The sequence below is a fragment of the Sinocyclocheilus grahami genome, unplaced genomic scaffold (genome assembly GCF_001515645.1).
Source record: "Sinocyclocheilus grahami isolate Dianchi unplaced genomic scaffold, SAMN03320097.WGS_v1.1 scaffold28.1, whole genome shotgun sequence".
NCBI classification, from domain to species: Eukaryota; Metazoa; Chordata; class Actinopteri; order Cypriniformes; family Cyprinidae; genus Sinocyclocheilus; species Sinocyclocheilus grahami.
In genome coordinates this window covers 2,712,762-2,784,850 of record NW_015505207.1, presented here as the reverse complement: position 1 = coordinate 2,784,850, position 72,089 = coordinate 2,712,762, and the positions used below count along the sequence as shown (strand labels likewise).

Below are 72,089 nucleotides of genomic sequence, written 5' to 3'. Positions count from 1 at the left end.
ATGTTAGTCTTGTAATATTAACATAATTTCTTGTATTATGCAAATACTGGTCAATAGAATACTGTATAGTTCCTGCTAATCTTCTCCATAAAGTTACAAAATGCCAAAGGTTTAGCAGAACAACCTTTTAAAATGGCATAAAGAGAGGGTTTATACAAATAAATGTCTTGGTTACCATCTGCATTCCCCATGGAGAACACAATGAAAAGAAGCAGCAGACTTCTTAGCATTGTCATGATGAACCTGAAAATTAATAAGCAGCAAAAGTCAATTGTCTGCATTCATATTCTGCACACACTGTATTCTCAATGTATTTTAAAGACATTAAGTTGTTCAGTAGGTTTCTGTGCTAAAACTCACCTTGGTTTTCAGCTTGTTGCTTTCAGAATCTCAGAGCAAGATTTTGTGAAGTTCCAGAAAGAGCCCTGCTTTTATACTTTACTCAGTGTCAACTCTGCCTAAGTCATGAGGATGACACAGGATGTGATTGTTTAATCTGTGGACTTTTGTACACATACAATCAAATTCAAATGTGAGAGAATGGGTTAAGATGAACCTGTCTAAAAATACAATATCAGCTTAACTAAATATTTATTTTTAATAAGTATTTGAAATTAATATAGTTAAGTTAAATATAAGAAAAATTTCTCCCTCTAAGATCATTTGAAGGACAAGGAGACAAAGAAGTCATTTTCTTCTATATAATCTTTTTAGAAACATTCAGTGCTTTTTATGAACAGTTGGTATTTAAGACTTTTGTTCTAATGTCAGGCTTGATCTAGAAAGATCAAGATCTTTTTTTTTTACTTTGCTATTTTCACACTCATCTGATGACATGTGTGCTGACAAAATTAAATAAAAAGTCAAATATAAAATAGGTATTCACATACAATGACTTGCTGCTTAACCACTGAAGCACTGGGGAAATTAGCTAGCTAGCTATAACTATTTCCCGAAACCACAACCTGATCTATACGCATGCGTATTAACTTCATCAGTCAAGGTGACTGATTATTATCTTACACTTTTTCATATCGTTAGTTTTGTAGTTATAATCATGAGAGAGCTAAATCACAAAAGATTTTAAGTGGCCAAAGTAAAATATTAATGCTTACATAGCTCTTAATTGCAATACTGAACCGTTATTTGCTTAATAAACATACTTTTGTCGCCTGTATATTCTGTTCTGATCACTAATGGGAAAAAACTGTCTGTTCCTCGATTAAACCACTTCATACCAGTCATCTCACGATGACCATGGGATACTGATATTACAGCTGTCTCTAGCTGGAGACTCAATCGGGTTACAAAAAATGACATCAGGAAACGATACTGGCCATTTCTTGTGGAGGACGAAGCCTGCAAAAACAATAAATAAATAAATACACAAATAAATAAATAAATATGCAAATAAATAAATAAATGCGTGTATAAATACACAAAGTTTTGTTTAAATACATATAAAAATAATAAAACATGTGATTAAAGTAGGCAAATAAATAAAATAAATTGGTGGCCAAATGGAAAATATTTAAGGAAATGCTAAACTCATCCTATTTATTGTCCTTTGATCACTCATTTATTTCTGAATGTAGTTCCACATTTATATTTCCTCTGCGCAAAGGTTAGTCCATATTTGACCCAAAGTTGGGTTAAAACAACCCAGCATTTTTTAGAGTGTAGGATGGTTTTACCTGCTCATTGTTTAGGTACGTGTAAGATCATTTTTATGGCCATTAAACAGTCTTCTACAACCAAGTCGATCTGCAATCTCTCTCTCTTTACGGCGGGAGAACCAAATTAGTGACATACACAAGGGTACATCTCAGTTGATTCTCAATTTATTATTGTACAAACAGAGGCTCATATACATCCTTGAGAACTGGTATGAAGTGGTTTAATCGAGGAACAGACCATTTTTCCCCATTAGTTATCAGAACAGAAAATACAGGCGACAAAAGTATGTTCATTAAGCAAATAACGGTTCAGTATTGCAATTAAGAGCTATGTAAGCATTAATATTTTACATTGGCCACTTAAAATCTTTTATGATTTAGCTCTCTCATGATTATAACTACAAAACTAACGATATGAAAAAGTGTAAGATAATAATCAGTCACTGATTAATTATTTATTTATGTATTTAAACAAGAATACGTGTATTTATGCACACATTTATTTATTTATTTATTTGTGTATTTATTTATTTATTGTTTTTGCAGGTTTCGTCCTCCATCATTTCTTAGGGTCGTTTGTAAAGTCACAGATACTGTACGGACATTACAGCTCAGTTTTTTATGTATCTTGCTCTGTTAAATGGAAAAAGTGACTTTATGTAGGCCATACTGGATTTACACCATGCATTTCCTGTCAGCTTGAAAGCCGCGCCCCCAGCTATGATATGACCCCGACCAAGTCCATGGTTGACACCCTCTCATTAGCATGTTGTGCAGAGGAAAAATATAATAGGTGCAAAATATTCTCAGGCAGAGCACCACTTGCCCTTAGCCTGAAAATAAAGAAATACGCTGCAAATAAAATTATTTATTTGTTTGTGTTGTGCGTATTTCCACCACATGTGCTGTCAAACTGATGAAGATGTTTTCTTGATTTGCTGGTGCTTTTTTTATTTGCATGTGTTTTCTGAAGTTGAAGCGCGTTGAGCTCTCTCGGCCACCATACTTTTGTTCATCTATATCTGCTTATATGTTAATTTGTGACATAATGAATACTATTTCCAGCCCAGGTCCGAGTTTCCATTCAATTTCAGGTAAGAATACTATCTCAGCAGTCATTCATGAGCAGCACTATCCATTTCTAGCACACCTTAAGATTTTAAAATCTCACAGTGTATATTACAGTCTTAGGGCTTGTGTCATTTATTTATCAATTCATCATCATGATTTTTAGTAGTATAACAGCACACCGTCTGTGTATATTAACACCACTTCTTGTTTGCTTGTTTGCTTGTTTGCTTTTGGAATCTGATAGAACGTTTGGACACAGAAAAAGTGACACGTGATGTCAGGCCTAACAAGCACAGGTGGTGGTGTAATTAATAACTAATGGATTCAAGAGCATGATAACATATTTCTGAAAGTTAAAGGGATAGTTCACCCAAAAATGAAAATTTGATGTTTATCTGCTTACCCCCAGGGCATCCAAGATGTAGGTGACTTTGTTTCTTCAGTAGAACACAAACGAAGATTTTTAACTCAAACTGTTGCAGTCTGTCAGTCATATAATGGAAGTGAATGGGAAAAAACATACACAAACAAAACCAAATTAAACCCTGTGGCTCGTGACGATACATTGATGTGTAAAAACATGAAACGATCGGTCTGTGCAAGAAACTGAACAGTATTTATATAGTTTTTTACCTCTGATTCACCGCAATGTCTGAACTGTCCTGAGAGCGTTCGCGGACTTATAAGTGCATTACCGCCACCTATCTCTCAAATGGACCATAGACACTCCTAATTGAGATTGTAGATAGAGTGTCCGATCGTTTCGTGTCTTTACACATAAATGTATCGTCACGAGCCGCAGGGTTTAATTTGGTTTTGTTTGTGTATGTTTTTTTTTACTCTCAAAGCCGTGATTCCCATTATATGACTGACAGACTGCAACAGTTTGAGTTAAAAATCTTTGTTTGTGTTCTACTGAAGAAACAAAGTCACCTACATTTTGGATGCCCTGGGGGTAAGCAGATAAACATCAAATGTTAATTTTTGGGTGAACTATCCCTTTAAGTGTCTTTCAGACCCAAAATAAGCAAGGTAACATGACAAGGAACCCAAACTCTACCAGACAGGTGTGTTGACAACTTTACTTAAAAAAAAACCCTCTTTGTTTCAACTTAAAAAAGGTGTTAGTGCTACCTTAAAATTTTGAATGTAGTTACCTCAAATATCCAAGTTGTCATATAGCACAGCTTAACATTTCAAGTTGACTAAACTTTATTTTTTTTACAGTGTAGGAATGCAATTGTAAAAAATATTGACTCTCTTAATCAAGCGGTTCAAGTCAATAATAATAATAATAATATTTTACATAGCTTATTTCACGTTTGAAATAACATATTTGCTGAACATATTTACAGTTTCTTATTTATTCAGTTTATATAGAGATCTATGTTTTGGGTGAATATTTTGGTGGGGCTCTGCCCTTACAGTCGAGCCGCGCCTGATCTGGACCTTGTCATTGGCCTATCACACGGAAGCCTGTTTATGCCTCAAAGTAAAAATTAAAGAAGGTTACATTGTGAACTGTGATATATGAAGTTTCAGTTGTAAAATATTCCTTTTTGTTGATTTATTTACTAGTTTGAGGTGGAAATAGGTTTAGATGTAAGATAAATTTAGGTTTTAAAACTCAACATCAACTCTCTGCACTGGTATTTATAATCTTCAAGATGATTGGCACCGCAGTAACATCTAGGGTCTCTGAAACATCACAATATTATAATTGGTTCTAAAGGTTATCTAGTTGTTCAGTTTCCCTAAGGAAACATAAAAGACCTGCTTTTAACTGGATTAAGCACTGACATGGTATCCTATGTGGGGACATGATGAAGAAACAAACGACAAACCTTTCTACAGCACAAAAATCTGTTTTGTCCTTTTGCTGTCTTTAAATGATTGTCACACATACCCACAACACTTTAAATGACAGAATTTACATTTAGTACACTGATGAAAGCAAACGTATAAGTCCCCTGAGTCACTTTAACAAATAGTGTAGCTGGAAACATTTTATGTATAGCTGGACTGCTGAAAAAAAGGTGGTCAAATCAATCAAGGTTTTCCTTGACAGGATGTCAACAATGGATCCTTCAGACAGCTTTCTAAAAATAATAGCATTTCTCTTCACTTACTGATAATATGTAACATGTGTTTTATAGAATTGTTAGCTAGCCTGTTTGTCAGCTATTTATAACAAAGATGAAACTATGACAGGATCAACATATTTACAACAGAAACTAACTGCAAACTACTGTCAAGGTTCTGTCACTTCGGTCTAGTGTAATTCATAGTTTTGTGACAGAGCCCTGACACTCGCGTCATGTCATTGTTTTCATGTGAGCGTGCGGCTTCGAGTGTGCTCGAGCCGTGCGCTCTCGTCTGCGTGTACTGTTTCATGTTGGAGCGTGGTGTTCAGATCCCGGCACTCATGTCTTGAGTTTCGGTTTCGTGTCGGGGTCCGGACACTCGCGCTCCATGTTCTGTCTGTTGTGGGAGCGTGCGGTCTCGAGTTCGCTCGGCCGTGCGCTCTTCTGTCCACGTGTGTTGTGTTTTGTGTAGCACGCCGTTTGTGTTCAGCCGCATGCTTTTCTTGCTGTCTTGTGTGAACACGAGGCTTATGAGTTTTCTCATTAGCTGTGTTCGTGTCTTTTGTTCTAGCACATGGCTTGTGATTTGTTTTGCTGACCATGTGCTTGTGTTTTGTTTTGTGTGAGCACATGGCTTTTTGTCTTTGATTCGGTGTGCCATGTGCTCATGTCAATTGTCTTGACCCCTCCCATCTTGTTACCTGATTATTAGTTAATTTGCCCCACATGTGGTCCCTCGTTACCCTCCTCATTTGCTCTCCATTTATTCTCCTTGTGTTTGCAGTCCTGGGTCGGTTTGTCGTCATCTCTCCCTGGATGTGTCATGTCGTGTCCATATCTTGCCTTGCCTTGCCTTGCCAGCCTGTTTTTCCCCCACGGGGTAGTTTTTGTTGCTGTTTTGTTTATTTTTATTATCAATAAAAGCCCATTCTCTGCAGTACTGAGTCCTCGCTCCATCCTCTACCCGAACCCTGACAACTACAAAGGAATTTACATACCATCAAATGACCATTGGCCGTAAAACTGACAATCGGCATGTGACAAATTAAATTCATACTTGGGTCAGAAAGTTTGGGCTCCCAAAATAATTTTTTATTTTTATATCACAGTGGACATTATGGTGATTACAGTAATACAACGCAATGCCCATGCAGAGATGTACACAAAATGACTGTAAACTACATACATTAATAAATAAATGTATACATACGTAGGTGTGTAACCTACTAGCTATTTATATATATTAACATATAAGTATGCAATCATTTAATAATTTTTCCTTACATAGAACCTTTTTGGCATAAAAGGTTCTTTAAAAGTGAGTAAAGAACCCTAGGGTGTATAGAACCCACTGTGCTTTTTTGTAAAGAGTATACTGATAGACACCCTTAGATTTTTGTCTTCTAGTCATGGGGTACCAGCATCTTTGTAAGCCCCTCCCCTGATGATGACATCACTTAAAGCCTATACAGCCATTCTAACAACTATATATTAAATCCTTGCAAGACAATTGTTTTTTAAATACCTTTATTGGTTTGAGGAGTGTTTCAGTATTGAGAAGAGATTAAAGTTGAGAAAATATTTAAGAAAAGTTTAATTTCAGAATAACACTTGTAAAGATAAGATCAGAACATGTAAATGTAGTACAATCAAAGTAACTGTGGAGTAGGATGACTGCATGTGATCTCACAGGTATTTAGCACAAATATATCCCTGTGGGGATAAACAGGATCCATCGTTCCAACCCTTATCTATGGGGTGAAAAAATGAAATATGTCATTCTCATCATTATTGTCATGTTACAATCAAAATAAAATAGAATGTTTAAGACATGTTTGACAAATCAACCATTTCATGTTACTGGTTAATGTGAAATTATATGATTGCAAATAATTATTGTAAATAAAAAACCACACTGCATTCTTACTTTCGAAGTTCAACTCCCCACAGTTCTCGGTTATCGGTTCTCCCTTGTTGTCAGGTTGTCCTGGGGCCCAGTAGGTGTAGTCATACGGAGTTCCATCAGTCCACAACCACTGTCCTTCCTAAAGAGCAAAGACAGTTATTATAAGAGTGCTCTGCTGTACTCAGACTCCATTTAGAAGGTCATTTAGTTTGGCTTTGAAGAAGTCAAACCATCTTCATTACAAACTTTGAAGATTTCAGTCACGAAAAACAAACTAGACAATGCAAAACAAAAAAGGTCACACAACTTAACTTACTTGTTCACCATCATGAGTACCAAACCAACAACGTGTGGAAGAAGAAGGCAACAGACTCAGCAGAAAATCGTGTTCTATTTTACTATGTACAGATGCGAGATTTGCATCCAGACTTTGGCAGTTCTTCTAAAGACAGATTTTTTATTGTCAATACAAAATACAGTTTTTTTATTTTTTAGCATAAAGCATTTTCAAACAACATTTTGAGTCATTTTCAAACAAAGTCAGGTCTGACTGATTATTTCCTCAGTATTAGTTTTCTGTCAAATTTATTTACAAAAAGGAAGTTTTATTTAAAAAAAATAATAAAAATCACCTTGTGACTAACAATTTACCTCTGCTGTGATCCAGTTGACCGCCTGAGAGAAGAACTTGTAGCATCGGACTCCAAAATTTGTCCATCCATAGGGGCATTTTTTAACTAAATTAACTATCCAGTAAATAAACATAAGAAATATTATAATAATATTATGATAAATATTAGTTGGTTGAATATCATACATTTCCTACTATCCTTCTCCATAAAGCTACAAAACATCAAAGGTTTGGCAGAAAAGCTTTTAAAATTAATTCACGAGGAGTTTTTACAAATAAATATATTTGTTACCTTCTGCATTTCCCATGGAGAACACAATGAAAAGAAGCAGAAAACTTCTCAGCATTGCCATGATGAAACTGAAAAATAAAAGTTAAACATTTAAAATTAAAAGTATGTATTATACTGCACATTGTGGATTGTCAATGTATTTTAAAGACAAATATACTTTAAGTCAAAAGGTTATTCAGTAGGTCTCTGTGCCAAGACTCACCTTGGTTTTCAGATTGTTGCCTTCAGAATCTCAGAGGAAGATTTTGTGAAGCTCCAGAAAGAGCCTGTAAGATTCTTCCTAAAGGATGTGACCATTGCGTCATGGTCATAAGACATGTTGTTTTGCTTAGCATCTATCTCCCTTTTTCCTCTACTAATGCTAAGCTGAAAGTTTCACTTCCTATATTATCCATATACACGACCGGTCAAACTTTTGGGATCAGTAAGACTTGTAATGTTTTTTAAAGAAGTCTCTTATGCTCATCAAGGCTGCATTTATTTGATCAAAAATACAGAAAAACACAGTATTCTTGCAAAATATTAATTACAATATAACAAAGTTTTCTATTTTAATATCCTTTAAAATATTTTTTTTTTGTGATGCAAAGCTGAATTATTCCAGTATAAAGTGTCACATCCTTAAGAAATCATTCTAATATGCTGATTTATTATTAGAATTATCAGTGTTGGCAACAGTTGTGCTGCCAAATTTTTTATTTTTTATTGGAAACTGCGATTCTTTTTTCAGGATTCTTTGATGAATAAAAAGTTAAAAAGAACAGCATTTATTAAAAATATACATCTTTTCTAACAATATAAATCTTTGCTATCACTTCTTAACAATTTAACACATCCTTGCTGAATAAAAGTTTTAATTTATTTAAAAAAAAGAACAAATAAAAATGAACTGACCCCAAACTTTTGAACTGTAGTGTATATTGTTACAAAAGATTTCTATTTTAAATAAATGCTCTTCTTTTTAACTTTTTATTCATCAAAGGATCCTGAAAAAAAAGTATCACAGGTTCCAAAAAAATATTAAGCAGCACAACAGTTTCCAGCACTGATAATAAATCAGCATATTAGAATGATTTCTGAAGGATCATGTGACACTGAAGACTGGAGTAATGATGCAAAAAATTCAGCTTTGCATCACAGGAATAAATGAGATTTTAATGTATATTAAAATAGAAAAAGTTTATTTTACATCACAATAATATTTCACAATATTAAAATTTTTCCTGTATTTTTTATCAAATAAATGCAGCCTTGATTAGCATAAGAAACTCCTGTAAAAAACATAAAAAATTGTTCTGATCCCAAACTTTTGACCGGTAGTGTATATTGTACAGTACCTCTAGACCAGGGGTCGGCAGCCGCAGCTCCCGAGATGCATGCTGCTCTTTCACCCCTCTGCGGTGGCTCCCTGTAGCATGGGCATAGAATACGTGGGAGACGTGTTCCCCTGAATTTTAATAAAACCTAAACTCTTCCCCTGCACTTCGGGCAAGTGTGTTCACGTAGACGTTTTCAAGGGTCAGTGTGACTAAATCTAGATTTAAATTAAAAGAGACAAGAGAGTCACATCGTTTTGGATACGTTTTATTCGTATCCAAATCGATGTGAACATTACGGAGCGCTCAACACTCTCCTGCTGTGTCTGTTTCATTCATACTCGAAGCTGGAGGGCACTCTCGCGCTGAAAAACGGACTCATAGAAGTAGTAATAACTTTTGACCTGTAGGAAATCACATCCAGCACACTCCCTCTTTGAACTGTTGCCATCTGGTCGACGCTACAGAGCACTGAGAACCAGAACAGCCAGACACAGGAACAGTTTCTTCCCTCAGGCAATCCATTTCATGAACACTTGACAATAACTGTGGAACACACAACACTATTTATACACTCATACACTTATTTATCTAACACACATACTTAGTCTACACCTCAAATTTGCACATAATATACCTGTACATACAAAACTGTCTATTGTAATAGGTCTATACCTGCACATACAATTGTCAAAATATATATTGTTATTCGTTATTTACTTGTTCTATTTTTAATTTTTTTATTCTTCTTTTATTATCTATGTTTTTGTTCTGTCGCTGTCATTCTGTGTGTAGCCTATTTTTTCGGTGTCTGCACTCAGAAAACCAGACCGAATTGAGTTCTCTCTTGCGTCGTCAGATTTATCCATGTGTCTGCTCTTCTCTTACTCCCACATATTGACATTTTTGAACGTTTTATGCGACGTGCAGCAACCAAGTGTGTTAGCCTATGTCCCGCCGGTTCGTATGCATCTAACCTCTGAACCACGCATCAGATTCGTTCTGAATGAATCTCTTCCCAAATCGTCCCTCCCTAATATTTTCATCTCGTTTTTATTCGTTGACGAAAATGTCAATAGATTTACGTCATAGTTTTTGTCATTCAAAAAGAGTTTTAGTTCATTGTCGTCGATGAAAAGAATGTCGTTGACGATAATTATTTGTCAACGAAATTAACACTGGCCCCTTGCCTACATGGGAGGAACCCAGTGAACCACAGCCTATCCCACCCAAGCCTGACCCACTTATAAAATGTTGTAAAATGTTGGGTATGTCTTGTCGTTTTTACATTCCAGATAATTCAGACAACATCACGAACATTGTAAACCACATGAAGGAATCCATCCCGGAGCCAAAGAGGGATGATTCCTGGTTTGGCTTGCTCAGTCGTCTTTAGGGAGGATGGTGAACCTGGATTTTCAACTCCGCCGTACCTATTATTGTACTAATGTTGATTTTACTGCTGATAGCACCATGCCTAATGCAATGTATTAGTAGTTCTATTATGAGTTCCATTTCAGCCATCACATCAAGAGAAACTTACCATGGGATGCTGAACATACAAAACATGCGGACATTTGCGCCGACTGTTGTTCAATCGTGTGTTCATGAGCGTGTGTCAGATACAGATACTAATAATACTTATGATGATTATGCTCATACAGTACTTATCAGTTGGAACCTGACGAACATATGGAATCAGAAATATAAGTGTAATCCTTATTAACCAGATCTCCTCTTAGTTTGATATATAAGAAAATATATTTTGACTAACAAGACAATATTAATCAGTTTTTATTTTTGTATAAATGCACATGGATGTTCAATGGGTAAGACATTTTGTCTTAAAGTGGCCATTGTAAGATTCTAGAACATCCTGTGCTCTTCTCTGTACCTCCTAAGGATGTGACCATTGCATAATAGTCATAAGACATGTTGTTTTGCTTATGCTGAGCAAAACAACTGAGCTGACAGTTTCACTTCCTATATTATCCATATATATTGTACATCAAAACCTGTGTGCCATGATTGAACTGCACTCCTTGTGTCTGTGTCATTCTTGGCTCCAGGGTATACCTGTCTCTTTTCTGTGCTACATCGCTCAACCAGAACAGATCTTTTTGAAATACTTGATCTCCAAATTCTTAATTCTAACAGCCCTGCTTTTATACTTTACTTGAAGTCAAGTGTGTATAAGTCACGAGGATGATACTGGAAATGATTGTTTGATCTCTGACTTGTGTAAATATAAAATAAAATGCAAATATGGGAACTTGGGGTAAGATGAGCCTGTCTAGAAATACAATATTATGTTAACTAAATATTTACTGTAAGTAGATTTTAAGGACACGGAGAAAAAAAAATGAATTAGCGCAAATTATAAATTATAGTCCTTTTTTTTTATATATAAACTTTAGAAATATCCAGTGCTTTCTTTTCTAATGGTTTCATGTAGCAAGAAAGACCGACAAAGTATCTTGAACATGGCTACAACACACTACTAACCACTAATGCATCTCAATCAGGCCTTTTTGCGAATGCCTTGGGCAGTAATTATTTACATTTAAATTTACATTTATTCATTTAGCAGACACTTTTATTCAAAGCGACTTACAATGCATAATGAACAGTGAGTTTGCTCTGCCTGCTACAGTACTTTCTCCTCTTTGCTTTCATCTTCAGTGTTTCTGGCCCCTGTTAATGGCTACAGTTGGTTTATTTGCCCAGTTAAATAATAAGTTGTGTGTTATAGTTCTAGAAGTTCTCTAACCATTAGTTAGAAGTGTATGCAGAGATCTCATCTCAATCCACAACGCTGTCTACAATTCGTAGCCACAAATGTCAAAATTCATACCATTTGTGTAATTCAAACCGGCTTACCGTTTGAACTGGTATATCGCCCAGCACTACTGCTGACGCGGTTTTGTTGGGTCTGATTGCGAAGAGCAATGAAATGATCAAATACCAGCAAGAATGCAGGGTGAGGACTTGGTTCTAATCATTGGCTGTTCATTAGATTTTGAGATGTGAGCTTGCAGTCAATTGTTCGAGGGGCAGGTTAAGCAGACTAAAATATTAGAGACAGAGAAGTCTGGCATATGTCTCCATGCAGGGTGAAATTTGTCACCTTCACCAGAAGATCGAGTTTAGATTGAACATTACGACAAAAAAAGAAAAAAAAAAAATATTCATGGATGAATTCACAAAATATACAGTGGGAATTTACATTTTCTTGCAAACTTAGTTACTTTGCAGTAAAACCACTCAAAGTGAAGAAACAACTCAATTATAAATGCAAATAAAACCAGCTCAGTTGAAATGAAATCATTTCAGATTCTCTCAAACTATTTTCAAAGACTATGCCACTAAATTAATATGCTCCTGACTTATCTGGAAAAGAGGGATCAGCATGACAATCTGAGTGAAAAGTCTTATCAGCTCAGGGACATTGTGATGTCTTTTGTGATACTTAAACCCTCCACCAACATACAGTGGGTACGGAAAGTATTCAGACCCCCTTAAATTTTTCACTCTGTTATATTGCAGCCATTTGCTAAAATCATTTAAGTTAATTTTTTTTCCTCATTAATGTACACAGCACCCCATATTGACAGAACACAGAATTGTTGACTTTTTGCAGATTTATTAAAAAAGAAAAACTGAAATAATCACATGGTCCTAAGTATTCAGACCCTTTGCCCAGTATTTAGTAGAAGCACCCTTTTGATCTAATACAGCCATGAGTCTTTTTGGGAAAGATGCAACAAGATTTTCACACCTGGATTTGGGGATCCTCTGCCATTCCTCCTTGCAGATCCTCTCCAGTTCTGTCAGGTTGGATGGTAAACGTTGGTGGACAGCCATTTTTAGGTCTCTCCAGAGAGGCTCAATTGGGTTTAAGTCAGGGCTCTGGCTGGGCCATTCAAGAACAGTCACAGAGTTCTGGGTTGATAAGGTGACATTATTCCAGAGTAGTAACTGATTACATAATCTGGATTACTTTATCAGATTCTAAAAATTAAGTACTTGTAATTAGACTAAATTGCATTTTAAAATATAGCCGCAAGCGGCGTTCATCGGGGTCCAAGCATGGCCCATTGGGCAATTGATGTTGAAAACACATCAAAATTGACATAAAAAAAACAGGTCAAATACGCAAATCCAACTAATGTCAAAAACTTGAAATGATGTTGATTTGATGTAAATTGAACGTCAAACATATTGGCCCACATTTACATTAAACCAATTCCAGTGTGGGATTAACTTCCTATTTTCACCTAATTACCAACAAATTGCTGTCCAAACTGAATTTAAAATGATGTTCCTGCATTGTCATCAATGACTTATATTTATTTATTAAAAATATTAGTTTTTGACGTTATTTAAATAGGACAGAGTAACAACAGGAAGTGAGAGAGGATATTGTTTAATGTAGACAGGACGCCCATAACTCAATGGTGTTTTATGAAGGCATGCTGCCCACAAGGCTATTGGCACCGACATCACTGTCTAATATTTGACGTCAAATTGAAATCAAGGTGCCCGCTGGGAAACACCTCATGTAAAGGATACAGTTATGTTACAATGGCCATGTCTCTTTTCAAATGTAATACGAGTAGGCCTATTTAAGTGTCTTTCTATGGAAGTATTATTTTATGTACCATACCACAACAGACAAATAATATTGCCTCTTCATTTAACTGGACTGCAATATATGCAGTCATGTCTGACAACTTGACAAATGTTTTCTGTATTTAGGATATATAAATATGAAGGTATTATTTATCTGTAATTAGACTTTGTTTAGCCTTTATTAAACTTTATGAAACTATAATGAATGTTATGCATAATTAATCTGGTGAACCATTTACAAAATAATTTGTTGTCTTGTGCCTCCCTCTGGTGGACAACATTAGTATTACGGCCTTCCTTCCTCTAATTTCCATTGATAAAAATGGACATCAGAAAGTTATGAAGGTTGGCATGTTTACTGGTTGGCATGCGTACACTTGAAGGCAGCAATATGTAGACTACTGCAGCAAAAACAGGCCATTTTAATATTTTCAATTTTTAATAAAAAATGTTTTATATTATTTGGAAGAAGAAGGAGAAGTAGAAGAAGAAGAGGAAGAAGGAGGAGAAGAAGAAGAAGAAGAAGAAGAGGAAGAAGCAGAAGAAGAAGGAGAAGTAGAAGAAGAAGTGGAAGAAGAAGAAGAAGAGGAAGAATGGGAAGAAGAAGAGGAAGAAGAAGGGGAAGAAGAAGAGGAGGAGGAAGTAGAAGAAGGGGAAGAAGAAGAAAGAAACCCTTTTTATTAGCAAGGTAAAAATATCAGCTAAAGACATTAACTTCTAAGCAAATAACAAGACACTTCTCTATATAGCTAAAAACAAGGTTGACTGAAAAGTTCTAAACATTGAGGAGGACAAATCCTGCCCAAAAAATAGAAATTAATCCAAGATTCTTGCACGGCTCTGTTGCACTCCATTGCGCTCTGTTTGCTGTTAGGAAAGCAAAAAGGTTTAAACGTTGCATTTTTGACAGGTAGGTAGGTCTAACAGTAGGGTTAAGATATTTAATAATGTTTTTTTTTACCAATTATCCAAATAATGTTTAGTCCTAGAAAGCTATTATTATCAGAACACGTGAGCATAACATAGTGGTTAGCAGATCAATGAATGAGAGGGCAGCGTTACCAGAGTTGCCCATATACCACACCTTGTTACAACACAGTAGGGCTATTGCAGACAGAAACAATAGTAATGTGTAGTGCAGATAGATCAGTTGATATAAGAAACAAAAGACCAATCACAGTTCCGCATGCAAACATATGCTTAAACATTTTAAAGCATTTTAAGTATGGGTGTGTATCATTTACTTTCAAATAGCTAATTGTCGTCAATTTATATTTACAACCTTCTTCACTCATGAATTGAAAACCCAATTATAAAAACCCATAGGAAAATCTCGAGGGGACCCATGGTGAATTAGACTTCTGGGTTTTGATGTTCATGGCTGCAGCACTGTATAACGTCATCACTGACTGTTAGATTTTGTAAGCTTAAAGTTCTATCAGGGCACTCACACACACAGCAACTGAATACGATTGTCAATTCTCTTCTGAGTGCATCAATTTTAACTTGCTGCAGTTGATGTTTTAAACATTTACTGGAGAAATTGTGGAAAGTGGAAATCAATTCAATTTCCATTGAGTGTATACACACAAATAGGAAATATGATGAATAAAATAAATACTATGAATTTTAAGTATGTAAAAATATTATTCAGAAACTGTATGTTAATTAACAAGGAGAATAAATCAAAATACTTTTAATTGTAAATTCCTGACAAACATACACTGTAAAAAAAATTCTGTAGTTTTTACAAAAAAATGTTGGCAGCTGTGGTTGCCAGAATAATTTTGTAAAAAAATACAGAAAAACTGTAAACACATTTACGGCCAAAAACTGTACATTTTACAGTATAAAACTGTAATTTACAAACAAGAAAATTTGAATGTAAACCAGTAAATTCAACAACGCACACTGCTATTAAAATCTGTTTTGTACCTTTAACATACTGACAACCACCATAATAATGCAGGTGGTAAAATCAAAGCTAATCACAAGTAGCTTCGCCACAAGCGGAAGTATATACTAATATATAGAAGGTGCAAGAGTCATTCATGCAAACACAAAACACCATCATGGTAACACACATGATACTTAAATAATGCATTAAACAATAGAAGATGTAACATAAAGCCCAAATATACATAACTAATAACAAAAACTTTTTAAAAAACATGATTATTTAAACAAAATACTTTCAAATGTGGAGTGTCACGCAGGGCATTCTGGGAATATCAGTTTACAGTTTTTGACTGTAAATTATACATCGATCTGTTATTTTTACTTCTAAAAACTGTAAAATGAACAGCATTTTACTGTAAAATTACATGAAATCTCTGGTTAGATATTTTACAGTTTTTCCCTGTATATAGTACGGGAACTTACTGTTAACCTATTAACAGTTTTTTCCCGTAGCGTTTTTACAAAATTTTACAGTTAAAATGACACTTATTTTTTACAGTGTAGTAGTGAATTTTAAAGTTAAAATGGGTGTCATGCTGAAAATAAACAGTCAGCAGCTTAGTTATATGCATACAGCTGCTCTCATAAAATATAATTAAATTTAATTTCAAATGTTATTCCTCATATCCGTCAGTCATAAATACATGAAATGTTTAAGAAACAGGTAAGATTTCTGCAAAATCATTGCATATTAACTATTTTCATCGATTTGATTTGATTTAAATAATGATATTAAACGCATTATTCAAATGGCTTAGAATCAGTGTAAATCATTATTCACATGGTTAAACTATTGCTAGCAATATTTGATTAGTTATGAGTATGGGATTGAAACCAATAGGATTTATTGATGCTAAATATATAAACCTGGTTATTATGTATTTAAAACAAATTCAGTTTATTAGTACTAGTACAGAAATCAGTTTTTACCCGTTTCATTTATGTATGACTGACAAATATGCATCGTATGTCGTTTATTAGTTTATATTAAAACTCTACTGTAATCCAAATGGATGTAAATTGTATATACAATTCGAATATTTAACTTTAAACCTAATAATTTTAGTGTCACTCCTGTTATGGGAACTTGAATCATATATATTTGAGGACATTTTTGATAGTGTCAATTAAGAGATGTTTAGATTCATGCCACACAGTGTCTCACCTTTGGAGTCATGTTGTTTGTAATGCAGAATGCCAGATGGGCCTGAATACTGTCCATGCTGTGGCAGTGCTGCTGACGGGTGGTGCGCAGGTATTTCTGCAGTGCTTGAGCCATGGAGGGGAAGATGGCCTGCGCTGCCTCACGTGGATCCATCTCATCTCCTGGCAGCTTCTTTTTATCCTCCTCCTGCAGCCGTCTAACGTGTGTGAACGCCTCCTCTACTGCCACCACCAGCCTAGAAGGAGAAAAGTTGCATATTAAGCTGCAGCAGTTTTCATTGAAACCACAACTCTATTCTTTCATAGTTTCATTAATTGCATGCTCTGTATATCACATACTTCTTGTTTCACAAACTCTGTCCCTCTATAGTTTCTCTTACCGTGCTCTGCGCTTTCGGACTCTTCTATCATGCTCTGCTTCCTCGTAGTACAGCTCATTGTGGCTGGTGTCTCTCTGTCGGGCGGCAGCTGCTATTTTAGCCCGAGATTGAGAGGTTGCAGTATCACTACCAGCACCTGGAAAGAGAAAGATTAGCATTATGGGACAGAACAGATGCAAATTGTTCTATATTACAAAAAAAGACAGATACCTATGCAGATTATCATGTAAATGTGTAATTCAACAGCAGTCATTATTTTGACGATTAATAAGTAATATAATTCACTTTTTTTTTTATATAGAAGGTGCAAGAGTCATTCATGCAAACACAAAACACCATCATGGTAACACACATGATACTTAAATAATGCATTAAACAATAGAAGATGTAACATAAAGCCCAAATATACATAACTAATAACAAAAACTTTTTAAAAAACATGATTATTTAAACAAAATACTTTCAAATGTGGAGTGTCACGCAGGGCATTCTGGGAATATCAGTTTACAGTTTTTGACTGTAAATTATACATCGATCTGTTATTTTTACTTCTAAAAACTGTAAAATGAACAGCATTTTACTGTAAAATTACATGAAATCTCTGGTTAGATATTTTACAGTTTTTCCCTGTATATAGTACGGGAACTTACTGTTAACCTATTAACAGTTTTTTCCCGTAGCGTTTTTACAAAATTTTACAGTTAAAATGACACTTATTTTTTACAGTGTAGTAGTGAATTTTAAAGTTAAAATGGGTGTCATGCTGAAAATAAACAGTCAGCAGCTTAGTTATATGCATACAGCTGCTCTCATAAAATATAATTAAATTTAATTTCAAATGTTATTCCTCATATCCGTCAGTCATAAATACATGAAATGGGTAAGAAACAGGTAAGATTTCTGCAAAATCATTGCATATTAACTATTTTCATCGATTTGATTTGATTTAAATAATGATATTAAACGCATTATTCAAATGGCTTAGAATCAGTGTAAATCATTATTCACATGGTTAAACTATTGCTAGCAATATTTGATTAGTTATGAGTATGGGATTGAAACCAATAGGATTTATTGATGCTAAATATATAAACCTGGTTATTATGTATTTAAAACAAATTCAGTTTATTAGTACTAGTACAGAAATCAGTTTTTACCCGTTTCATTTATGTATGACTGACAAATATGCATCGTATGTCGTTTATTAGTTTATATTAAAACTCTACTGTAATCCAAATGGATGTAAATTGTATATACAATTCGAATATTTAACTTTAAACCTAATAATTTTAGTGTCACTCCTGTTATGGGAACTTGAATCATATATATTTGAGGACATTTTTGATAGTGTCAATTAAGAGATGTTTAGATTCATGCCACACAGTGTCTCACCTTTGGAGTCATGTTGTTTGTAATGCAGAATGCCAGATGGGCCTGAATACTGTCCATGCTGTGGCAGTGCTGCTGACGGGTGGTGCGCAGGTATTTCTGCAGTGCTTGAGCCATGGAGGGGAAGATGGCCTGCGCTGCCTCACGTGGATCCATCTCATCTCCTGGCAGCTTCTTTTTATCCTCCTCCTGCAGCCGTCTAACGTGTGTGAACGCCTCCTCTACTGCCACCACCAGCCTAGAAGGAGAAAAGTTGCATATTAAGCTGCAGCAGTTTTCATTGAAACCACAACTCTATTCTTTCATAGTTTCATTAATTGCATGCTCTGTATATCACATACTTCTTGTTTCACAAACTCTGTCCCTCTATAGTTTCTCTTACCGTGCTCTGCGCTTTCGGACTCTTCTATCATGCTCTGCTTCCTCGTAGTACAGCTCATTGTGGCTGGTGTCTCTCTGTCGGGCGGCAGCTGCTATTTTAGCCCGAGATTGAGAGGTTGCAGTATCGCTACCAGCACCTGGAAAGAGAAAGATTAGCATTATGGGACAGAACAGATGCAAATTGTTCTATATTACAAAAAAAGACAGATACCTATGCAGATTATCATGTAAATGTGTAATTCAACAGCAGTCATTATTTTGACGATTAATAAGTAATATAATTCACTTTTTTTTTTACATTCACTTTTTATTGTCCATTTATTACCTCTCATACAGGTCATATACACTACCGTACATGAGTTTGGGTTCTGTAAGATGTTTTTTTCTTTGAAAGAAAATAATACTTTTATTCAGCAAGGATGTATTTAATAGATCAAAGGTGACAGTGAAGACATTCACATTACAGAAGATTAATATTGTGAATAAATGCTGTTCTTCTTATCTTTCTATGCATTAAAGAATCCCCCCAACAATTATCATGGTTTCCACAAAAGTATTAAGCAGCAACTGTTTTCAACATTTGTAATAGTAAGGAAATGCTTCTTAAGCACCAAATCAGTATATTAGAATGATTTCTGAAGGATCATGTGACACTGATGGCTGGAGTAATAGCTGCTGAAAAATCAGCTTTGCCATCACATGAATAACTGACATTTTAAAATATATTCAAATGAAAAGCAGTTATTATAAATTGTAATAATATTTCACATTACCGTATTTTTGATCAAATGAATGCAGCCTTGGTGAGCGTTAGAGACTTCTTTTAAAAATCATTTAAAAAATCGTACCAAACCCCAAACTTTTGAACAGTATGTTATATCTACTGCAAAAAAGATCACTGGCAGCCAAGCACATCTTCATATGGAATTGGGCTATGATGATCACACGTAATGCATATTAGCTCTGTGTGCATAGTAATGTGGTGAACAGAATTATTTATGCATATTTATCCATAATCAGGTCACAGTTATAATTAATAATGCATGCCAAGGGCAGCATGACTTTCCTTGGTAGCAGGGCAGCTTTGTGATCTCTTCTATAGCTCACTGAATCACCTCCTGAAATCACATACAGTATACTAAAAATGGACCAGCGAATCTTGAAACCACCCTTTCCTCACTTGTTATGTGTAACATTACAAATACAAAAAAATGTACACATATACACATAAAAATAAGGAAAATAATTAAGAGAAACAAGATACTAAACTAATTTAACACACAGACAAAAAACATGTAGTTGAGCATAGACTACTTCAGAGCGCTTTGAAACCTGGAATGTTTTTTTGGGAGGGGGGATTTTCTTCCTAGTGATGCATTATTAATACTCTGACAATCCGTGCAAAGCACAAAGAGCTACACTCTGCTGATTTTCATATACGTGCACACTCACACTCAAACACACACATTCCTGGCCTGGTTCAATAGCCACAGGCATGAAGGAAGTTTTGAGTGCTTAAGGGGTTAACTTGATCCCACGTATGCATCTCTGCATCATGGTGTATGTGCATTTCTTGTGGTGACAACACATCATAAATGTCAAACAAAGAGAGAGGAAGAGAGGGAGAGAGACTGGGTGTTTTTGATATCTGGGGTGAGGAAGAATTATTGACTTTTTTTGACAGATTTTATAGCATAGTGAGTGCAAAGATGAGTACCTTCTTCATAGAAGTCAAGACATGTAGAAGGATTTCTTGATGCAAATCAATTTTTTGGATGAGTCTGTGACCTCGTGCACTGTGTACAATGACTGCATGCAAGCAAATAACCAAGACATGTGGAGCACTTGACAATTCAGTGTCTCTGTGAAAGGATTTCTGAATGTATTATACCGTATGAACTTACAATCGAAAAGATAGCTTTTCAGTTTCGCTTTAAACTCTGCAGAAAGAAACGTTACAGAAGATTCATTAGATGATGGTGGTAACTGATTGACACGGTTGCTGCATTAAAAGTGTGCACAAGTGTTTGTTTTAGTACGTCTACACACATTTAATAAATTCAGGACAATATTACTTTACAGCTTAGGAGACGATGTTTTAAGTTGATTTAACCAACTGTAGAATTTTATCCTCATCCCAAGTATCAACTTTCTCAACTTGTCTCAAATGTTTCTATTAAAATTCCTCATGAGGGATACAATTAGAAACAAATTAAACAATTGGTTATATATAGTGGAAAAAAGCGTGGGGTTGGTCAAATACAAAACAAATAATTTACTTATAAATATATAAATAAAAACCAGATATAATGCTCTATGCTGTATGTAAATTGTTATCTACATCTTGGGTGGCCTGAGGCTGAGTACATTTTAAACAAATTTTTGTTTTTGCGGGAACTATTCCTTTAACCTTTGTATATTAATATGTATAAGTTTCTTTCTTTATCAAAACAGATTTGGAGAAATGTAGCATTTCATCACTTGCTCACCAGTGGATCCATTACAGTTAATGGGTGCCGTCAGAATGAGCGTGTCTACACAGCTGATAAAATATCACAACAATCCATGACTCCAGTCGATCAATCAACATCTTTTGAAGCAAAAAGCTGCATGTTTGTAATAATCAAATCTGTCATTAAGATGTTTTTAACTTCAAACTATTCCAACTGGCTAAAATACAACTCCTCTATCCATACTGCTTTCTCTAGTGAAAAAGTCACCTCGTCTAAATCAGGAGAGAAATATGCACAGATGAAGCACCGTTTACAAGTGAAAACACTCTAAAACAGTTCTAAACAAATATGTCTATTGATTTTGTGAGAGGACAACAATATATGGAGGTTTTACTGGAGGAAGCATCATTATGAATTAAACACGATTTTGGCCAGAATCAACTGTTTAAAGTTAAAGCGCCTTGATATATATATATATATATATATTTTTTTTTTTTTTTTTTTTTTAACACAAACAAAGCTTTTCACTTCACAAGATGTTAACTAATGGACTGAAGTCAAGTGGATTACTTGTAGAATATTGTGATGTTTTTATCAGCTGTTTGGGCATTCTGACGGCACCCATTCACTGCAGAGGATCCATTGGTAAGCAAGTGATGTAATGCTAAATTTGGTCAAAATCTGTTCTGATAAAGAAACAAATTCATGTATATCTTAGATGCCTTAAGAGTGAGTAGATTTCTAGCAAATTTTCGTTTTTGCATGAATTTTGATATTCCGTTAACAGCAGTGAGTAAACCCAACAATGAATGTATTGTGATTCAATGCATGCTTTAAAATGACATTTTAAATGAAATGCATTAAAACCTCATGTCAAGTTGTACTGAGGTTTACCAATTATAAGGGTTTACATTTAACATATATAGCATTTCTCAGATGATCTGATGTTGGAAGAACATGCTGAGAAAGATTCATGTTGAAATATCTTGACATTTGATTGGCAGTTTGTGACACTGATCTTTTCTAAAACTCTAGAAGAGACATGTTGCATTACTTTTTCTCAGGACAATAATCTGTGAAGCAGGAGACGTAGGCTCTCATTTCTGTCTAGGAGAAACATTTGATATACAATATTAAGGACATCTCAATTTGGATGCCTTTCCTATTTAGGGATTCCAAAATGACTTCAGGATGTCTTTGTCAAGAGAACAATAAGAGTCAGGTCAGAAAACAGACAGTGATTTTACACAGATTATACTCACCATCTACATTATAGACTTTTAGCCCAGCCAGATGTTTAGCTGCCCTGGACTTTGCAGCCGTCAGTAGGGCAGGGTTGTGAACTGAGAAATCCTTATAATAGTGTTCAAGAATTACCAGGGCTGCCCGCTGAATGCTACAGAGAGAGAGAGAGACAGACCGATCAACATTATAAAAAAAACCCTTGTAATATTCACTGGTAATGTGTCTATTAAAACACAGGAACACACAATCCCATCATGTATTTCATTAAACAGAGTCATTGGATGTCAGATAATAATAGATTTCATTCTGCTTTGTGTGTGTGTGCACACTGTCACTTGATTCTGCAGCAACACTGGATCAAAAATCTTCAGCCAATGAAACAATGAGAGCAAGAACAAAGGAGAGTGATGGGCAGGAGAGAGGAAGGGAGAGGGGAAGTAACGCAGGGCAAAGTAGGGAGTGTCTGTAATGGAGTGATTAATGGACCTTTTTCCCTTGGCCCAACCTCATTATTAATGCATTAAACAGTGCACACACACACAACACACAGTTTTGTGCACACAGACGAGTACATATAATATCTCAGCAAGAAAGCAGCTCAGCCATATAATCAGTGCAATTACAGAGACCTTTAATGTTCTGAAAAATATTTCTGTGTTAATATATATAGCTGGTTTGCAGATTTGATGTATAAAACAGTATTAAAATAAAGGATCTTCAATTATTCTTGTGTTTCAATGAAGAACCTACTTCTAATCAAAAAACATTTTCACTATAGTGTATCGCTAAAAGGTTCCTCAGGCTGGTTCCTTACTGGTTTCTAGATTCTTGAACACATCAATAAATAAATGGTTTTCTACAGAACTAGACCATTAAAATGATTAGACCATTAGTTGGAACCTTTAATTTGAAGTGTGACTACTGACTTCCTCTTTCTTTTTACTTTTTACTAAAGAGCGTGCAACAGACCGTTAAACAGCATATTATAGTCATTTTAATCAAAGTTTGGTCATTGTTTCAGCGGGCACCTGAGCTGTCCCAGGTTATAGTGGTGAGTCTCTCCATCGGTGGAGCGCACGACACAGAGAGAAAAGCAGGGCTGCAGATGTCGGATCTCCAGCAGAACCACTGCCAGGTAATGGATGAACAGCAGAGCATCCACCAATGATACTGCAAACTGCACTATGCCTTGGTAGTTCTCATCCTGTCAAGCACATGTAGTAAAGCAGTAAGCCAAGGGAATCAAAATGACCTGTACTAAATTCAGTGATGTTCTTCAAAGAAAATACATCCTGTTTTATTTTTCTTGTCGGTGTTATAAAATAATTTAATAATGTTTTAAATTATTACTTTTCAGCAAGGACCTTTTAAATTGATCAAAAGTGGCATTAAAGACACATGTTACAAAAGATATCTATTTGAAATAAAAGCTGTTAATTTTAACTTTCTCTTCATCAAAGAATCCTGGAAAAAAATGTATAATGATTTTCAACATTGATAATAAGAAGAAATTAGGGATGCACGATATATCGGCCACCATATCGGTATCGGCCAAAATTTTCATATCGGTGCATCCCTAGAAGAAATGTTTCTTGAGCACCAAATCAGCACATCAGAATGATTTCTGAAGGACCGTGTGACACCATCACATGCAGGAATAAATTACATTTTAAAATATATTAAAATAGAAAACAATAACTTAAGTTAAATAAAGTCCTTAGTCTAATTGGAGGTTATACTATAAGTGAAGTGTGTAATTTCAGTGCCAGTAGCATCACAAAAATAATGATCCACTTTCAAAGGTGTGCATGTCTGTATTTATTTCAATATGGCTTTGAACACGGCTCATCAACAGCTGAAACTATCCATTTTATAAAAACTGAATTCACACAATCACATTTCCACAAATCTCAACATGTTTCTCTTGACTCTTCATGGTCACTACACATATTTGCCCATACCTGCGAGTCCAAGATGCGCACTCCAAAGAACAGCCAATAGGAGAGCAGCAGAAGGAGCGTGAGCAACCCCAGCAGGGCGCGGAACACTGCTATCCGGGGCAGGGAGGCTTGTGCCGGTCGCACAAACAGTGCCCAACCAGCCAGCAGCAGAATGAGGAGCTTGAACGCCAGCGAGAGAAACAGGCCCTCACAGGCAGTACCACAAGTCTGCAGGCGCTCCGGCCACATCAGCTGGGGCAGCACCAGGAAGGACAGGGGGGTGATCAGAACCAGCAGGCCTAGGAGGAGGATGAGGGCCAAAGGAAGGAAGCGTACACAGTTCAATTTCTCTACTGGACCTTCTGTCTCCTTCCCGAAGCCAGCCAAATCCTCTTGAGACAAGCTGTGGTCTGATGTTCCAGTGACCGCTGTGGTGGTTTCGCCCCAGTTGTCATCCTGTCAAGAGGTGGGAAGGGATCAGAGATATATCATGCACATAAAAAATTCAACATACTCCTAAAAGCCCTGTGATCTCAGATGCCTAAACCCAGGACTCAGGATCGATAATACAGAAAAAGACACATTTACAGCTTTTGATTTGCCCACTTTTCCATCCCTGTTGGTGAGATGACAAATCTGCATCACGGCTAATTCAGACAGACAGTACGGAAATACCCAGGTCTCCCTCCTCAGCATATATTAATGACAAATACCCAAAGCTCACATACATCTGCATATAAATGAACCTGAGAACTGAGAGACAGACTAACAACAAATGAGAACTTTCTAACAGCAGGACGTCTGAGTGAATGCCAGTAGAATGTGAAATGCAGCGCAGATTAGAATTCCATTATAAATTATTCTGCACTAAGGATGGTAATTCATCTGCAACTATTTATATATTTATTTATGGGCTTGTTTGTTTATTTATGCATCTATTTGTATGAATAGAAGCTGTATTTTGTATGGTAATGTAGTTTAGTGAATATAATCTGAATTGAGAAGTTTTCAATTCATGTAAGTGACAGCAATAGTATTATCATAATAATAACAGACATAAAATACAGCTGCATGCAGCAATTACTGAGCCAAACATTGACTATATTTAAGCTCAATTCAATGAGTTTAGGAACAACACTGCTGCAACTATGCAATATGGCAGACCTGGCATAACCTGGTATTGTTAGATTCAAAGAACCATGATGCACAGCTTATGGGCCAAAGAAATAAGGAATAAGACAACGAACAAAAACAATATAGGATATGCACAAGCTGTATGTAACAAAAGAAAAGGGATTATTAGTAGGTGTAAGAATAGTGACAAAAATTTAAAGTGAGTATATCGTCTGATGGTTTCAGCTCAAAAAACAAGGAAAAGAAAAGAATTTCCCTTTCTGTTACACAGTTTAGAGTTTGCGCCAACCCTTGTGCAAAAATAACTTTAGGGGTCATCATCAGAAGTGAGGAAATGGCAGATGGAAAAGGTTAAAGAAGCAAAGCGTGTTGTAAAAGTTGGTGGAAACACAAATACAGAAGCACATTAACTTTTTTATTTAAAAAAAAGGAGCCCATCAGATGAAGTCACAGGATCAACCTCCAAAAGAGTTTTGCTAGAACCAGAGGCAACTACTAGTGTAAAATACTGCTGTAATCATTATATGCAATAAACACATTTACACTCAAATTTTTGAGCACTAAAGTCTAACACAGCTACCTCAAACTACAGTTAAAGAGGTCATATCTCTTCATTTTTTTCTACCACCAAAATGTTTTGTCCATTTTCCACCTCCTTTTTGACCTCTAAAATTATACTGTTTTTGCTACTATACCGTTCAGACTTCAAAAACAGCTTTTGAAATGATTGGCTTTCCACATATGAAATAAAATATTCAACTAAAAATAATAACAATGTCTACTAGTGGGTTTCATCCTTCAATAACAGTCTTCACAGTTGCAAAGGTTCACACAGCAAGCCAGGCTGAACAGTGCTTTACAAACGTAAAGTTACATTTGACTGAAATTATCACAATGGTTAGGTTTAGGGGTGTGGGGTAGGTGCGTATTATATGTACACCAAAATATGTATCATATGAACGCCAACATAGTGCAAAAAATATTTTATTTTTTTATTTGCACACCAAACACGTGCATCTCGTATGCAAGCCAAAGTCAGTTTCTGCGTATAAATAGCATGCAAAACACACACAAAAAAAATTGTGATATTGATACGCATTTTCATGAGACCGGGCTCAAAGAGACAATGAAATGAGGGTCAATAACTGATAACAGACTTTTCATTTTTGGTTCAACTTACTCCTTAACCCAAGTACAACAATATTATGTTTTACAAGTTTATTTGATCTTACTGCCGAATAATTCCACAAAGATTCTTTTTTTAAATGAGGCCTTTGTTAACTGAATAACTCTTATGAGCTGATTCTTTGTGACCAGAGGGCAGACTATTTTACAGCACTGCAGTGTTTGCATGTGTGTTAGTGTTTTGCTTGACTCGAGTACAGCTCATTTCCCTCTCACAGTCTGAGCTGTACCACAGAAAGAAAAGCAGGAAGCGAAGGAGTGGTAAACAAGTGTGAGAACCTCCTACATTTCTCTCTTCTCCACCCTCCATCCTTTTCCTCTAATTTTTTCCCAAAAGAAACCTGCATAGATGTGTTTCTCAGGTTCACAACTCCAAATAAAAATGAACAGTGAATATGGACATTATTATAGAATTACAGACATAACTAATAGCACAATAATTTAAAATGATATTCCGTAGTACCTGACAGCTTTCGACAGACTTTAACTTGATTCTGAATGAACTTGTATTGAACCCATGACATTCCTTGATTCCAACAGAGGCTGGCTTTGAAAAGGTAGAAGCTGCATTAGATTAGATAATATCTCATTATGATTCTGGCCTATTAACTTCCATGAGAAGCGAGATAAATTAAAGTCAAACAGTCATGAGTGAGTGAGTTGGGGGGAAGGGGAGGAACTAAAATAGACATCTGTCATTGGAGATAACGCTCTGATAGAGGCTAATAGAGTGCTGAAGTCTGTTTTTTTTTGAGTGGGTTTATTGATAAATACATGAAATAAGGTCTGTGATTAATGTAATGGGGCTGACGAGACGTGAGACATGCGGATCCATATGCAAAGCTTTATTTGGAGAAGACAGAGACATGGTCATAAGACAGGCAGGGTCAAACAGTGGCAACGAGGAATATGGCGGGCAAGACACAAGAATAATCCTAGGGCTAGCGCAGGTCGATGATCGGCAGACAGAATCAAAAAGGGGCAAGACTAAAGGAGAAGGCTAAGGCTAAGGCTAAGGCTAAGGCTAAGGCTAAGGCTAAGGCTAAGGCTAAGGCTAAGGCTAAGGCCTGAGGGCTCTGTAGAGTAGCTATCTGGAGATATGCGCTAAACAATACTCAGCAGAGGGAAGGGATCAGAGTGAGTGTTAAATAGTGAGGGAGTGATATGAAACAGCTGGGTGCAATCAGTGTAAACAGCTGTGTGCAATCTGTGCTGAGTGCAATCAGTGCAATGAATGATGGGATATGTAGACATCTGATCTACAGGGTGATGTGCAACAGTGTGTAGTGCGAGAGTCAATGAAATCGGAAAGGGTGACCTCTGATGGCTAGCAGATGGAAGTTCATGGACCGGATTCGTGACAATTAACACAAGCTAAAGACATTTTAATGTTTTATTGTATAAAATACCTCAGTAATACCACCTTGCGTTTTTTTAAAGCGTTTACTTGTCTTGAAAAAGACAACTTGTTAAAAAGTGGTTAAATGGGACTACAGAGGTTGTCACGGACGAACAGGTAAACTTCTACTACTTCGATTTTACAGCCTTATTGTGCTTACAATCACACTTTTGCAAACTATTCTAACTCAATCTCTTAGGGAAAATTCTTCAAAAAAAAATTTAAGACAAAGATTTGTCAGAAGCTTAATGGTGGTGATGTTCAAATCATGCGACCGTGGTGTAGTTCGTATATAGCTTAAGCTTAAAAGTTTAAAAATTCATAAATGTTGTGTTCATATGTGAACATTATCATGATGAACAAAATGTGTAAGAATCATAAACATTGTCACAGAACTTATTTTTGCAATAATCCAAAAGCCAATGGAACAATCCTACTGTTTTTTTTTTGTTTTTTTTGCTAACTTCAGGACTGACCTATAAAGATATGTCACCACTGCAGCACTCTATGGAGGTATTAGATTATCAGACAACATCATCATGTGCCCGAAAAATACTGTAAAGGCTTTAAGACCAAACCAATGGTTGAAACAATGGATAAATCTATGTAGCCTTTGAAATTCATCCAATCAAATTACAAAGCCAGAGCTATCCGTTTTATAAATAAAAATGACTTTAGCAAGTAAGACACACTCAAACAAGGGCACAACAAGCAAACATAAATATAGACCCTTTAGCAAGTAACTAATGACTTACATGCTTGCTATTCCAAGTCATTCTGTTCACTAACGTCTAAAGTTTCCTCACTGGAGAAAACATTCCAGAGGCCCAGGCTGAATGACAGGAAGACGAAAGAAGATCAGAGCCAACATGATGAAATTACTCAGGGAAGAATAGACCTGACAGCCGTTCAAGGGCATGGCATTAACCTTTTAGCAGTGCCAGGGGCTTTCCTCGATTTACTATGATATTTTTACTAAATATACCAGTGTATATTTGCTCCTTTATATATGAGAAATCTGCCATTGTAATTCAAATTATCTATGCAAAGATGAACCCTGTTCAAAGAATATGAAATGTTGGTATTGGCATATGAAGATGGCAGATTCATGTTTTTTTTTCATATACACTTCCGTTTAAAAGTTTGGGGTCAGTAATATTTAATTTAATGTTTTGAAAGAAGTCTCTTATGCTCATCAATTTGATCAATTATTTGATCAAAAATACATCAATATTGTGAAAAATATTACAATTTAAAATAACTTGTTCTATTTTAATATATCTTAAAATTTATTTAATTCCTGTGAAGGCAAAGTTGAATTTTCAGCAGCCCTTACTCAAGTCTTCACTGTCACATGATTCTCCAGAAAACATTGTAATATGCCAATCGGCTGCTCAGTTATTATCAATTATTATTAATGCTCAGTTAATAATGCTTCTTAATATTGTCAATGTTTTTTTAAAGGTTTATGCTGCTTTTTGTGGAAACCATGATACATTTATTTTCAAGATTATTTGATAGATATAAAGTTATAATATAATGTAATGCACTAAAATCCTTAACTAGATCTAATCAATCAGAATTCCTCAGAAGTCTTTTTGAGCAGAAATGTACAGTATTTAAACACACACACACACACACACACACACTTGCACAAATTAATGTAGACAGACATGAGGACCTATAAAAACTTTGTGTGCCTTTTGGTCCTGAGGTCCTGAGGAGTAGGTCAGAATAACTGAGACCCAGTAGGAAGTACAAAGCGGCATCCCTTCATACTGAGATGTATGTCACTCCTATTTTCCATATCTGTCTATACCACAAAACCCCCTCCTTAAACACACACACGCACTTTACCCTTGAATTCTGTCGTTCCCTTTTTCATGGTCTCTCTTATAAATATTCCAGCACAGTCACTGCACCTTCCCTGTGAAGTGACTGTTTCCTGTACATATGTGTCTTTATATAACTCAAATGCAGCTATGCCATCGTATAACCAATGATAACAAACATCATGGGAAAACTCATATATACATTTTAGGCCTGATTCACACTGCATGCGCATAGCAGCGAAAAAATGTTTTTGCCCGTAAAGTTTCACCACTGAGCCTATTTTTGCAACTGCTGAACGTAGCAGAAAATACACTGAATACACTATACATTTTATTAACACAATATTACAATATTAGCTTCTATAAAGAAACACAATAATAGAGTCAACTACTTGACATTTGACAAAAAATACATCTGCCTTCATTCAGTTTACACATTGACAGGCACCTGAACACTGCAAATCAGTAAATCTGAGTGACTCCAGATAATATGTAGTTTGTAGAGTTTGGGTTCCATTGTAAATAAATGTCTATTAATTACTATTTGAATGCTAATGCGATCCACCTCGCTTACAATCACATTCATAATAATAATTCTCAACTGCACGGTAAACCAGAAATCATTTTATTTTCTGTATAAAGCTGCAGCTCATTTATGCAGCAGAAACACAGTCAGTGTGAAAGCACAATGTGAGCCTGCTATGACAGTTAAGCGGCAGCACCGCTTGCGTGCTGTTTATGCATGCGGTGTGAAACAGCATGAATTGCTTTCACAATGGAGCAAGCAGACTGGAGACTAAAAAAAAGCACTAATGTGAAGCTTGTAATTTTGATAAAGAACTACATACACAAATAACATTCATTAGTTGAGCTGTAAATTACTCTAAATTGTACTTTTGAGGTGGGGCTTCTTTTCTTTGAGGTTAAAGTTCTGAATATTGCTTTAATCTGTCAAAACACTGAGCACTTCACAAATGAATTACTCTGCCAGCACATAGCATTCAATAAATAAATGCATTTTTCTATTTTCTGGAGCATGTCACTGTCTGAAATTCCTGTTATTCTCTTTACTCTGTTAACTCTGTGGCCTGTGTGTTTGCCGAGCTGGAGCTCAGAGGTCAGGATGATGCGCTTTCTCCATCACACAGTCTCATCATATATATTTTGCACAAATGCATATGCCATGCAGCATTAAAAACAAGAAGAATGTTTGTATTTGTGCATCTTTACACCGTATGTATACAATGATGTGCATGTGTGACTATTTTTGTTGTGAGTTTGCAAAGTGCACAATGACAATACATTTATAAAATATTTTAAAAAGTTATAAAACATATACACTACAGTTCAAATGTTTGGGGTTGGCAAATGTTTTTAATTCTCTTATGTTCACCAAGGCTGATCAAAAATACAGTAAAAAAGTAATATTGTAAAAATATTATAAAAATTTTTAATAGCTGTTTTCTATTTTAATATATTAAAAAATTTATTTTATTCCTGTGATGGTAAAGTTGAATTTTGAGCAGTTTTCAGTGGCACATGATCCATCAGAAATAATTCTAAAATGCTACTTTGGTGTTTAAGAAACTTTTTCTTAAAAAATAAATAAATTACTGACCCCCATATTTTTGAACAGTGGTGTAATATAATAAAATATTTATTATATAAAAATATAAAAGATATTATACAAAATATTGATATTATATGAAATATCATTGTTTTATATAATATTGATTATATTAATTACTTTCAAGGTCACAATGGTAATGCTCACTATCACATTCATTCCTTTAAAGGGGTCATATGATGTGATTTAAATTTTTCCTTTCTCTTTGGAGTGTTACAAGCTCTTGGTGCATAAAGAAGATCTGTAAAGTTGCAAAGACTAAAGTCTCAAATCCAAAGAGATATTCTTTATAAAAGTTAAGAGTCAGCCACACCTACCTAAAACGGCTCGTTCTAACACGCCCCCACATATCTACCTCACTATGTGGGAAGATTTGCATAAAGGCTAAGGCTAAGGCTAAGGCTAAGGCTAAGGCTAAGGCTAAGGCTAAGGCTAAGGCTAAGGCTAAGGCTAAGGCTAAGGCTAAGGCTAAGGCTAAGGCTAAGGCTAAGGCTAAGGCTAAGGCTAAGGCTAAGGCTAAGGCTAAGGCTAAGGCTAAGGCTAAGGCTAAGGCTAAGGCTAAGGCTAAGGCTAAGGCTAAGGCTAAGGCTAAGGCTAAGGCTAAGGCTAAGGCTAAGGCTAAGGCTAAGGCTAAGGCTAAGGCTAAGGCTAAGGCTAAGGCTAAGGCTAAGGCTAAGGCTAAGGCTAAGGCTAAGGCTAAGGCTAAGGCTAAGGCTAAGGCTAAGGCTAAGGCTAAGGCTAAGGCTAAGGCTAAGGCTAAGGCTAAGGCTAAGGCTAAGGCTAAGGCTAAGGCTAAGGCTAAGGCTAAGGCTAAGGCTAAGGCTAAGGCTAAGGCTAAGGCTAAGGCTAAGGCTAAGGCTAAGGCTAAGGCTAAGGCTAAGGCTAAGGCTAAGGCTAAGGCTAAGGCTAAGGCTAAGGCTAAGGCTAAGGCTAAGGCTAAGGCTAAGGCTAAGGCTAAGGCTAAGGCTAAGGCTAAGGCTAAGGCTAAGGCTAAGGCTAAGGCTAAGGCTAAGGCTAAGGCTAAGGCTAAGGCTAAGGCTAAGGCTAAGGCTAAGGCTAAGGCTAAGGCTAAGGCTAAGGCTAAGGCTAAGGCTAAGGCTAAGGCTAAGGCTAAGGCTAAGGCTAAGGCTAAGGCTAAGGCTAAGGCTAAGGCTAAGGCTAAGGCTAAGGCTAAGGCTAAGGCTAAGGCTAAGGCTAAGGCTAAGGCTAAGGCTAAGGCTAAGGCTAAGGCTAAGGCTAAGGCTAAGGCTAAGGCTAAGGCTAAGGCTAAGGCTAAGGCTAAGGCTAAGGCTAAGGCTAAGGCTAAGGCTAAGGCTAAGGCTAAGGCTAAGGCTAAGGCTAAGGCTAAGGCTAAGGCTAAGGCTAAGGCTAAGGCTAAGGCTAAGGCTAAGGCTAAGGCTAAGGCTAAGGCTAAGGCTAAGGCTAAGGCTAAGGCTAAGGCTAAGGCTAAGGCTAAGGCTAAGGCTAAGGCTAAGGCTAAGGCTAAGGCTAAGGCTAAGGCTAAGGCTAAGGCTAAGGCTAAGGCTAAGGCTAAGGCTAAGGCTAAGGCTAAGGCTAAGGCTAAGGCTAAGGCTAAGGCTAAGGCTAAGGCTAAGGCTAAGGCTAAGGCTAAGGCTAAGGCTAAGGCTAAGGCTAAGGCTAAGGCTAAGGCTAAGGCTAAGGCTAAGGCTAAGGCTAAGGCTAAGGCTAAGGCTAAGGCTAAGGCTAAGGCTAAGGCTAAGGCTAAGGCTAAGGCTAAGGCTAAGGCTAAGGCTAAGGCTAAGGCTAAGGCTAAGGCTAAGGCTAAGGCTAAGGCTAAGGCTAAGGCTAAGGCTAAGGCTAAGGCTAAGGCTAAGGCTAAGGCTAAGGCTAAGGCTAAGGCTAAGGCTAAGGCTAAGGCTAAGGCTAAGGCTAAGGCTAAGGCTAAGGCTAAGGCTAAGGCTAAGGCTAAGGCTAAGGCTAAGGCTAAGGCTAAGGCTAAGGCTAAGGCTAAGGCTAAGGCTAAGGCTAAGGCTAAGGCTAAGGCTAAGGCTAAGGCTAAGGCTAAGGCTAAGGCTAAGGCTAAGGCTAAGGCTAAGGCTAAGGCTAAGGCTAAGGCTAAGGCTAAGGCTAAGGCTAAGGCTAAGGCTAAGGCTAAGGCTAAGGCTAAGGCTAAGGCTAAGGCTAAGGCTAAGGCTAAGGCTAAGGCTAAGGCTAAGGCTAAGGCTAAGGCTAAGGCTAAGGCTAAGGCTAAGGCTAAGGCTAAGGCTAAGGCTAAGGCTAAGGCTAAGGCTAAGGCTAAGGCTAAGGCTAAGGCTAAGGCTAAGGCTAAGGCTAAGGCTAAGGCTAAGGCTAAGGCTAAGGCTAAGGCTAAGGCTAAGGCTAAGGCTAAGGCTAAGGCTAAGGCTAAGGCTAAGGCTAAGGCTAAGGCTAAGGCTAAGGCTAAGGCTAAGGCTAAGGCTAAGGCTAAGGCTAAGGCTAAGGCTAAGGCTAAGGCTAAGGCTAAGGCTAAGGCTAAGGCTAAGGCTAAGGCTAAGGCTAAGGCTAAGGCTAAGGCTAAGGCTAAGGCTAAGGCTAAGGCTAAGGCTAAGGCTAAGGCTAAGGCTAAGGCTAAGGCTAAGGCTAAGGCTAAGGCTAAGGCTAAGGCTAAGGCTAAGGCTAAGGCTAAGGCTAAGGCTAAGGCTAAGGCTAAGGCTAAGGCTAAGGCTAAGGCTAAGGCTAAGGCTAAGGCTAAGGCTAAGGCTAAGGCTAAGGCTAAGGCTAAGGCTAAGGCTAAGGCTAAGGCTAAGGCTAAGGCTAAGGCTAAGGCTAAGGCTAAGGCTAAGGCTAAGGCTAAGGCTAAGGCTAAGGCTAAGGCTAAGGCTAAGGCTAAGGCTAAGGCTAAGGCTAAGGCTAAGGCTAAGGCTAAGGCTAAGGCTAAGGCTAAGGCTAAGGCTAAGGCTAAGGCTAAGGCTAAGGCTAAGGCTAAGGCTAAGGCTAAGGCTAAGGCTAAGGCTAAGGCTAAGGCTAAGGCTAAGGCTAAGGCTAAGGCTAAGGCTAAGGCTAAGGCTAAGGCTAAGGCTAAGGCTAAGGCTAAGGCTAAGGCTAAGGCTAAGGCTAAGGCTAAGGCTAAGGCTAAGGCTAAGGCTAAGGCTAAGGCTAAGGCTAAGGCTAAGGCTAAGGCTAAGGCTAAGGCTAAGGCTAAGGCTAAGGCTAAGGCTAAGGCTAAGGCTAAGGCTAAGGCTAAGGCTAAGGCTAAGGCTAAGGCTAAGGCTAAGGCTAAGGCTAAGGCTAAGGCTAAGGCTAAGGCTAAGGCTAAGGCTAAGGCTAAGGCTAAGGCTAAGGCTAAGGCTAAGGCTAAGGCTAAGGCTAAGGCTAAGGCTAAGGCTAAGGCTAAGGCTAAGGCTAAGGCTAAGGCTAAGGCTAAGGCTAAGGCTAAGGCTAAGGCTAAGGCTAAGGCTAAGGCTAAGGCTAAGGCTAAGGCTAAGGCTAAGGCTAAGGCTAAGGCTAAGGCTAAGGCTAAGGCTAAGGCTAAGGCTAAGGCTAAGGCTAAGGCTAAGGCTAAGGCTAAGGCTAAGGCTAAGGCTAAGGCTAAGGCTAAGGCTAAGGCTAAGGCTAAGGCTAAGGCTAAGGCTAAGGCTAAGGCTAAGGCTAAGGCTAAGGCTAAGGCTAAGGCTAAGGCTAAGGCTAAGGCTAAGGCTAAGGCTAAGGCTAAGGCTAAGGCTAAGGCTAAGGCTAAGGCTAAGGCTAAGGCTAAGGCTAAGGCTAAGGCTAAGGCTAAGGCTAAGGCTAAGGCTAAGGCTAAGGCTAAGGCTAAGGCTAAGGCTAAGGCTAAGGCTAAGGCTAAGGCTAAGGCTAAGGCTAAGGCTAAGGCTAAGGCTAAGGCTAAGGCTAAGGCTAAGGCTAAGGCTAAGGCTAAGGCTAAGGCTAAGGCTAAGGCTAAGGCTAAGGCTAAGGCTAAGGCTAAGGCTAAGGCTAAGGCTAAGGCTAAGGCTAAGGCTAAGGCTAAGGCTAAGGCTAAGGCTAAGGCTAAGGCTAAGGCTAAGGCTAAGGCTAAGGCTAAGGCTAAGGCTAAGGCTAAGGCTAAGGCTAAGGCTAAGGCTAAGGCTAAGGCTAAGGCTAAGGCTAAGGCTAAGGCTAAGGCTAAGGCTAAGGCTAAGGCTAAGGCTAAGGCTAAGGCTAAGGCTAAGGCTAAGGCTAAGGCTAAGGCTAAGGCTAAGGCTAAGGCTAAGGCTAAGGCTAAGGCTAAGGCCTGAGGGCTCTGTAGAGTAGCTATCTGGAGATATGCGCTAAACAATACTCAGCAGAGGGAAGGGATCAGAGTGAGTGTTAAATAGTGAGGGAGTGATATGAAACAGCTGGGTGCAATCAGTGTAAACAGCTGTGTGCAATCTGTGCTGAGTGCAATCAGTGCAATGAATGATGGGATATGTAGACATCTGATCTACAGGGTGATGTGCAACAGTGTGTAGTGCGAGAGTCAATGAAATCGGAAAGGGTGACCTCTGATGGCTAGCAGATGGAAGTTCATGGACCGGATTCGTGACAATTAACACAAGCTAAAGACATTTTAATGTTTTATTGTATAAAATACCTCAGTAATACCACCTTGCGTTTTTTTAAAGCGTTTACTTGTCTTGAAAAAGACAACTTGTTAAAAAGTGGTTAAATGGGACTACAGAGGTTGTCACGGACGAACAGGTAAACTTCTACTACTTCGATTTTACAGCCTTATTGTGCTTACAATCACACTTTTGCAAACTATTCTAACTCAATCTCTTAGGGAAAATTCTTCAAAAAAAAATTTAAGACAAAGATTTGTCAGAAGCTTAATGGTGGTGATGTTCAAATCATGCGACCGTGGTGTAGTTCGTATATAGCTTAAGCTTAAAAGTTTAAAAATTCATAAATGTTGTGTTCATATGTGAACATTATCATGATGAACAAAATGTGTAAGAATCATAAACATTGTCACAGAACTTATTTTTGCAATAATCCAAAAGCCAATGGAACAATCCTACTGTTTTTTTTTTGTTTTTTTTGCTAACTTCAGGACTGACCTATAAAGATATGTCACCACTGCAGCACTCTATGGAGGTATTAGATTATCAGACAACATCATCATGTGCCCGAAAAATACTGTAAAGGCTTTAAGACCAAACCAATGGTTGAAACAATGGATAAATCTATGTAGCCTTTGAAATTCATCCAATCAAATTACAAAGCCAGAGCTATCCGTTTTATAAATAAAAATGACTTTAGCAAGTAAGACACACTCAAACAAGGGCACAACAAGCAAACATAAATATAGACCCTTTAGCAAGTAACTAATGACTTACATGCTTGCTATTCCAAGTCATTCTGTTCACTAACGTCTAAAGTTTCCTCACTGGAGAAAACATTCCAGAGGCCCAGGCTGAATGACAGGAAGACGAAAGAAGATCAGAGCCAACATGATGAAATTACTCAGGGAAGAATAGACCTGACAGCCGTTCAAGGGCATGGCATTAACCTTTTAGCAGTGCCAGGGGCTTTCCTCGATTTACTATGATATTTTTACTAAATATACCAGTGTATATTTGCTCCTTTATATATGAGAGATCTGCCATTGTAATTCAAATTATCTATGCAAAGATGAACCCTGTTCAAAGAATATGAAATGTTGGTATTGGCATATGAAGATGGCAGATTCATGTTTTTTTTTCATATACACTTCCGTTTAAAAGTTTGGGGTCAGTAATATTTAATTTAATGTTTTGAAAGAAGTCTCTTATGCTCATCAATTTGATCAATTATTTGATCAAAAATACATCAATATTGTGAAAAATATTACAATTTAAAATAACTTGTTCTATTTTAATATATCTTAAAATTTATTTAATTCCTGTGAAGGCAAAGTTGAATTTTCAGCAGCCCTTACTCAAGTCTTCACTGTCACATGATTCTCCAGAAAACATTGTAATATGCCAATCGGCTGCTCAGTTATTATCAATTATTATTAATGCTCAGTTAATAATGCTTCTTAATATTGTCAATGTTTTTTTAAAGGTTTATGCTGCTTTTTGTGGAAACCATGATACATTTATTTTCAAGATTATTTGATGGATATAAAGTTATAATATAATGTAATGCACTAAAATCCTTAACTAGATCTAATCAATCAGAATTCCTCAGAAGTCTTTTTGAGCAGAAATGTACAGTATTTAAACACACACACACACACACACACACACACACTTGCACAAATTAATGTAGACAGACATGAGGACCTATAAAAACTTTGTGTGCCTTTTGGTCCTGAGGGAGAGCCAAGTAGGTCAGAATAACTGAGACCCAGTAGGAAGTACAAAGCGGCATCCCTTCATACTGAGATGTATGTCACTCCTATTTTCCATATCTGTCTATACCACAAAACCCCCTCCTTAAACACACACACACACACACACACACACACACACACACACACATACTTTACCCTCATATTTTGTCATTCCCTTTTTCATTGTCTCTCTGATAATATTCCAGCACAGTCACCTCACCTTCCCTGTGACCGGACTGTTTCCTGTACATATGTGTTTTATATAACTCAAATGCAGCTATATGCCAGAATATAACCAATGATAACCAACATCACAGGAAAGGCCTGTTTCACACTACATGCTCATAGCAGCAAATATTTATTTTGCCTGTAAAGTTTCACTATTTGAGCCTATTTTTCCAAGTGTGCTGAATGCAGCAGAAAATACATTGAAAACACTATAACCAATTTTATTAACACATTTCACATTATTGGCTTTTATAAAGAAACACAAAATAACAGAGTCATCTACTTGACTTTTCACAGAAATACATCTATCTGCCTTCATTACGTTTAAACATTGACAGGCACCCGAACACCGCAAATCAGTAAATCAGAGTCAATCCAAATCATTTAAGAAGATTATAGAGTTCGGGTTCCATTGTAAATGAATTACTATTTGGATGTAAATGTGATCCACCTTGCTACAATCACATTTGTAATAATAATTCTCAACTACACACACCTAATACTCATTGTGGGTAACTAAAAATCCCTTTAGTTTCTGTATAAAGCGGCAGCTCTTTTATGCAGCAGAAACACAGTCAGTGTGAAAGCACAATGTGAGCCTGCTATGGCAGTTAAGCTGCAGCACCACTTGTGTGCCGTTTATGCATGCGGTGTGAAACAGCATGAACCACATCTGGGACTTGCTTTTTACAATTGAGCTAGCAGGCAAGCAGACTGGAGGCTAAAATACACAAATGTGAAGCTTGTAATTTTGATAAAGGACTATATACATGAATAATATTCGTTAGTTGAGCTGTAAATGACTCTAAATTGTCCTTTTGAGGTGGGGCTTCTTTGCTTTAATCTGTCAAAACACTGGGTACTTCACAAATGAACTACTCTGGCAGCACATAACATTCAATAAATATAATGCATTTTTCTATTTTCTGGAGCATGTCACTGTCTGAAAAATCCCTGTTATCCTCTTTACTCTGTTAACTATGCCTGTGTGTTCGCTGAGCTGCGGTCAGGATGACGCCCTCACCCCATCACATACAGTCTCATCATATACATTCTGCACAAATGCATATGCAGTGCAGCATTAAAAACCACAAGAATGTTTGTATTTGTGCATCTACACTGTATGTATACAATGATGTGCATGTGAAATTGGTTTGCAACATTGCAATGAGTGAAATAAGGATAAGAAAATTACATAATATATATACACGTACATATATCATTAAAATATCAACTTACAGTTCAAAAGTTTCGGGTCAGCAAGACTTTTTAATGTTTATAATAGAAGTCACTTAGATTCACCAAGATTGCATTTATTTGATCACAATACAGTAAAAGAGTAATATTGTGAAATATTATTACAATTTAAATAACTATTTTCTATTTTAATATATTTAAAAATACATATTATTCTGTGATGGCAAAGATGAATTTTCAGCAGTTATTACTCCAGTCTTCAGTGTCACGTGATCTTTCTGAAATCAGTATAATATGCAGATTTTTTGCTCAATAAATATTTTTTATTTTTATTTATTTATTAAAACATCTGTACTGCCTAATATTTTTATGTAAACCAAGATAAAAAAAATTCAGGATTCTATGATGAATAGAAATTTTAACAGAACGTCGTTTATTTGAAATAGAATCTGATCAACTAAATGATCAACTTCACGCATCATTGATGAAAAAAGTAACAATTTCCTTACTGACTCCAAATTTTTGAACGGTAGTGTAATATTAATGTAATATTTATTGTATAAAAATATAATAGGTATTTTATAAAATATTGATATTATACAGAATATCAATATTTGATATAATATTGATTATATTATTAACTTTAAATCTGGAGACTGGTTTACACGTAAAAAGTAACATGCTTTGATTTGCTAAAATATTTTTTAAATTAAAATAATAATTCCAATATGACCATTTCATTTTTCCTTTAACAACCAAACGTCACAGTCCCCAGCTCCCAGCCCTCTGTTGCTTTACTCTAATCCTTGTCAGTCTGCATAGAGTGTTTTCCGAGAAGGTGTTTTATTCAAGCAACTCACAGGTTCAGTTCCCCTGGAGTAACAGTGAATCTACATCAATGGCCCTCAAAATCTATTCAGGGTCTGACTCACCTGGGCGTCTGTGGGGGCGGAGCTCTGATCCGGCTGTTGTGGCTGAGCTGGCGATGCACTGATGGTGACATTTTTGTCTGAGCGGCTGCTGCTGTCTCGGCTGTGTGATTTGTGCCGATCCCTGCTGCTGCGTTCACTGCACGAGAGAGACACACACAGCGACGGAGGTGAGGGAAACGCTGTTGCCATGGCGATAGGAGCAGGGGAAACACACTCAGATTAATGACAGGATAACCACCATCATCATTTTCCCTCCTCATCCTCTCACGCTTTCTCTAGCACTGTCTCGCACATGCCCTAACTGGAGCATCTGGTGCAAACTGGGTTAGATGCAGTGAGCTGTGACGACCCTAATCCAAACACAGCGTTCTCTCTCTCTCTCGCTCAGTCTTTTTAGTCATCATAGTTAATGCCTGGCAAGCCTTAGAACAAAACAAACGAGATAAACAAACAAATACAGCACTCCTGCACACACACACACACGCTCAAACACACTTACTATCAAACAGCATCAGACGTCTCGCTCTGAGTAATTATTGACATCAGCAAATAACTCTGCAAATATCTGCAAAGACAGCCTTTGTGCTCACTCTGTCTCTGTGTGTTTAATATTATACAGCTTTCACAAGGAAGCATGAAAATGACATTGTTACAGTGACTGATGACAAACTAGCTCTGTTTCACAACCAAGTGTCTACTACCTTCCATTGATTTCTATAGTATTTTTCCATACTATGGAAGCCAGTGTGGACCAGCAAATGTTTGGTTACCAACATTATTCAAAATATCTTATTTTGTGTTAAGCAGAATAAAGAAACTAATACAGGTTTGGAACAACATGAGGCTGAGTTATTGATGACAGAATTTCCAGTTTTGAGTGAACTATACCAGTGGTTTGTCACCTGGTTTAGCCAATTATTCACTGCAAAAAAAAAAAAAAAAATTAATAAACCTGATTTATGCATCATGACACAAAAACTGATAAGACTATTTATTTTAAACGATCATAAAAAATAAAAAAAATAAAAATAAAAAAACCACAATCAGTGTTGTGTTACTTTTATTGATTATTACAGTTTTTCAATAGTTTGATTTAGACATTTTTTTAAATATTTTCTACTTTCATTTTAATTTGTAATTTTGTTTTGCTTTTGTAATTTTTAAATATGCCTATGTAATTTTTAGTTTTACATTTTAGTTGCATTGTCATTGTCATTGACACACACATATATATATATATATATATATATATATATATAGTTGCATTTAGTAAGTACAAGCAAGCAGTTTTTCTATGCAGTCCATGACCCTGTCAGAACAGATGTGCAACCCCTTTTGAGTTCACGACCCACTACTCAACTACAGTTTTCTAAAGTAACTCTGTTATCATGTCATCATGTCAATAGTCATTTGACTACAGAGAAGTCAGTTATTTCGGATAGTTTAAATGAACATTTTATATCCTCTGGCTCTCTATTTGAAGCTCAGTCACAAAATAGTTCTACGATAAATTCTCTTATTGTACCTTCAACTGAGATTCCATGTAAATTAAGAAAAAAAATTATTTTAACCAGCTCTGTTTTTTTTTTTTTTTTTTGGACCCATATAAGCCTGCAGGGCCTGATAAGATGGAACCGTTTTATTTAAAGTTTGCATCTGATTTTATTGCTGAACCATAGACTTATTTATTGAATCTTTCTATTTTCCATTGTGAAATCCCTAAGATTTAGAAATCTGCTTTTGTTTCTCCTCTTTTTAAAGGGGGGGACCCTTTGCAGTTGAACAATTATAGACCAATATCTAAACTATGTGTTTTATCCAAGCTTTTGGAGAAATTATTAAATGAACAATTAAAATCTTTTCTGGAAATAAATAATATTCTTTCTCCTTTTCAATCTGGATTTAGAAAGCAGAATATTACTGTCACTGCTGCTTTGAAAGTGTTTAGTAACATTATTGATGCCTTAGATTGCAAAAAAAATTGTTCAGCTCTTTTTCTTGACTTATCAAAGGCTTTTGACACAGTTGATCATGGCTTACTCCTAAATAGACTCTCCATTGTTGGTCTCTCTGAAAATGCCATTAAATGGTTTGTCAAATATCTTCAGGGCGAACACAGTGTGTGCTTTTAAAAGACTGTACTTCATCTATTTTGTCACTTTCCAAAGATGTCCCTCAGGGGTCTGTTCTAGGACCTATTTTATTTTCCTTGCATATAAATAATTTATGCGATAACATTCAAAATGCAAAGTTCCATCTGTATGCAGGCAACACTGCTATTTACTGCTGCACTCCATCAGCTTCACAAGCACTTCATTATTTATAGTCAGCGTTTGATATTGTTCAGTTCCGTTTATGTCAGCTTACGCTGGTTTTAAACACAGATAAAACTAGTTTAATGATTTTTTCAAATTCTAAATTTGTATCAAGTAATCTTCCTGACATTATATCCTTCCAGGGAACAAAAATTGAATATGCTGTATAAATACCTGGGCATCCTATTTGATAGTCAGTTAACTTTTAAGCTACATATTGATCAATTAATTTCAAAACTTAAGCTCAATTTGCGATTTTACTACAGAAATAGATCTTTATTTTATTTTAAAGCAAGGAAATATTTGGTATCTGCTACCTTCTTACCACTTTTGGATTATGGTGATCTGCTGTATATGAATGCCCCAGGATATTATCTAAAAAAAACGTTTCATAGTGTTTTACGTTTTATTACTGGTTGTAGTTATCAAACACATCATTGTACTTTATATGAGAAGGCTGAGTTACCATCGTTGTATACCCGAAGAAGTTTTAATTGGTATTGTTTTTGTTTATAAGACTATTTGTGGTCTAACTCGGTCTCTGAGTTTTTCTAAATCAAAGGTACGCTACAAACTACACTCAAACGATCTGTTATATTTTAAAGTCCCTTTGGTTCGAACAGAGCTAGGGAAAAAGGGTTTTGGATATAATGCTACTTTGGCATGGAATAATCTACAAAGCATTCTAAAGCTGAACGTGTTTCCATCATTACATGAATTTAAGCTACTTTTAACAAGCTGTGTATTTTATCCTTTGGTGAACTGTTGTTGTGATTTTTGATTTGTGTTTTGTATTATGATGTAAACTTGTACATACTATGTTATTTGTTGCTGCTTTCTTGGCCAGGTCACTCTTGCAAAAGAGATTTTAATCTCAATGAGTTTTTAGCCTGGTTAAATAAAGAAATGAATGAAAAATGTGCGATCAGTGAGCATGAAGAGAGAGAATGCATTATGAAGATTAGAAGATTGCTTTTGTCTTACACTGACCTCTAACTGTTACATTTAGAGACTAGTTGACAGTTTATGAAGGTACAAGTTTTGATCAATCCCAATTTGAATACTACCCTTATGTTTTTAAAATACTCCCTTTTCTTTTACAGCAAGTCATCACATATGTCAAGCCTCTGTTGCTTTACTCTAATCCTGGACAGCCTGGGCAGAGTGGGAACGCTGGCATACTTTGGGATTGTGTTATATTATAGAACATGTCTACAGCTAAGCCACAGGGACTAAACCTAACAGCTGCTCCAACATACAACAAAGTACAAGGTTAAAATTTGTAGATAGACAATTAATATATTAAGAATCAATATAATAATATTCATCAATATAATAATATTCATTAAAATTAATTTAATTTTAACAATATATTTTTTAACTAAAAAAATATATATAACAAAAACTTTTCCTGAAATTTTCTAGCACATTTTTTACTCACTTATTATAGCTTCAGACCCTCTAAAGTAACCCAAGGCTTCTTTTTGTCCTGCTGAAGTGGGTTCAAACCTCAACCACATCTTCAACTGCTGCACCACACCACATTCTCTAATTCTTCTTTCTTTTATCACTTTCTAAAAATATCTAAATGGCCTTCATTCTACATATTTTCTTTGCTTTTAACAGTGCTAAAGATCTTGGCACTAAATTCCCAAAGAGATTTTTAAAAAATTCAATAAATTAATAAAACAGCAAAACCCCTTTTCCCAGCAGTGCAGATCTACTCAACTCTGTGTATTTCAGTATTCTAAATACCCTGCAGCAAGCATTGGACTGTAATTAGAAGTTATATAAACTGGGTGTTGATGCTGAATGGGAGAGGCAGTATGATAGCCCCTACTGAAACACTGAGGTGTCCGTCCCCACCCAGACATTATAAATATGTGTTGATATAAACTGCAGAGTTCAAATTCATTTGAAAATTGGTAGAAAGAAATAGCTGAGTATGCCCACTGATCCAAGGAAAACTGGCTAGATGAGTGTATGCTACAATTGTAGATACAGACAGAAAGAGAGAGAGAATGAGACAGTTTGAAGGTGGTGTGTGAAATATATTAGTAAGCAAATATTTTAATTATCATTGTTTTAACTTTCATTAGCACATCTTTTAGAGACAAGTTTTGCTTTTTCCATGTCTAAAAAAGTTAAACTAGACTAAGTACTGAACAGACACAATTATGGTAAGATATGGAGATGATGGGATAGGATGCATGTGCTAATTCATCCAAAAAATAGTTACTGGAAAAAAAAATAAATGGAAAGAAACAGAGATAAAGAAGTGAAAGTGGCAGGAAGTTTGACAGCCGAACAGAAAGAGGACATTCATTTGTGGCTTTATCAGTGAAGACACATACATTCTCTGCTTTCATTCTGGAATTCCTCAGGCCTGTTTGGGCCTTTCACTGGAGATTTTATAGGAAACCAAACAATAGCAGAGCTCAATAAATAACTTCCTAATTACAGTGGGTGGGGTCAACACAGTCTAATAGCATTCAAGTGTATATCAGTAAGTAATGACAAGGAGAGCTGGGAGAATATGTTGAAAATCTCTGGCTCAGATCACAGCATCTGAAAATCCAGCCCAAATCTGTGAGCACGAGTGAAAAGTGTCATACAAGGACAAACAATTCTATACAATAAGAAACTACTTAACCAGCAGCAATGGAAAGGAATAGAAGATGAAATAGAGATTAAAAAGCATGTTGACAACAAATGCAATATTGGTCATGAAGTCATAAAAAGCTAACTTTAAAAAATACAGAAAAAAACTAAAAATGCCCTTAAAAATTCAACAAGTCTGGTTTTGTTTAGTCTAGAATTATGCAAATAGTGTCTTCATCTCATCTCAAAAATACTGAGTGAACCTTTAAACAAGAACATTTCTTTAATGAGTTATGACACTGATTACCTTTTTAAAGTAATAATTTAGCATCATCAGAGGCAAATTCCCAATAATTTAATCTGAAAGTAATTAAATACATCCAGTCACTAATGAGCAACAGAATCATTTCACAGACAAATTCATTCAATTTTGTTATTGAAAGCTTTGAAGCTCTAAATAAATGCAAAATATTTTCACGATGACAATATTCATTTTCTGCATGAATAAGTGTGAGGGAATCTGAGAAAATCCTCAGGAGAGAGATACATTAGAGGGAGAAGGAGAGTATGGTGTTCTGTACATGCATGCGCACAGGCAGTTCAGCCCTTTACCTCTGTTTGTTTGACCCCCGTGACCTGTTGGAGTGGTGAGAATAACCAGAGTGGATGGAATCTGTGTCCATTGTAATACTGTCCGTGCTGTGACTGGTTTAACACAGCGGAGGGAGGAATGCAGCGACAGTTAAAGTGCTGACGATGATCAGGACATACATGAAGCTGCGCAAGATGACAGGATCATTTCTAGGGGCTTTCTGTTATCAAACATTAACCTAAAAAGAGAGAAAAATAAATATTTTAATATTTAACTCCTTATACCACAATAATTTAATTTAATACAGAATTTAATTCAGGGCACAAACACAGTCTTTTAAAAAGGTTAGGGCTATCTCATGTCAGTTAGTATAAAATAACTGCAATACAGTGCAGCAGTCCAAAAAAAAGGCATATGTTCAATTCCCAGGGAAAGCAAGAACTGATCAAATGTGTACCTTGAATGTAATGTAAGCAGAGGCGGACAAAGTACTCAACTCCATTACTTGAGTGAAAGTACAGATACTAAGTCGCTTCGGATAAAGCATCTACCAAATGCATAAATGTATACATATTTCTCCAATACGCTGACAACAAATGCAGGAACAGCATCAAGAGATCACTGCAGCAATGTCTAAAGCACTGTAAAGCACCTCTGCTGGCAAGATCAATCTGCATCTGTTTCAGTACTACTTAACTTTAGCCAGTACAGAAGCTAAAGTAATAAATATATTTTGCTTGCCTTCCGCTTCCTCCTTCCTAGTTGGAATATATCTGCTGGTGATAATTTATTAAAGAACGGAAGGTAGGATCCTTAGGATATCAACTGTACTTCATTAGTACTCAGCTATTCCTTTTCATTACAATGCCGATAGAGCCCTCTCACTTGAGCTGTTGTGGAACCTATTTTTCTTAGCTTTTTTGGCCCCCAGGTCTCCACCTTCAGATAATTCTGACTGCTCAGTTTCATGGTGTCACTTTAAATTTGATCTTTCAAATTACATATGCACTTTCACTAGTCGACTTCAATGCTCTGCCATGACGCTTTAAGCTTGACGTGGACTAGTCGCTGGTCCAATAGAGGGTTCAACAGGATAAGAAATATTTGAAAGGCTTCCACATTTACGCTCCGTTTCCAAACAGTTCAAATGACAAATAAATGCATACTCTGAAAGCGCTCCACAAGACGTGTGATTATATTACTGGATGCTCGAAATTGAACAGGAGAATGCACGTTTTAAACAACTTGTACAGGTAAGTTAATCGCCATTCTAATCTAATGCGCTGCTGCACTGTAACGTACACACATAGGCTACAGACAGTAGCGCGTACATTACGCTATTGTCAACACTGTTCTGTGATTTCTCAATAAAATAGCTTAGAAACTGAAAAGTTCAAGCATATTTTTCTTAATAACTAAATTCCACAGCTTCACTATTAGTAGGGAGACGCTGCCATGTATAATTAATTCACACACGCAATCGCTCTCACTAAGGCATTCATATGAATTGATTTAGAATGAGTAGAAATCTGTGAGAAATGTAACGACTCAAAGACAAAAGAACTAATAAAAAAAAAGCTGTTATAGGAGCAACAGCCATGTGGGCAGCGCTGCTCGTTCAACCCCTAACACACACACACACACATATAATATATATATATATATATATATATATATATATAAACTTGTTTTGGTCATATTTACTATTAAATGGTTAGTTCACCCCAAAATGAAAATTATGTAATTAATTACTCACCCTCATGTCATACCAAACCCATAATACCTCTGTTCATCTTCAGAACACAAATTAAGATATTTTTGATGGAATCTGAGAACTCTCTGACCCTCCACAGACGGCAATGCAACTGAAATGTTCCCAGACAGAAACGTAGCAAGGACATCGGTAAAACAGTCCATGTGACATCAGTGGCTCAACTTCAATTTTACGAAGCTACGAGAATACTTTTTGTGTGCAAAGAAAACAAAAATGACGACTTTATTCAACTATTCTTCTCCCCCGAGTTACTGTCTTCCGCCATTTTGGAGAGTATCTCAACGCATACGCACACTTTCCCCTGAGCATAAACAACACTGATTACGCAGATTACGTTCATGCGCGCGCTTTCACCCCTAACATAAACAATGCCGATTACGTTCTTGGGTACTCTCCAAAATGGCAGAAGACATAACTCGGGGAGAAGAATTGGTAAATAAATTGTTATTTTTGTTTTCTTTGCGCACAAAAAGTATTCTCGTAGCTTCGCAAAATTGAAGTTGAACCACTGATGTCACATGGACTGTTTTACTGATGTCCTTACTACAAAGCACATCCCTCCATAATAAAAAGTGCCTCACACAGCTCCGGGGGCAGAACAAAGGCTTCCTGTAGCGAATCAAAGCATTTTTGTAAGAAAAAATATCCATATTCAAAACGTAATAATCACTTTAATCTAGCGTGCGCCAACAGTTGTATAAACGCAGAGATTTTATTCATTATATTTAACTAATATACTTTACATGTAATAGTAAAATTGTTTAAAAACATAAACAAATATATACTTTTTTACATTTTCATTATTATATAATTTCTCTCTATATATAATACAATTGTAAAATAGGTATAATGTAAAAATGTGTATAAAATGATGTCTTCATGTCATTTTTAAGTCACGTAAAATGTTACAAATATTATGGATAATTGTATACATATACTTTTCTGCCTTTTATATACATTTATTATTTATATATGAATATGTACTAATGTTATTGCTAAGCTAATCTTAAATTTAGTATTGCACTGTTCAAATAATATTCTAAATAACTGAAGATATAGTGCTCATATATGGGGGACACAGGTTTGATTCTAGCCTGCAATATATCCTAATGCCATTTCTTGCTTTTCTTAATAATTTCCTGATATAATTTTTATTTATGTCAAGTAAAAATGCAAACCTCCCAAGATAAATCAATAAATATTACACAATTATCAACGTCCCTTGCCGTGTCTTCTCCAAGACTACTACAACATTTCCAAAGAAGTTTTTCGAATCACGAATATGTAAACAGCATGTTTGTTTGTGTGTGTGTGTGTGTGTGTGTGTGTGTGTGTGTATTATTCCAAAATGGACAGCGAAAGAGAGAATGACAGTGAGTTACAGTAGCGCAACAGAAAAATTGCATTACAGAGCCTCGCTCTCTTTAATCTGGGCATTGAGGCCTGATGGAAATTAAACAATTGTATCAGAAACATTGGTAGCTCTATATTTAGCCAGGACAATCCAGCCCCATACAGAACACTATCCTGAACTCTCTCTCTCTATCTCCAGCTGTGCAGTGGAGTGAAGTCCATCTCTAAGGAGCAGATGTGGATAAAACACCATACACACCCACAAACAGGAATAGTACTCAAAAACATCACAAATGCTGCTGTCAAAAAAAAAAAAAAAAAATTCATAGTGTGGTATTTACTAGACGGGCTTTCATTACTTAAGCGTTTCATTCATGTGCTTGAGAAACATGCAGCTCTCATGCTTGCAACCTCAGCTACACGGCACTCTTGAAGTATTTCAAGTATTTGGATGATTATATTGTCAGTCTTGACATGCAATGCAGTATTATTTTGTCTATAGAAACACTGCACTTATCACTTCTAGATCTTGAAAAGCACATGCAAATACACATATTTTGTGTATTGTCCAGATTGCTGCCAACAAAACAGTCTGAAGCTTGTAACGGCCATTCAGAGTGATAAACAGTTTATAACCTCAAACTGTTCATATAACTGCCTGAAAGGCACTGACGCCCATTATTTTTCCCATCGCTCTACATCTCTTCATCTCACAATAAAAACACCACAAGCTTATTTGGTTAGCATAGTGATTGCAGCCAGGGCCAGCACATGAGCTGACACATTTTACAGCAAGGCCTCCCAGCAGTTTAACTGTAATAATTAAATTTGTTAACAATCCCTTCCCTGGGTGCTGCTTGAGGAAGCCTAAGTCAAGGAATACTAGTGTTACTATACTAAGATCCTAAGTGTTGAAATGTCAACATATGTTGTGATAGACAGTATAAGATACTATGAAATTAAAACAAAAAATGTGTGTTATAGTTTCTGAATGTCTCACCACTTCCAGTGTTTTCAGGCTCCGTGCCCTTTTGTGTTCTTCCTTGGAATGTTTTTTTTAAACAATGATATGGGGTTGTAAAAATTTAAGCAAAAATAAAACACTGAAGTATTAAACATTAAACATAAGAAATGATCCCATTTTCAAGACATGCATGGTGTGTTGAATGTGTGTGTAGCAATAGAAAGACCGTTTATAAATACATTACAGGTACCAAAATAACAATGTGGGAGCCTTGTTCCTTCACGGTGTTCTTGAGATAAAGTTTAGTGTTATTTTAGCGCAAGAGAGAGTAAAACTTTTAGATAGGCCAATGCATAATTCATGTGCCGTCAGATATAAAATGCAAGAGTTGTACTGACAGATTAAAAGCCAGCGTTTGCAAGTCGGTTGTTTTCTGATGTGCAGAAGACATAAAATGTCTGCTTTACAAGAAAGACTGTCTCATTATTTATTTCTAGGGAGGAGAAACACACGCTTCCAATGTTTATCAGTCAAAACCACACAGCATACAACACATAGCTGAGGTGCACATGCTCTGGTAAAATACCTGTTTGCTAATGTGTTACTAACACAATTTTAAGTTTTTTTTTTTTTTTTCACAATTCAGTCTTCCCTGAAAAGCATGGCATCTTACAGAGAATCCAACAGCATAATATGGCATACATTAGCTGGCAGTAGTTTCCTATGGACCAAGAAGCACAAGAAAGTCCATGTGAACAGTGATGGACACAATCTCATTCATGTTGTACAAGCCAACAGAAGGATCATATTATTGTAAAATGTGGTCCTTAACAATTCACAGCAAGTTAGGGCACAGGTATGTTAAGAAACGGTAAGTGTATGTCCAATAAAATTAATTCACCCCAGCCGGCGATTTCGACGAAGGAGTGTCCGGAAGAACATGTGACGACTCCAGGCTGGACTCCGCTTCCTCCACGGTGAAAGCCGATCCGGCGATCCACAGCGCAAAGTTGTAGTATTTCCTCAGCGACCAGCACGGATCAGCTCCAGGCATGACGAAGCAGATATCGTCCTCTTTTGGAAGACCAAACAAAGTAGTTTCGCTTTTACAACGAAGCACACAGTGTCTTTACGACATTGCGGCGGAAACAACAATACTACAGCGAGAATAAAAGTTACGCCTTCTTTCTTTGCGTGAACATTTGGGCGGCGTTATGCAAATCTTCCCACATCGTGACGTAGACATGTGGGGGCGTGTTAGAATGAGCTGTTTTAGGTAGGCGTGGCTGACTCTGAACTTTTATAAAGAATATCTCTTTGGATTTGAGACTTTAGTCTTTGCAACTTTACAGATCTTCTTTATGCACCAAGAGCTTGTAACACTCCAAAGAGAAAGGAAAAATTGAAATCGCATTATATGACCCCTTTAAATGTTCTATGTCAGTGAATTCCTTTGCTCTGCTGCTTCGAGAACTGAATCATTCAAACGAACCGGCTCAATAGAATGATTCTATTGCGAATCGGACATCTAGGCATGGAGACACCACCCAAGTCAATGGAATGCCAACCATGTGCTTTAAAGATTTAAATACCTCCGATAAACACATCAGCAAACAAATAAACATGCACTCTACGTGGTGCGCGCGTGATCCACCCAGCAGCATTTCTGAAGGCGACTCGATGTCACAAGACACGAGATTAATAAGCATAAGGAGTCATCCCATTGCACATTAACAAAATGTTTTTTTTAATTATTATTAAAGGAAATATTACAGAAAATGTATCTAAACGTTGTGTTATTTGTATTACAATATTATTGCATTATAAATGACGGCTTAATCTTTGACGTCTCGTTAGGAAGCATCATGATATTCGTTTTAACCCTGTCATAAGAACTAATCAATACTCTATGAGCTACTATGACTTTAATCTGTCATTTTACAGACAGCAGCTGGGCGTGAGAACTTTAACAACATGCATCCCAGGGTCTTTCAATGCAAAAGGTGTTCACTTGTTTTTAGATAAATGCAGTGAGCACAAAAGAATAGACAATAGGTACAGAAGAAACTTACCCAGCGGCTACGCCAACACCCCCGATAAAATGATCTGATGATCAATACTGTAACCAGATTTACCGACTATCAGGCATTGCGACCAATCTGACGGCAGTAACGGTAGTATCCTTTACAGGCGGAGCACACAGGAGATGCACTTTGACAGAGGAGGTGCGGGACCGACTGAGGCTCATTACAATGAGCTGCGCTAGGGGGAGTTGTCGCCTCCAATTAGACGTGTGTGTGTGTGTGTGTGTGTGTGTGTGTGTGTGTGTGTGTGTGTGTGTGTGTGTGAGTGAGTGAATGTGAATGTTGTAAATCTGTACGTGTTATTAACACTTTGGCAATATAAAAAAACCTTTCACCATGCAAATAAAGCTATTCGAATCTGAATCACTAGTTGCTAACTAATTTATGCATTAGAGGGGATTTTTCCTGATTTCAGTATAGGCTATTTTTCGATCCCCAAGAGCAACCCATGATAGGCTACATATGCTGTTTAGGTGGAGACAAGTTACTGTCTTTAAGTGTGAGGAATTGAATCATTCATTCAAGTCCTTCATTCAAACACACATCCTAATTCAGAAACACATCAAGTGACCTTAGTTTTGAGTGAGTCGGTGGATCATGCACTGAACCGATTAGTTCAAAAACAGTGATTCATTTAGGAACTATAGCTACTTATGTGTTGCTCTGAGACATGTGGTTGAATTTGATTATTCTGCTTGGCTTCATTTGGATCTACTTTGTCTGCGCGACTAAATTAACGAAGTAACTGTACGTTCACACACAGTTCGGTTATTTACGGTCGTGACAACCGCATTCTGTAACCGAACTCACAGCCGTAAATTTTCAGGACTCACAACCGCATTCTTGGGACACACGCGCTGTGTGAACGGAACCGGACTGGACAACTAGTTGTCTGTCACGTCATACAGTGCGAGAGAGAGCCCAGTTTTATGGACGTCGCCATCTTTGATATTACTTTGGTCACTGTTGTTATGGTTACTGATAAGGAATATGGGCTTGACTCCCGTTGCACGTTCATACCAAGCGGCAACCTTTCGCTCTCTCTCATGAAACCAACACGGAAGTGACTAAAACTGCAATTCATCGACTGGCCGCTAGAGGCTGGCTCCAAAAGGGAGTCAGTCCCATAGACTCCCCATGTTAAAATGCTCAACTTTATAGCAGAAATTTTTTTTTACAGCCTGGTACAAAAAGTGGTTTTGGTTCATATAGCTAATTTTGCCCTTCATGACAACTGTGAGGGGGGTGAATTTTTTTATAACTCATCCGTTTAAATTATATTAAGCCTTAAAGTTCTGCATAATTAAGGGCGTGGCCACTTGAGTGACAGGTGGATTGCCGCTGCTGTCACCGCCGTCGAGCTAGGTGGGCGTGGTTTCAGCAACCAGCTCCCCGCCTCTTTGCCCATCTTCGATTATCCAGGAGTGATGCGCTGTGACGCACTGCCAAGATTGTGACGCGTTCTTTAAAAACGCTCTTCAGAAACCTACGGGTGACATCACAGACACTACGTCCATGTTTTTATACAGTCTATGGTTCATACAGACAGTATTCTAAACACAACTAAGCTGCTGTGTGAACGGGACATTTCGAGACTTACACCTGTAAAGAAAATGCAGTTGTCAATCCCAAAAACTGACAGTGGGAACGTAGCCTTTAAACGCTGCTTTATCAGACATTACATGCAAGATGAAAGGAAAATGACATTCAATTTTCTGAAGACAGTCGGTTTCCTTCATAAATACAGTGATTTAAAAACACCCACACTCAATGTATGTCAAACACGGGTGTGCCTCACATGTCCTGAAAAGTGAAGTTGCGGGCTCTTTGATCGTCCCCTGGTGGCTGGCTGCAGTACAGGTCATAAACCCCGCCCTCCATGTAAACGAATGGGACTTGAGTCAAAATAAAAAAAAGTGTATTACACTTCCAATACAATTTTCCGAAAGATGGTTTAAATAATTTAGGGTAGTTGTTATCACGCTGATATATGTTAAATTGTTCGTTTTTTGTGATAAGTTTGATTTTAGCTAGTAATTTGATGCTATAAAAACGGGGCGTGTCATTATGGTTGATTGGGTCTGCGGGAGTTTGGGCAGGAGTTTGATACCGCGGCTCCACCTCACGACACTACTGCGCAGACTCTGGCTCCAAATGACGTCATTTACTCAAGATGTCAGCGGCCATACTGAGATGCTTTGGCTTCACTTTTCTATAGTGGAAGGAAGTGGAGACACATCGGCCATCTTTTTTACAGTCTATGGTCAAACACTGTAGTCTCATAACTGAAGTATAAATTCTGCAGATTACATCAATGTCCAGTATTGTACTGTCAGCAGTTTATTATTAAAAAAAATTCATAATTGTAACATACATATTTACATACAGCCCCACCCCCCAACCATTCGAATTTCTGTAGGTGGGAATTATTTGAATGATATTCTAATGGACCGCTTTGTGACATCACAAAACCCGGAAAACAATGCTGTAGTCCAAACGAGCTGTTCGTTGTAGTTCTTGAAAAGGGGTCTTGAAATTTTTTTTAAAGGGGTCATATGATGCGATTTCAATTTTTCCTTTCTCTTTGGAGTGTTACAAGCTCTTGGTGCATAAAGAAGATCTGTAAAGTTGCAAAGACTAAAGTCTCAAATCCAAAGAGATATTCTTCATTAAAGTTAAGAGTCAACCACACCTACCTAAAATGGCTCGTTCTAACACACCCCCACATGTCTACGTCACGATGTGGGAAGATTTGCATAATGCCACCCAAATGTTCATGCTGTAGTATTGTTGCTGCCGCCATGTCGTGAAGGCGCTGTGTGTTTCATTGTGAAAGCGAAACTACTTTGTTTAGCCTTCCAAAAGAGGACGATATCCGCTTCTTCCCTAGAGCTGATCCGTGCTGGTCTCTAAGGAAATATATCAACTTCGCACTGTGGATCGCCAGATCGGCTTTCACCATGGATGATGCGCTGTGACGCACTGCCAAGATTGTGACGCGTTCTTTAAAAACGCTCTTCAGAAACCTACGGGTGACATCACAGACACTACGTCCATGTTTTTATACAGTCTATGGTTCATACAGACAGTATTCTAAACACAACTAAGCTGCTGTGTGAACGGGACATTTCGAGACTTACACCTGTAAAGAAAATGCAGTTGTCAATCCCAAAAACTGACAGTGTGAACGTAGCCTTTAAACGCTGCTTTATCAGACATTACATGCAAGATGAAAGGAAAATGACATTCAATTTTCTGAAGACAGTCGGTTTCCTTCATAAATACAGTGATTTAAAAACACCCACACTCAATGTATGTCAAACACGGGTGTGCCTCACATGTCCTGAAAAGTGAAGTTGCGGGCTCTTTGATCGTCCCCTGGTGGCTGGCTGCAGTACAGGTCATAAACCCCGCCCTCCATGTAAACGAATGGGACTTGAGTCAAAATAAAAAAAAGTGTATTACACTTCCAATACAATTTTCCGAAAGATGGTTTAAATAATTTAGGGTAGTTGTTATCACGCTGATATATGTTAAATTGTTCGTTTTTTGTGATAAGTTTGATTTTAGCTAGTAATTTGATGCTATAAAAACGGGGCGTGTCATTATGGTTGATTGGGTCTGCGGGAGTTTGGGCAGGAGTTTGATACCGCGGCTCCACCTCACGACACTACTGCGCAGACTCTGGCTCCAAATGACGTCATTTACTCAAGATGTCAGCGGCCATACTGAGATGCTTTGGCTTCACTTTTCTATAGTGGAAGGAAGTGGAGACACATCGGCCATCTTTTTTACAGTCTATGGTCAAACACTGTAGTCTCATAACTGAAGTATAAATTCTGCAGATTACATCAATGTCCAGTATTGTACTGTCAGCAGTTTATTATTAAAAAAAATTCATAATTGTAACATACATATTTACATACAGCCCCACCCCCCAACCATTCGAATTTCTGTAGGTGGGAATTATTTGAATGATATTCTAATGGACCGCTTTGTGACATCACAAAACCCGGAAAACAATGCTGTAGTCCAAACGAGCTGTTCGTTGTAGTTCTTGAAAAGGGGTCTTGAAATTTTTTTTAAAGGGGTCATATGATGCGATTTCAATTTTTCCTTTCTCTTTGGAGTGTTACAAGCTCTTGGTGCATAAAGAAGATCTGTAAAGTTGCAAAGACTAAAGTCTCAAATCCAAAGAGATATTCTTCATTAAAGTTAAGAGTCAACCACACCTACCTAAAATGGCTCGTTCTAACACACCCCCACATGTCTACGTCACGATGTGGGAAGATTTGCATAATGCCACCCAAATGTTCATGCTGTAGTATTGTTGCTGCCGCCATGTCGTGAAGGCGCTGTGTGTTTCATTGTGAAAGCGAAACTACTTTGTTTAGCCTTCCAAAAGAGGACGATATCCGCTTCTTCCCTAGAGCTGATCCGTGCTGGTCTCTAAGGAAATATATCAACTTCGCACTGTGGATCGCCAGATCGGCTTTCACCATGGACAAAACAGAGTCCAGCCCGGGGTCGTCACATGTGGTTGCCGCAAGCCCACCGGCCGCTCCTTCGTCGAATCCGCTGGCCGCCGCTCACTCAAGCTGGCCGCCGCTGACTCAAGGCCACAGTGTATGACTCTGTGTTTCGTTGTGAAAGCGAAACTACTTTGTTTGGCCTTCCAAAAGAGGACAAGACTAGAAATCAGTGGTTAAGTTGCATTTACAACACTATTCCAGAACAGTTCAACCCAAATATTCAGATGTGTCCAGCACATTTTATGAAGGACTGTTCCTGATCCTGGTAGACTACAATGTTCTGTTCTGACTCACAGACTGTAAGTACGGTTTTTTATATATATAAAGAATTTGCCACTGATGACGCGAGTTTTGAGCAGTGTAGAGTAGTGCTTGTTGTTTGTCATTTCTCCGATCACAAATGCAGACATTTGACACATATGTATTTGCATAATTTGCATAATTATGTCCCCACTGGATGCAACAAATGCCTCGGTTTATAATGGGTTTTAATGTTTTTGTCTCGTCGCTCCGGCCTGACAGGGCATCACAGTATGGTAGGGGCCTATCATTTCCATCACACGCTTGAGGTATTCGGCCAATCACAACGCACTGGATAGCTGTCCAATCACAGCACACCTCGCTTTTCAGACCGATGAGCTTTGTAAAAATTGACGCGTTTCAGAAAGACGAGGCATAGAGGAGAAACAATAATATACAGTATGTGGAAAATAATGTGTTTTTTAACCTTAAACCACATAAACACATTTCATTACACAAAATACACAAAATAATGTTCTTTTTAGCAACATCATATGACCCCTTTAAAAATGAAATATTTCCCTTTGGAGTGGACTTTGAGATTTGTAACTTTGAAAAAGCATAATAGGACCCCTTTAAAACTAAAAGCAATGGCAATGTCACAATTGTTGGTTTGCGGCCTATATTCAAATCAACACACAGCAATAGCACACGATCGGTTATGTATTAATCAGGTCAAATCTTATGTCCACATCTTTTGTCTGTCTCTCTTACTCTCTGTTTTCTTTACATCTCCCTGTCTGCAGTTTTTACTGGCTTCCTGATTGCATCCAGCTATCATACTCCATAAAACTGATGAAGCGAGAGAGATGCAGAGAGAGCTTGCTGCCATTAAATAGCTCCATCCCCCACATATTCTCTCGACTGCTCATGCCACTTAAAGCTTTTCTTCAGTGCTCACTCACAATGGTCACCAAAATAATGTTGTTTGGACTGATGGTCCAGAATTTCAAAGAATAATCTGAAAATTATAAAATATAGGCTGTACATTAATATAAAAATATGTCTTCAAATACACATATTAACCTACTTTAGTATTATGCATTGCCTAAAGGCCTGTGTCTGTGTAATAATGTTAGCTTTGATAACTGTGTCTGCTAAATGAATATATGTGAGGACTGACAGGTTGACTTTTAATACTGAGAACCTTTAGAGTGATATATAAACAATTCATTCTCTCTTTTTAGCAGTTTTCACAATTGTATTTTGATTGATACACCTTAATGTCGAGCTTTCTAGTTCCCGGTCAGAAAGATACAGCCTTTTAAATCAGTCCTTGCAATATTTTGTGTTGTTCATGTAAAACGTCTTAGAAAATGCATCTGTTTGACATTCTTTTTTACACTCTCAGAAAAAAGGTACAAAAGCTGTCACTGGGACAGTACCTTTTCAAAAGGGACACTTTTGCTTATTTAATTAATGACCCAGATGTAGTGTACTATCTTAATTACTTCTTTATACGTTTTGCTATTCTTAACTTTGTACTCTACATTGAAGAGAAAGTGTACTCTTTACAAGAAGAAGATAGAAAGAAGATATAATAGAAGAAGAAAACCTAGCTTGTTACTTCTCATTATTGACCAATAGGGGGCAGCAAAGTTTTTTATACATTATTTCACTGTTGGAAGCTAGACTTGGACTTCTATAAGCAATTTGAAACAAAAGCACTGTAGTTGTTTGATGACAAATAGAGTTCATATTTCTCTGTGAGTTTCACCCACGTCTACCCCGATGTGTGTTTAATAATTATTATTTTAATAATATATTTTTTAATAAATCATATTCTGATTAACGAGCTTAATATTATTATTATTATTATTATTATTATTATTATTATGTTATGTATCTTTATTTTTCTATCGTTATTATTTTACAGACCTATCAGAGATCAATGAAATGACACTGGGTCTGTCCACCAAGTGGCACTATTGAGCACCTCACATAAAGTTTATGCTTCGAATAGGTGGCATTTGTAAGTGTTTTTTTTTTAATCCTGTGGATTGAACCACTAACTACATTACTGCACATTTTGTATATCGCTAGTAGCCTATTATCTGATCCATTCAGTTCTCTGCTAATGAGCTGATGATCTGAATCAGGTGTGTTAGACAATCAAAATGCAGTGCTGTAGGTGCCCAGGAACACGACTGAATAGAATGATATTTGTCTATGATTGCTTGTACTTGCCTAAAGTTATTTGGACACGTATGAATATAAAAAGAGAGTCAGGGGACATGGCATAGGCCTATTAGCCTATTGATTTGTTTAGTGTGCACCCAACACTAAAAGTGTGATTTTTAAATTATTTGATTGTTGCCATTATTATTTCTATAAATACTTCTGTTCTAAGTGACACCCAAAATTTCTGCTGGATGTCAATGATAATGTTATTTAATGCATTTTATAAAAAATATATTGTGTCAGTTGTGAAAAAAATACAACTGTGTGAATCCACTCGGTGAATACTAAAATAAAATAATAACAAAGCACTTTATATTGTGTTCTTAAATGCAATAGCGTTCGTACATTTACCAAATAGCCTACCTTTTATCATCACAGTTGGCCTATAGCGCAACCGCAACTTTATTGTGTTTGAAAATGTATTTATTTTTTCTTCTAAAGCTCTTACAAAACCCTGCAGCCTAGTCTGTGTGTTTGATCCTGTGCAAATATCTGAAGGAAGTTTACAAATCTGTAATCTTCAATGCATGCATCAACAAATTCATGCGCTGACTCTGTCAGTGTGTCATTGTATGATGCAAATCTGATCATTGTATGTCTGACGCGTGCACAGATGGTCCGGGAGTGCGCGCGCAGCCGGGTCTCATTGTTCTGAGTGTGACACTTTCTATGCGCGAGTTAACGAGAACAGACTGACTCTCGTTTTCCCCTCTAAGCAGTTTTTTTCTAGTCTTTTCTTTATAAACACCCTTAATGTCGTCTGTCTCTCATCCGTCCGTTTCCATCTGGCCACAAATAATTTAACCAAATTGACAGATTGACCCGGGACATAGATAGATAGATAGATAGATAGATAGATAGATAGATAGATAGATAGATAGATAGATAGATAGATAGATAGATTTTTACGACTCTGAGTAACTACAGATGGAGAAAATATTGTATATCTTAATACGTGTTTGATAAAATAGGATTTTATCAAACAGGATTTTATTTTTTGATCAGGATTTTTTCTCTTTTTGTTTTATTATCTAAGACACTTGTAGAGACGACAGATTGGCTCTTTGCATGAAGGGTCGCCGTCTAATCTGGCTACCTGAGTTTAAGGCTAATGTATTCGACCCTTCTCCGTGACATACACCCAGACATATGGCATTACAGAGGGGCTGAGGGTCATTCATTGCATAACCCACTAACGAGGCTTGATCACGTCCAGCATAGAACACACAAACTGATCAGCCCGTTTGCCTGGGTGAGGAACATAATGTAACTTCTGGGATGTGTTATGTTAGACCTACACGTTAAATGTATCATTCTGAAACTTGACATATTTGTTATCATCTAAACAAATTTCCACAAACTAACAATTTCCTTACTGATTGAGTGAAACAATCAAAGTTGAGATCGACAATAACCCTTAAAGTTGCAACATCATCAGCTGAGTAAAAATCTTTTATGTGACATATAACCAGGACTTGGACACGTACACACGTGCACATGCTCTCTTGCTCTTTCCCACGGGACGCAGCAGACGGGTCGTAATTTGGTTGCCTTAGCCCGTCTGGACAAGCACCTGTCTCCTCTCTGGGGAGAAAGTCGCCTTTGGGCCGTGAGCAGAGCGGACTGTGCATGTGTTGTGTGACAGCATGAAAAGGTCTTTTTTTCATGGCTTTTTAATAGGTAAATATTGTTTTACGACAGTGAATTTCATAATGTGAGCCTATAGTTCATTAGTTCATTTCAGTTGTCTGAAATGACGTGCGTGAAATATAAACAGAGAACATCGTATTGGCACAATATCTTTAATTTCATTTTGTTTTATACAAAAACTACAACAGACGAATCAGCGCTGAATTAATATTTTTACTATTTATTCTAAAATAGTTATGAAAAACTGCGATACAAACCAGTGTACTGGCTATTCCACTACAAAATGACGGACAAAACCCTGAATTAACAGGGTGATCTTTGGATATGAGGCAGATGTGAGATAATTTGTTCACTATAAAATTGCCAAAAGGTTCACAAGAATCACGTAAACAAATCATCTCTCTAAATTGTTTCTAAAAGAAAAATAAACTACTTTGAGATCATTTTTGGTCGCAGCAGAGAGAGCGTCAATGGGTAGCTTGTAGACTTGCAGGCAGGCAACACGCTTTTTATGTCTATGGCCAAATTATTTATCTGACATTGATTATGATGTATTTAAATTAGTGTAATTGTACTTTTAAACCACCCCAAGTCATCAGGTACCCAAAGCGCTATCTATGAGCACTTTGTAAACAAACAAACAAACAAAAATACAGCAATAGATCCTATCCGATGGGAAGTGCTTCTCGTTATCATAGGACAGGACATCAACAGCAACACCATTATATTAATAACTGTAGTGCACACACAGCGAAGGCCCTCCTACTCCTAAGAAAACTGCCAATGAAAAGTGCAAGTGAAAAGCAACAGTAAACCCAAACTCTGCGACATCAGTCTAAAATAGGAATAATAATAATAATAATAAAACATTAAATATTTACATATTTACATAAACACTTTAGATATGCTATTTTAAGGACACTCACATAACTTAATTTAAATAAATAAACAAGAAAATATAAATTAACAGCTAACAAGGTTACGATTTGTTCCAGCACATAGAAGTAGCCTTTACATTTCTCCACACGGTTGGTAGCCTGTAAAATCAGCTTGATTTATAACAAGGTTGCGAAAGATAAATACTTGTTTCGTTATGTGATGTAGCCTATTAAGATCCAACCCAAGTCAAATCTCTCCACAACAAATTACTAGTGCTCATGATGTGGGATGTTGAACAGGATAGCTAATCTTTGAAAAGCTATCCAAAACTACAGGTAGCTATCAAAAACAACAAGCTTCACTTAATGCGATACGTAAAAAATGTCGGTAGCTAATGTTTTATAGTAACTAAAAGACTTCCATCCCTTTGTACCGATTTCCTTTTTCGTAATTAGTGGGGACAGCCAACAAAACATAGCCTATTTTTGAAAGTAATTATAAAGTGTTACCCATTTTTTGGGGTTACCTCTCTTTTTTAATAGGCTATTTGTGTGAAAGCTGGAATATGCCACTTCTCAATGTCTATAAAAGTATTCTTTATGCACACTTGTAGGTTTTTTTTAAGGTACTGGTAAATGTTCGTTTAAACGTCCAAAACGTGGTTAAGATAAGACATGTAACAGATAGCTAGGCGAAGTATTTCGATCTTGGACAGCTTTTTGTCGGGTGGAAGTGTTGGTAGCAGCTTTCTCAGCTCAGCGAACGCTACGTTGAACGCTTCCACTCTGATGCGCTCGCGCGTGGCATGCGCAGAACGGTATTTGGCAGTCGCGCGCCTCCTCCGTCTCTTTTCCTCTCTGGTGAGCGAGGCTGGCACGAGCGCGCGAGTCTTGCCATCCTCGGCCTCTAAGGGCTCGTGGGCCACACACTGCACCTTCATGACGTTCAGACATTCCGTGTCCGGTTGTGTCCAGGTGAGGTCAGGATCCGTCTGATCGGGACTCAGCATCATTTTCAGATCCGTTTGATCAAGGCTTCAGTGGTGCACTGATTGTTAACTGCCCTGGTGAATTAGACACAAATGATTTGTTTTTATGAATATAAATATTAATCTGTAGGCCTACATATTATAATACATTCAGTGCAGTAACTGAAATAAACAACAAAGAATAATTAACTAACAAATCCAACGGTTATATCTCATGAAATGGATAGAACGTCTAGAATAAACGATTGCATTTTACCTCTGTTTTAAAAGTAACACTCTAGGCTATTGGTTTCTGTTACTTTAAAAACGGTTCAGTAGCTACTAAATGTTGGTGAATGGTTGTCAGTGTGCATTTTGCAATTTAGCTCACTCAGCACACATTACCATCAGTAGATGATTATAAATATTCACCGGTTCCATGCAAAAGTTAATGGAAATCAATTATTGTCACAAAACCAAAGTCATAGCTGACCATCTGTCGCAAATGCAAAGCCCATAGCTCCAGATGACACAAGGGTGCGTAAATCTCAAATCATGGATTCAATCACAAGGAACATTTAAAAGAAAACAAATGTATAAGATGGTTGATGTGTTTAATGTGTATTTTGTTGTTATTTTTGTATATTATACTGTTCAGGATACTTTTATTTGAGCGATGCAACTGAACATTGTAACATTTCTGCCTATTACAACTGAAAATGTATGTTTAATTTCTGTTTTAAATAAAGAAAAAAGTAAAAAAAATCAAAGCGGTGCCAAGGTGACTACCTGCAGTGATTAGTTCTTTGCACTTGTTTAACCATTTTAATTTTAGAAGATTGAATTGTAATCCTAAAAACAACGTGGAAATTATTGTGAAAGGTTAAACGGATGAATCATAATAAGGTGACAGTTTTTAGTATCATTGTACAAAAATGTTTTGCAGAGCTGCTTTTTTTATAGATTGTTGCTATAGCTAATAATTCATTTACAACATGAAGTGAAAAGTATAATCAACATTTTATAAAAATTGATTTGAAACTCACCTCTGTTGATGATGAATTGGATGAGAATCAGTTTATTCCCTCAAATCCCTTTTACCAAGTCTGTTTTCAGTCAGTGATTCATGTTCATCTGTCCATTGTGCTTTCTGAATATTTATTTCAGCATCAGCAACAGCATATTTTAGTAATACTTTCCTCGCCACTAATTCCACGCAGTCGGCAACGAAGATTTGTGTTGATATAGGCTATCATGAAATTTCCGTAAGCAGAATTACAGAATGGATATAAATATCAGGACCGGTAACGCTCGCTCGGAGATGTGTTGCCCTCTGACCCGTGTGTGGATAACAATGGACATGCGTCCTCAGATAAGATCGATTAGATACGAAAGTGTCGTCTCAGTCTGTCCTTTCTTTTTCCCGTGGATTAGGACAACATTGCTGCAGCCATCCTTACAGCCACGCGTGCTGGTCCTCGTGCCTCTGATGATTTGAGAGATAACATTCCGCTGGCTCCCTTTAAAGTCTCCCTCTCTCGCTCTCTTGCTCTCTCGCTCCCTCTTACAAATCATTCACTTTATGCACTTATCCACGACAGTCACACCTCCGTCCCACCCCCTCTGTTCTCTCTCCTTCCACTCAGCGAGTTCTTTCTCGAACAGATTGAAAGGCGCGCCTGAGGGCTAGAGCTGGACGCAAGTGTTTGGCAGAAACACATGGGTTGTACGCCTGTGTTAATGTGATGCAATTGTTTGTAAAACTTTCAGCTTTTAATCTGGACATTTTAGCTGAATTAAGTGTTATGATATTTTAAGAAAATCCCTTTTTAGGGTGTCGTTTTGGATGACGGGAGTATCGCGACGCATAGCAGCCTGCAGTCTCCTTTATACATGAAAATAAGTTTTAATCTATAAACGATGGTTGAAAAAAAAATCATGTCCATGTTGTTTTATCAACTTGTTTACAAACGTATTTTTTGTAAGATTTTTTATTTTTTTTACTTTAGCACCAGCTGTTAACTTTGTATGCCTTACATGATAGTAAGTCTATAATTTTAACAAAATCTAAGTTGTCCAGAAGTCACAATAATAATTTAAGCATTGATGGGCCACACACATAACTTTTTTTTTTAATTGGCATCTATGGTTCCACGAGGAACCTTTAACATTCATGGACCCAAAAGGTTCTATATAGTGAAAAAAGTCTCTTCAGATTTTCACACATACAAAAAAAGCTCTTTTAACTCTTTTCTGAAAGATTCTTTTTGGGGAACCAAAAATGATTCTTCTATATGGCATCGTTGCAAAAACCCCTTTTGGAAGTTTTTTTAAGAGTGTAGTACATAAGAAAGTATTCTTTGAGAATACATCAACCCATGATCTTTCGAAGATAAATCCTTCTATTTTGCAGTAAAATGAAAATAAAAAATCCAGTTAGTAATGATTTGTTGTGAGATGTAAGATTGTGTGATTACATGGGTAGATATATGGCCTTGAAGAGGCTGATTTGGCAAAGATATTTCTCATAAAGATATTTCTCATTTCTCATAGAAAGGTATTTCTCGTAAAAGATAGGGGACAGGGGTGTTTAATATATTGCCAAACTTCTCGTAAAAGACCTGTAAAGAGTATTTCACTCTAATAGGCACATCAATAGCAAATAGATTCACATAGTCTGTGCATGTGATTCGAAAAGACATTTGTAATATGATCAGTAAAATGAATGTATAGTTCAATACCAAGTTTGATGAGAAAAAAAAATCTTTAATATAAAATGAAATCATTGGAATTCTTCAGGATCCACAAATCATCCTCAGACCGATTATGTTTTAAACCATTATTGATCATGGCTGATGAGATGTATTAGATTCCATTAAAACCTCTTATTTCTGTCCTCTGTTTGTGAACAAAGTCAGCTGGTCCGCTATTTCCTGCAACACACCCCTCCCCTCCTCACACATACACATATAAATACGCAGAGTCAAATGTGAGAAAGAGGCATATGGCTTCCAGAGTCACCCATCCCCCCTCTGCTGCCCTTTTTTGCCTGGTACATGTGTTCAGATCTGGGCATTGCTTTGGGAAGGGGGCAAAGACCTCACTGCCTGAATTAAAGTCTATGCTATGTGTGTGTGTGTGTGTGTGTGTGTGTGTGTGTGTGTGTGTGTGTGTGTTGGGGCAGCTGGCTGATGTTGCTGGAAGGATGGAAAGATGGATGGGTGGATGGAGAGATGGATGGAGGCAGGATGTCTGACCCAGGGCCAGTGGAGGGGTATGAAAATAGTAAGACCCAGAGAAAGATTAAAAAAAAACAATAGAGGGGAGGACATGGAGGCAGAGAAGTACTGGGCATAAAACGGGAAAAAGACAATGGGATGGAATATTTTGACTTGAAAGAGTCAAGTGAAGATCATATGTGTTTGGGCAATATTATGGCATGAATCTCTTTATAAAGGCTTTGGTTTTGTATAATTTGGTTTAGTCAGATTATGCCCTCACTGAAGGGAACATATGTTGTCCTGTGTGCTTAGTTTCAGGAGGGCTGGTGGAGATCATAAGTATTGATCTCTGTTGTTCATGGTGAAAGAACAATGGATTGCAGCTCATTTCACGGCTTAATTCAGTCCAAGTACACGGTCAATAAGAATACCTTCTGCCGGACCAAGCTGTGAGGCATGTTCATTTAAATCACATAAAACAAATTTCCAATGCTTTATTGTGATGTGTAGTGCAAAATATTCCCCATCCGCATCGTCTCCACATTTATCCCTTATGCATACAAAATACTTAACAAAAAAAATTAAATAGCACCAAGTAGATATAAATTGTTATTCAGCTAGATAGACTGACTAACTTACATTTTAGACTCAAAAAGGGTCTTTATAGTGGAAGAATGTTATTCAGAATTATAAAATGTTTTTTACACTAAGAAAGAAGTGTTTCTTTTGAGCACTGTTCACTGAAAGGTTCTTTGGGGAACTCAAAATGGTTCTTCTATGGGATTGCTTCACATTTGAGAACTGGAACTAACTGTTGTATAATGTGGGATTATTTCTTATTTGTTGCCATTCAGTGGAAATACTACACCTAATTAAGCAAATGTTTGCATGCCTGTTCATAGAATTGTAGTGATCTCAATAACTTGTCATGGAGGACAAATGAATTTAAATGGATGTTTAATTCAGAAAATCGTTTAATGACCTATCTCATTAAGATAAGTACATAACTTCTTTACTTTTAGGAGGCTGAATGAGTTTGAACATGGATTGCTATACCGAGGGTAGTCTAAACTCAGCTGCGTGACTGACCCAGGCACTGGATAGCACCCATTACAGCCCCAATGAGAGCCAGCTGCAGCTCATCAGCACAGGACACCTGAGCTCAGCCCTGGTTGGACGTACTGCCCTTTACACACAATAACACTGCTGCACACAGACGCACAATGTTACGTACATGCATGCATAGGCTTCTCAAGGACACCATCTAACGTGGTTTTGGGGGTTATTGTTGGCGTTAATATGACAGGAGCACAAAGAGTTACTATCCTTGTACGAGACAGAGAGAGACGAGAAAGATGAGCGATGGCATATATTTTCTTCTTTCTCACCTCTCCAGGGTGAGCTCAGATCAGAACACCTCCTCCTCCCCCATGAATTGGGATCAGGTGGGGATCAGCTGGACCTTCGAGAAGGGGGGCAGAGGGTTTATGTGTGTGTGTTTTGGTAGTGGTGCTGATGAGCAGAGGAGGGTAGGGTGCCAGGCCGGCCGGGGGCCAATGTTGCACCTGTGAGAGATCCTGGAGGCAAATCTGGGTGTAGATGCATGGATATGATTGGAAAGGTCCATCGTTGCACCTGCACAGAGACAATTGAAGAGTTTGACAAGCCCAGAAATAAAAAAATAAAGAACAACAACCAAACTTTGGCTTTCATGATACATCCAAGAAGTGTGCTGGATGTGTGGCTGCAATCCTGGGCGGAAAGAACAAATTGGTCAGTCCTTTCCCCCCAAGAACAATCTTTGAGGTGTAAATAACTGAGACAAAGAGGGAGTTAAGAGAGTACCCAACATCTTTCTCCCTTTTTGCTTTTCTCTGTCTCTCTCTTTTTCCCTCCCACTTCGTCTCCAGGGACTATACCAGCCTGGCTTGAACTGGACACCATCTGCTATAATGTGACAGAATGGAACCCCCAAATACTTTCATTTAATTCTGCTTTGTGAGTGTGTGTGTTTGCTTGTTTGTGTGCACATGAGAAGAAAGATATTATCTAAGTTTTTTTTTTAATGCAGCATTGCTTCTGTAAATATATGGACTTGTATACATACCCACATCAGCACATGTACACTAAAGGTGTGTGGGTCATATCTGCACCCAGAGTTTGTTCCCTTGGGTCCTTTGTTGAATTTAAAGACCATCTGTTTTTCTCTAACAAGCTTTCTCTTTTTCTCTTTGTTATTTTAGCAATGTTTTTGTGTGTTTTATTTATTTAAAGTGTGTGTGATTAAAATAAAGTGTTTGCTATTACAGGCCTCTAATATTATGAGAAACGTGAAAGAATCAGCACCATGGACAGTGCTGGAGAACCATATGCACAGACATTGCCATAATGAAAGGATTAGTTTCATTTATTTATTTATTTTTACAGAGGTCTGTGAATGCATATGCTGAACTTCATAGGAGCACAACAGGAAGTATCAGATTTCACTGAACTTTAAGTAGGTATGAATCCTGTTTAATATGAAAGAGTAAAGCCATGAAGCCATTCTGAAACTCAATTTCTAACCCTTATGGTGGTTTTGCAAATGCAAATTATTTTCTATTAAATGCTAATTATTCAATTGAATAATTTATTAGCTTCAAAGCTGCTAGAGGGTATGATGGGAAACTGACGAAAGCATTTTAAAAATGTGTCTGATAAAATGTGACATACTATTATATTCTAAAGTCAGAGTATGCTTCTGCTATACACAGTTGTTTGAAATTATATTCAATAAAGAGAGAAAATAGAATGAAAATGAAAGATGTTAAACTTGCTTTTTAGTTGTAGCTTTGTCATTAGCATGTTTAGAGAGAGACATTTTAATGTTCCATCAGGACCTAATCTACGAGATGAATTACTGCCGATCACTTTTTCACCCCTACATGGCAGTGTTTTGTCTTAGTTGTTGCTCTACGATCAAGATTGATCTCTTCATTGAAGCTCAACACTCCACCTACCACCAATAGGAGAACTCTCTCATTCCACCTACTATATTACAAAAAATCTTACAGACCACCAAACGTTTGACCAGTAATGTACATATTTGTACATTATCTACTTACTGATTGCATGATATTTTCATATACAATCTACAGAAATGCACAAACTCTGGTCGCCATCGACTGTAATATTCTTCCCTGAGTTTGAAATATGACTGCATCCTCTCGATCGGATGTGGTGTCACGGTGACTAGACTAAGAGAGAGAGAATACAGGCTTGCAAAAAGTGAACTGAAGGAAAAACAACTGCAGTGGTCATAGTGAGAAACTAGCAGACAGAGTGAAAGGCGATGCAAGGACAGATCGGTGTTATTTCAAAGCAAAGTGACAGATTCTTACAGGCACATACATAAACTTGTACTGATGTGTCTGTGCCTCAATTCCTGTGTTATTGTTGAGTGTTTGATGTGGACTCGACCTCATCTTCTTTGTCCATGAGACTGTTAGTTTTCTCTCTGCATTCACATCATGTCTCGTCTCTGTCATGTCTGTGCGGCCGTGTGTGTTTGTGGATGATGGGAGTGGAGTGGACACATGGATATGAGGAACTGGTGCCTTGCCTGAGGAGAGCTGTAATAGCAGCTGCCAGTGTGACATCTGTATCTATCTATCTATCTATCTATCTATCTATCTATCTATCTATCTATCTATCTATCTATCTATCTATCTATCTATCTATCTATCTATCTATCTATCTATCTATCTGTCTCCTATCGATCTTTCTTTCTTTCTTTCTCTTTCTCATTCAGTTCATTTGCCTCTTTCACCTAAAAAGAATCACACTATTTCCCTTGAGCCTTTCCTCTACGACCATAATCATCCCTCTAATCAAGAGTGGCAATCCCTATGATGAAGGCCCTTCCCCCACTTTCTCTCCTCTTTCTCTCCCCCAACCCCAATTTTACTGTCTGTCCACTTTTTTTTATACAGGTGACTGGGTGTTTTGATTGGGTGCTGCTGCTCCTATTTTGCGATATAATATGGATCAGCTGTCACGTGATTGGTTTTTGCACTGGCCTGGAGTATCTTTTCTACTTTTACATGGCTATTTCCCTGTAGTTTAGACACCCTCAAGGGATGTGCCATAACTGAAACATTGTGTGAGTGTGTGTTGTGTATTTATGATGGAAATATATGAGTCTTGTTTTCTTTTTATTTCTGAGGGGACAGGTTGCCGTGGTAATGATGCCTAAGGGACAGGGGTAAGATGTAAATTGGGTGATCATCACCGAATGTAAAGTGAAATCTGCAGTGTACCACGGGAGTCTGAGTAAGAGAGACAGACAACGTGAAAAAAGAGAGGGGTCATGTCCTGCAGGCGCTCAGGGTCTAAGATGTTGAATTTCCCAGATGAAAGAGAAAACAGGGCCTGTGTTTTTTGTGTGAGTGTGTATGTGTGCCTATGATACAGTCAGACTATACAGCATGTCTGGACATGACTGCTCAAAGTCCATAATCTTAATTGGCTCTCTCTTGAGATTATGAGTGCTGGTTAATTGGAAAAACACCCTCACTTGCATTTATACCTATTTTTTTCCAATTGTTAACTATATTTATAAATGTTAAAAATTAAAATAAACAATTAAATACATTTTAAAAAATGACTGGACAGATATCAAATAAATTAGCCAATTCCATTCAATTAGATGCAATTTTATATGTCAGTTTATTTATTTCTTTATTATTCCTTTGTTGTACCAAAACATGTGCATGTATATATATATATATATATATATATAAACACTTTAGCTGGGTTTTCACAGCCAGGGTCACACACACACACACACACACACACATATATATATTCAACTAAATAATTTTTTCTTTCCAGACTTTCCAGGGTATTATTATTATTAAAACATAATATTAAATAACAGTTATACATAATATTTTTATAGTATTAAATAATATTAAATTATTAAATAATCATATTAAAAAAATAGCAGTGGACTTCAGCTTGCATGTTTGGGGAGCTTTTCTATTCTCGGAGGCTGCAGGCAACATGTGTACCTAACAAAGAAGCTGCAATTTCTGGCATAACTAAACATGCACCAGTGGATATGAACAGCACTAAATAATGTAATGTCTTTTTGAGAGGGGAGAAACAGGGGAAGAGGAAAGGAATATAAAAAATTACACATTTTTACTTGCACATGTTAAAGTACTGATATGATTTAAATAAAATAGGATAGGAATAGGATGATTTGCAGTGGACATTGGAAATAAAGTGTTAGACAACACAACAACCATATTGTTATGTAAAAACGGCACATGTAACAACACACAGAAATGTCAGCAAGAGAAGGTTGTTGTGAAAGGGAAAGGTCGTTTCTGTGTACTTACTTTTCTCTCACCCACTCTGTTTCTTTTTTTCTTTAACCAGCCAATGATATCTCAATGTTTTGTTTTTTTCTTCTTCCTCTTCCTCTTCCTGAGTTTGTCCAGTTGCCAGGTAACCCTGGGTCACATCTGGGGTCTAAATCGAGCACTTTCTCTTCCTAGTTATCAGAGAGATGGGCTGTAATTTATTAGTTTGATAAAAAAGAGATAGGTATTATACTGCACCGCCAATCTCCACAGAGCTTGTTTGGAATTCATGCCCTATCCCATTTCCGGTGCATTCCTTGCGGCATCTCTGAGCCATTCATCTTTAAATTGACCACCTGAGCCAGGTTTCTGCATATTTAGTTGGAGGAAAGCACACTAGGCTTGGACAGCCAGCCCTGTAGATTCAACATGTGTTGTAGCTTAATGGAATTAGGATTTTTAAAGGGATTTTAGAAGCAATTATTTTATTTATTTAATCAATTATATTATGTCTGCGATCGACACTGGAGCCCATTTCTGACACAATAAATAAATAAATAAAATACAATACAATACAATACAATAAAAATAAATAATAAGAAGAAAAAATCATGCTTTGGTAAATCATGATTATGGACTAAAAAGTCGAAATTATGACATAAAAAAGCTAAAATTATTTATGCCATAACTATGACTTTGTCATGATTATGAATGTTATGTAATTATGTCTTTTTATAGAATAATTAGCTTTTTAATCACATAATTTAAACTTAGTTTAAATTTTATGTCATAATTGTGACTTTTTATCTCATCATTTTGACTTACAGTATTTGACTTCATCTCAGTTTTTACTTATGTGATAGATATGATCTCAATTTCAACTTAATTGTCTTAGTTATGACTTTTTTTAGATAATAATTCACTTTTTAATCACACAATTTTCACTGATTCGTTTTTATCTGAATTTTGTCATAATTATAGCTTTTTATCTGTTTCAGCTTGTCTTGTTTTTATCTCAT

The 72,089-nt window shown here is 37.0% G+C and overlaps 3 protein-coding genes and 2 long non-coding RNA genes across 6 annotated transcripts in view; 1 reads left to right on the top strand and 4 right to left on the bottom strand.

Annotated features, from left to right (window-relative positions):
• LOC107569894 (uncharacterized) overlaps positions 1-254 on the bottom strand; it is a 373-nt gene extending 119 nt beyond the window's left edge. The window contains exon 1 of the long non-coding RNA XR_001606960.1: positions 176-254. This is a non-coding gene — a long non-coding RNA (uncharacterized lncRNA). The remainder of the gene's footprint in view (positions 1-175) is intronic.
• Positions 255-1,262: 1,008 nt separating this feature from the next.
• On the top strand, positions 1,263-2,280 carry LOC107569900 (uncharacterized). Its single transcript, XR_001606962.1, has 3 exons — positions 1,263-1,345; positions 1,894-1,895; positions 2,247-2,280. It is a non-coding gene; the product is annotated as an uncharacterized lncRNA (long non-coding RNA).
• A 4,089-nt stretch (positions 2,281-6,369) lies between these two features.
• LOC107569863 (galactose-specific lectin nattectin-like) lies at positions 6,370-7,931 on the bottom strand. The gene is made up of 6 exons (XM_016256023.1): positions 7,863-7,931; positions 7,661-7,728; positions 7,389-7,483; positions 7,054-7,179; positions 6,759-6,876; positions 6,370-6,582 (listed from the first exon to the last, which is right to left on the bottom strand). Exons 2-6 carry the CDS (start codon positions 7,719-7,721, stop codon positions 6,518-6,520), a joined length of 465 nt encoding a protein of 154 aa, XP_016111509.1. The 5' UTR covers positions 7,722-7,728; positions 7,863-7,931; the 3' UTR covers positions 6,370-6,517.
• Positions 7,932-11,778: 3,847 nt separating this feature from the next.
• Positions 11,779-52,083, bottom strand: LOC107570053 (vang-like protein 1). Its single transcript, XM_016256249.1, has 10 exons — positions 51,981-52,083; positions 45,838-46,055; positions 40,310-40,445; positions 24,541-24,975; positions 23,608-23,783; positions 22,597-22,730; positions 17,112-17,247; positions 16,733-16,967; positions 11,857-11,908; positions 11,779-11,795 (listed from the first exon to the last, which is right to left on the bottom strand). The coding sequence occupies exons 2-10, from the start codon at positions 45,906-45,908 to the stop codon at positions 11,779-11,781; spliced, it is 1,392 nt and encodes a 463-aa protein (XP_016111735.1). The 5' UTR covers positions 45,909-46,055; positions 51,981-52,083.
• Positions 52,084-61,634: 9,551 nt separating this feature from the next.
• nhlh2 (nescient helix loop helix 2) lies at positions 61,635-64,049 on the bottom strand. 2 transcript variants are annotated; one of them, XM_016256321.1, is made up of 2 exons: positions 63,548-64,049; positions 61,635-62,597 (listed from the first exon to the last, which is right to left on the bottom strand). In XM_016256321.1, exon 2 carries the CDS (start codon positions 62,544-62,546, stop codon positions 62,178-62,180), a length of 369 nt encoding a protein of 122 aa, XP_016111807.1. In that variant the 5' UTR covers positions 62,547-62,597; positions 63,548-64,049; the 3' UTR covers positions 61,635-62,177. The 2 variants fall into 2 exon arrangements, with proteins under 2 accessions (XP_016111807.1, XP_016111813.1); XM_016256327.1 differs by having other exon boundaries at positions 61,635-62,592.
• Positions 64,050-72,089: the final 8,040 nt, after the last annotated feature.

What these genes read in the sequence shown, in the direction of transcription:
- LOC107570053 (XM_016256249.1), bottom strand. Translation starts at nt 45,908, where the DNA reads ATGGACACAGATTCCATCCACTCTGGTTATTCTCACCACTCCAACAGG. An exon ending in CGGGGGTCAAACAAACAGAG is followed by an intron (nt 40,446 to 45,837) that starts GTAAAGGGCTGA and finishes TCTCTCGTGCAG; the next exon opens with TGAACGCAGCAGCAGGGATC. An exon ending in TGCGCATCTTGGACTCGCAG is followed by an intron (nt 23,784 to 24,540) that starts GTATGGGCAAAT and finishes TGTGCTTGACAG; the next exon opens with GATGAGAACTACCAAGGCAT.
- LOC107569863 (XM_016256023.1), bottom strand. Translation starts at nt 7,721, where the DNA reads ATGGCAATGCTGAGAAGTTTTCTGCTTCTTTTCATTGTGTTCTCCATG. An exon ending in CTCCATGGGAAATGCAGAAG is followed by an intron (nt 7,484 to 7,660) that starts GTAACAAATATA and finishes TTTACTGGATAG; the next exon opens with TTAATTTAGTTAAAAAATGC. An exon ending in GTACTCATGATGGTGAACAA is followed by an intron (nt 6,877 to 7,053) that starts GTAAGTTAAGTT and finishes TTTGCTCTTTAG; the next exon opens with GAAGGACAGTGGTTGTGGAC.
- nhlh2 (XM_016256321.1), bottom strand. Translation starts at nt 62,546, where the DNA reads ATGATGCTGAGTCCCGATCAGACGGATCCTGACCTCACCTGGACACAA.